This window comes from Leptinotarsa decemlineata, unplaced genomic scaffold (assembly GCF_025532065.1).
Source record: "Leptinotarsa decemlineata unplaced genomic scaffold, Ldec_3_MD MMD2_tig00000157_RagTag_RagTag, whole genome shotgun sequence".
NCBI lineage: Eukaryota > Metazoa > Arthropoda > Insecta > Coleoptera > Chrysomelidae > Leptinotarsa > Leptinotarsa decemlineata.
This window is the reverse complement of record NW_027412543.1, coordinates 4264741-4336829: the sequence shown is the minus strand read 5'-3', so window position 1 is coordinate 4336829 and position 72089 is coordinate 4264741. Positions and strand designations below refer to the sequence as shown.

General features: G+C 36.6%; 3 long non-coding RNA genes across 3 annotated transcripts; 2 read left to right on the top strand and 1 right to left on the bottom strand.

Annotated features, from left to right (window-relative positions):
- The first annotated feature begins 36516 nt into the window (after window positions 1-36516).
- On the top strand, window positions 36517-38376 carry LOC141481351 (uncharacterized). Its single transcript, XR_012464912.1, has 2 exons — window positions 36517-37539; window positions 37642-38376. It is a non-coding gene; the product is annotated as an uncharacterized lncRNA (long non-coding RNA).
- Window positions 38377-45784: 7408 nt separating this feature from the next.
- LOC141481350 (uncharacterized) lies at window positions 45785-51396 on the top strand. Its single transcript, XR_012464911.1, has 3 exons — window positions 45785-46194; window positions 46300-46464; window positions 46682-51396. It is a non-coding gene; the product is annotated as an uncharacterized lncRNA (long non-coding RNA).
- Window positions 51397-62767: 11371 nt separating this feature from the next.
- Window positions 62768-64612, bottom strand: LOC141481349 (uncharacterized). The gene is made up of 2 exons (XR_012464910.1): window positions 63368-64612; window positions 62768-63314 (listed from the first exon to the last, which is right to left on the bottom strand). It is a non-coding gene; the product is annotated as an uncharacterized lncRNA (long non-coding RNA).
- Window positions 64613-72089: the final 7477 nt, after the last annotated feature.

Sequence of the window (72089 nt, the reverse complement as noted above, 5' to 3'; positions counted from 1 at the left end):
TCAGATTTGTTTTGGATGTTTCACCCGAACCAGAGATTGTCCTGTTCGTAGAGACCCAACTTTTGGGACAAATATTCGAGATATTAGAAGTACCTTGCAAACATGTTAGCAACGGATATCAAATTCGCAAAAAATGGTCGATCCATAGTATCTCACGAAATATTGTGCAAATTTAGATAGTTCTCAGATATAACTTTTCGTGTATTACTACCACCGATGGAATCAACATCCATCTTCCTGGATATAACTTGAAATTGGAGCAACTACGATCAAACAAGTCGAAAAGTCCAACACCCGTCTTGCCAACAAACCGTCTATTGTAACAACACAGAAAGACCACTGGATGTTGTGAAATTGTATTTTGAGTACTGATATCATCAAGGATAGAATGAATGAAAAAGAGAAGTATCACTTAGTTATTTTGGGCTAAGTTTTTTCAGACAGAAAAAAATTCTGTATTCGATTTTACTAAAAACATTGAATACTATTTCTAAACAGTCGTTTGAAAGCGATAACGCGATAACCCATCGGGACAAAAACTACGTCAAGATGTATGTATTCATTTCATTTCAGACGATGTAAATTCACTTTAACAGTCGAACAAAAATAGTTGTTTGTATTTCGTGTATAAAAACACTCGTTTTCTGCACTCAATACAGAAATAAATATTAAGATTTTCTACATATTCGCCAGGGAAACGTTTGGAAGACGTCATAGCCTCTACATTAGAATATCCAGTTTGCTTGACAAAACGGTTATCAGATCAGTTTTGGATATTTCTCCCGAACGATAGATTGTGCTGTATGTAGGGGTCCAACTCTGAAACAAATATTCGAGATACTAGAAGTACCTTGCAAAAATGCTAGCAACGGCTATCAAATCCGCCAAAAAGGTCGATCCATAGTATCTCACGGAATATTGTGCATAAATGTATATTTCTCAGATATATCTATACGGGTTATACTACCACCATTGAAATCAACATCCATCTTCTCAAATATAAATTGAAATTGAAGCAACTACATTGTATTGGAATTGTATTGTAAGCATTGATATCATCAAATATAGGATGAATGAAAAAGAGAAATATTACTTAGTCATTTTGGGCTGAGTTCTCTCAGACAGGGAAAACTTCTGTAGTCGATTTTACTGAAAACATTGAATACTATTTTCAAGACAACAGTCGTTCTGAAGCGATAACGTGATAACTTAACTGGACAAAAACTACGTCAAGATGTATGTATTCAATATATTTCAGACGATGTAAATTCACTATAACAGTCGTACAAAAAATGTTGTTTGTATTTCGTGTATAAAATTCGTGTTTTCATGCCACATTCGAGAGTATTTTTTACTTCGACCTGCGGTATGGGCCGAATATTGACACTATTTTTCCGCACTCAATACAGAAGTGACTATAAAGACTTTTTACATATTCGCCTGGAGAAAGTTAGCCTCTGCACTAGAATGTCCATATCCATTGGATGTTGTGAAATTGTATTGTAATTATTGATGTTATCAAGGATAGAATGAATGAAAAAGAGAAGTTTTACTAAGTTATTTTGGGCTAAGTTTTTTCAGACAGGAAACATTTCTATATTCGATATTACTGAAAGCATTGAAAACTATTTTCAAGACAACAGTCGTTCAAAAGCGATAACGCGATAACTTATCGGGACAAGATGTATGTCTACGTCAAGATGTATGTATTCAATATATTTCAGACGATGTTAATTCACTTCGACGGTTGTACAAAAAATGTTGTTTGTATTTCGTGTATAAAATTCGTGTTTTCATGCCACATTCGAGAGAATTTTTGGCTTCGACCTGCGTTGTGGACCGAATATTGACACAATTCTTTTATGCACGCAATACAGTAATAACTATTGAGACTTTTCACATATTCGCCTGGAGAACGTTTTAAAGACGTCATAGACTCTGCACTAGAATGCCCAGTTTGCTTGACTCAACGGTCATCAGATTTGTTTTGAATGTTTCTCCCGAACGAGAGATTATCTTGTATGTAGAAGCCCAACTTTTGGGACAAATATTCGAGATACTAGAAGTACCTTGCAAAAATGCCAGCAACGGCTATCAAATACGCAAGAAAGGTCGATCCGTAGTATTTCACGAAATATAGGGCAAATTTTCCTTCATATCGTGTTCACTGGGAAGGACTGTCGAATGCAGATGGGAAGGTTTTAAATCTGACTCTGTAGATCATTGAGTAGGAGATTTGAGCCGGTTCTAAGCCTCCCCCCACCACTATGACGTATTAATTGCTTTTTTTGTTGTTGTTTAGTGAAGTCAAGGCGATGTGACCTTGAAGCGTCTGGTGTATGGATCGTTCAGAATTTTTTTCCGGTTCTGGGCCTCCCCCCACCACTATGACGTATCAATTGCTTTTTTTTTATTGTTGAATAACATCAAGGGGATGTGACCTTGAAGTGTCTGGTGCAGAGATCGTTCAGATTTTTTTTTCATATGAAATTTTGTGTGTGTGTGTGTGTGTGTGTGTGACATAGTGACGTAATTACAATTACTTGGTGTGTGGGAATGCACGGTACAGGGTTTACATCCTTCAGTTATGTTCATGAAACATGACCTTGAATATGGAATTCAACTTTGAGATTAGGGAACTAGATTGCATACATGGTAAAGTCAGGGTTTGATATTGTCCTTCATGTGTATTCTGTACCTGTTTGTACAGAATAACCACACGTCTGCATACGACGAAGTTCCATCGACTGATGAGCGGTCCTTCTTCACCAGTTTGGACGGTACCCATCGTGACAGAGAGCGTATACGTCTGCACTCCGTGAAGTTTCAACGACCACTGTTTGCTTGTATCGCCTTCTGTCAACACATCGAGTTGGAATTGGTGGTGGTGGTGGTGGGGGAGCGCCTGTGTTCGACGCATCGAGTTGGCTTCGACCTTGATCTACGTCACACCCTTAATGTATGTCATAAGGTAATAAGGATAAGGCGACTTTGAGGTAGTGTTTTGGGTTTGACTTTGAATGACTTTCATTCACACTTTATATTTTCACAGCTATTTTGAACAATGTTCAAAGTCGCATAACCTTGGGGGTTGACCTTGAGATTTTTAGTCTGTCTCGGTCACATCAACATTGAAATGACCTCTACATACGTCACATGATGTCGACAAGGTGACTTTGAAGAAGTCTTTTGAGTTCGACGTTGAACGAGCTTTATCTACTTCACACCCTTGAACTATGTCAGAAGGTGATACAGTCAATGTGACTTTGAGATAATGTTTTGGATTTAACCTTGAATGACCTTCATTCACTTCCCATATTTTCACGACATTCATTGATTCATGTGATTATTTTGACTTTGAAATGACCTCTACATACGTCACATAATGTCGACAAGGTGACTTTGAAGAAGTCTTTTGAGTTCGACGTTGAACGAGCTTTATCTACGTCACACCCTTGAACTATGTCAGAAGGTGATACGGTCAATGTGACTTTGAGATAATGTTTTGGATTTAACCTTGAATGACCTTCATTCACTTCCCATATTTTCACGACATTCATTGATTCATGTGATTATTTCGACTTTGAAATGACCTCTACATACGTCACATGATGTCGACAAGGTGACTTTGAAGAAGTCTTTTGAGTTCGACTTTGAACGATCTTCATCTACGTCACACCCTTGAACTATGTCAGAAGGAGATACGGTCAATGTGACTTTGAGATAATGTTTTGGATTTAACCTTGAATGACCTTCATTCACTTCTCATATTCTCACAACCTTCATTGATTCATGTGGTTATTTTGACTTTGAAATGACCTCTACATACGTCACATGATGTCGACAAGGTGACTTTGAAGAAATGTTTTGAATTCGAACTTGAATGACCTTCACCTACGTCACACCCTTGAACTACGTCACACTGAGAGTAGTGTGACGTACCACGACCACAATCGTATCATATAAAAGACGAGTTGTGATCGTGAACGTCGTCATTCAGTACATGAGAGCGCATCGAGATGAATTCCGAAAAAATCGCAGCTGTAGTTTGAATTTCGCTTTTCTTCTGACAGTGTCGTCTTTCATTAGCATATGAAATTGGATTACGGCTAAAAATATACATTTTCCATCATATAACTTATCTATATTGAATTTTATGAGAAAAATAGTTATGACAAAAGTTGTATGAAATTAAATTCTCAACAATTTTGATTCCTATAATTTTTTTTTCATAAAATCGATATTTTCAGAGAAAGGGTGGAGGTGAAATTTCGTCATTGTATTATCACGTTTATTTTTGACTTTACGAGAAACTTCGTGATGAACAAAGTTGTATAAAATTGAATTTCCTACAATTTCGATCCCATCAATTTTTTTTTTCATAGGTTCGATATTTGTATCGATTTAAATCTGAAATAAGTAGGGGGTGAAATCTTATAATGGAATTATCTCATTTATTTTCAATTTCACAAGAAAAATCACAATGATCAAAGTAGTATGAAATGAAATGAAAGACGAGGAATTTTTTTCCACATTGTTTATTCCAAGATTACAAACTGCTTCTTCCAACCTTCCAATATCTACCAAACTAATTTGAATGTTTATCTGTCGTCATCGTCTTCGAATTGAAATTTAGGGAAATAAATGTTGATTATGTCACCATGTCGTCAACTCCTTTCTTGATCCGCTTCTGAAGATCCTTCACACAGTTGCTAATGTGGGCGACTTCCAGCCGGTACTGTTTCGTTGAATCACCCTCAACACGGTACTCCTCATTGACTCCGACGATGTTCTAACTTCCCCTTTCAATGTTGGTTTCCACCTCTGACAGTTCAGCCAGCAAACAACTTTTCCGTTCGACTAGTTGTTCCTGTCGAACCACAAATCGTCGCTTGCGTGTGGCAATCTCTGCCAATCTCTCATCGCTGTCCCGGATCACTAGTAGCTTCGTCTTCCTCTCTCGGCATATTCTGCGGAGTTCGAGCACGTCGTTGACTAAGTTGCAGCTCCTCTGCGGTGTCGGTAAGTCCATCTTGCTACGAGAGGGTGGGACGGAAGTTGTCCCCTGAACAGTTGGCACAGGCATCGGTGGCGGAGATAGTATGGATCCGGCTCTTGGTAGATTATGCGGTCCGGTTGTGGTCTCTAAAGATATCATGGTGGTGGGCATCGGTGGCTGAGGTACTATGGATCCGGCTTTTGGTAAGTTATGCGGCCCGGTTGTGGTCTCTAAAGATGTCATGCTGGTGGGCATATGTGGCTGAGGTACCATGGATCCAGCTCTTGGTAGGTTATGCGTCCCAGTTGTGGTCTCTGAAGATGTCATGGTGGTGGGCATTGGTGGCTGAGGTACTATGGATCCAGCTTTTGGTAGGTTATGCGGCCCGGTTGTGGTCTCTGAAGATGTCGTGGTGGTGGTTGGCTCAATGTTTAATGCAGTGGATGGCATCTGCGATGCCGTCGGTGGCTGATTTTTCGTATTGACCGTCTCGGACTTTGAAACGGTGGTATCCAACGTAGAAGGGGCTCGCCACAGGGTCGAGGTCATCGGCGGCTGCCGATAAGGATTCGTCTCATCCCATATTTTCATATATTTCCGCAGCTCCCACTGCTTTGGTTGCACCTTCGGCTTCACCTGCTTCGACTTAGCGGCGGACACTCTTTTCTTATTCGATTGGGGGGCAGCAAACTCATTATCGCTACCGTTCGCTGCCTCTCTCTTGTTGGCCCTCTTCGAACCCTTCTCCGCGTCTTTGCTGGTGCTGCTCGTTTCAGAAGAGGGGGTGGTTGAACGAACATCCTCCATTCTGCTACATCCAGGTCTTGGAGTTGTCACCATCACAGGTTCTCCAGGAAGGGGCTGAGTGGGAGTTCTACATGGAATTCCGTTAGGAAGTCCACGATATTCTCTGGTAGCTCTGATCCCTGCACCAACACCACGTCTTGCAGGATATTCACCTTACCCTTCTCAGATTTGCCGGTATCAGTGAAAAGAGGCATACTCCAAGCTAGAAATTCACAAAATAATTAGAATGGAATATAATAATAGACAATAATAATATATCTGAAGAATGGTTGGTTGGATAACAGGATCAATTTTTTCTCAAAGAAACAATTGTTTTCTTGCCAACGTTTCGAATTCAATTAAATTCTTCTTCAGGGCTTTGTAATAATGTAGTTTCATAAACATACCTCCCACAAAAACTTATACGACAAGTATCGTTTCTATTACTTACCGAAAAGTAGTTTCTCCGTGTTGATATAACTATTTTGAAAAAACATTAGACATATTAGATACATTTAAAAAATAAAATAAAAAAAATTGCAATACCTTCGATAGAACACCAACGCAAAAGGACATGAATGTATAGACTCCAATTACTTTTGTTACAATGGAACTATTTACAAACAAATTTTTCGAGTTGGTAATGGGTAATTGTATATCAACCATTTGTGCAGATTTGGTCATGGCAGAACTACAAAATATATGCATAAAAAGTTAACAAGCAAAAAAAAAACACCCCAAGACATGCAATCTAATGTAGTGTACAAATTGAACTGTGGAAGGTGTCACAAATGCTATGTTGGTCAAACTGGACGGTATCATAAAACACAAGTTTCAGAACGCATGACAGACTCTGAGAAACTGAATATAAGCAAAAACTCCACAGCCCTGATTGAACATGAAAAAGAATATGCACACAATTTTGATTTTGAACATCCAGCTGTTCTAGATATTCAACCATATTTATAAAAAAGACTCTTGAGCAAAACACACACACACACACACAACCCATCCATATATGAACCATCATGCATCAGATACTTCAAAGGAGGGGGGGGGGTTAGAACCGGCTCAAATCTCCTACGAGAGGTTTTTGAAATAATTTTCCAAACATAACTTCCACAGTAAAATCAATATTATAGGGAATTTGAAATCTAGAACAATTACCATTTCCAATTCTGATTTCCATAACAAAAATCTCAAATTGATTGAGAATTACCTACTACAAATAATTTTTCTAAAGCCCTCATTAGAAAAATAATGACAGAAAGAAGTTCCTCTTCCCAAAATACTGAGGTGAAACCCAAATATCACAAAATGTCATTTATAGAAAATTCATCTGATAAACTTGGAATGATAGTCATAATAAGCAATCAAATTAAAGTAGCCTTCTTAAATGAAAGTACAGTTGGAAAGCATTTTTTCTTAAATGAAACAAATATAAAAACACCCCAAGACCTGCAATCTAACGTAGTGTACAAATTGAACTGTGAAAGATGTCACAAATGCTACGTTGGTCAAACTGGAAGATATAATAAAACACGAATTTCAGAACACATGAGAGACTCTAAGAAACTGAATATTCGTTTTGAGTGCACCCTCCGATTTTGCAAAATTTTTCGAGTTTACTTACGTATTTCGATGCCTAGATTACGAATCCGAAAGAAAAAAGCTGCGCTCTCATTCATTTACAAAGTTACGTCCCTTCAAAGTTCAGAAAAGGGCAACTTTTCATCTTCCTTTTTCATAAGATAAACTACTTAAAAGCACAAGCGTTTATTCAGTAGGTCACCTTTACACCTTATTCTCCCTTAATTGACACTTTTCAATTCAACAATCAATATTTTTCTTATAAAAACTTAATTGGAAATTGAATACTTGCATCAGTCGTACCAACTATGTCATTAACCTTAAAAACGTAAAATATAGAGATATGTAACCAAAAAAGCAGCTCCGTACATTTTTTAACATTTTTATTGGAAAAATGTTGATTGTTGAAGTGAAAAGTGTCAAGGAAGGAGGAATAAGGTGTAAAGGTGGCCTAGTGAATAAACGCTTGTGTTTTTAAATAGTTTATATGGTTAATTAATATTACTGGAGTTTTTTCCCAACACCAAATCGTTATTTTTACACCTCGACACGTGTTTCGATCACCGAGTGATCATCTTCAAGAGGAAGATAAAACTAGAAACTACTCAAAACTAAAGCTATTTATGCTATTCACGTACATCATACAGGTAGGTAATCAGTATTACCACCCAAACAAGTGTACCTGTATGATGTACCTGAATAGCATAAATAGCTTTAGTTTTGAGTAGTTTCTAGTTTTATCTTCCTCTTGAAGATGATAACTTGGTGATCGAAACACGTGTCGAGGTGTAAAAATAACGATTTGGTGTTGGGAAAAACTCCAGTAATATTCATTACTACACCGAAGGTTCCAAACAGTACATCATAAGTTTATATGGTGAAAAAGAAGGCTGAAAAGTTGCCCTTACCTGAACTTTGAAGGGCCGTTACTTTGTAAATAAGGGAGAGCGCCGCTTTTTTCTTTCGGATTCGTAATCTACGCATCAAAATACAGAAGTACACTTAAATCGCCGGGTACCCTCAAAACGAATATTTATCCAATTACTTTAAGAATAGTATTTATTGGAAAACTTGAGTTCTGGGTTAAAATAATCACCAATAACGCCTTATCTTAAGGTTTGTACTAGATAAATATATTTTTGGTCGTAGAAAATAGCGCAACTCAAAATATTAATCGATAAATTTTCCAAAAAAGTGACTTGTTTTTTTTAAATTGATTCTAGTTATTAGAGAGTCGCACTGTAGATATTTTAATTTATAGAAACACTGTACTATTTCTCCATGGCATAAAACGTATTATCTAGCGAATTTCTGAAAATTTTGAGATCTTTGAATTTTTCATTGATTGTACATTCATTTGCTTTCGTAAATTATAGATATTGTAATGCAATGCAGAATTTCGACATCGACATTGGCCAATGTTTGGTATGGTCTATTACATTCTACACCAGAAGTAGGTATGCTTTTTTTTGTACAGGATACAAGTGTCTTCCTTGGAAATAATATCAATGTATTCTTCACCTTGGATATTATTTCCTGGAAAGTAGGCATATTCCAATTCGATAAGTAGAACACCTAGATAATTTACCCCTTCTGTTGCAATGTTTTTTATTTCATTTTTAAATGTATCTAATATGTCTAATGTTTTTTAAAATAGTTATATCAACACGGAGAAACTACTTTTTAGTAAGTTATTCAATTAACCTTATTATTTCTTATAAAATTGAAACGATACTTATCATATAAACTTATGAAACTACGTTGTTATAGAGCCCTGAAAAGAATTCGAAACGTTGAAAAGAAAACAATTGTTTTTAGAGGAAAAATTGATCTTGTTACCCAACCAACCAATCTTCAGAAAAATTATTGGTTCACTGAATTAGTTAACTGATTAATAATATACTTACAGTTTCGATTCGTAGATTATGACCACAACAGAACACTCAAAAATTAATTTGGAAGATATAAGGTTAGAAGAAACAGTTTGAATGATGCTAGCTTTCGTCTAGACACACTTTTATATCTAAACCACACCTAACCTCCCTCCACATATCACACCTACTTCATCTAATACTGGAGCTGAATACTTCACGAAAAAAATTGTGATCGATAATGTTGTATAAAATTGAATTTCCTACAATGTCAACTCTATAATTTTTGTTTTTCGTATGATCGATTTTTATTATTTGAACCTGATAAAAACTTTGTAACATTACAATCATAATAAATCTCATCTTTATCACATATCTCACTTCCCCCACAAAAGTTATTATAATTCTTGTGTGAATTGAATGGGTTATATTTGTAGGAGTGATTAATTTTTGGAAAGAAAGTTTTTGGCTTTCTACTACTCCATCTCGATACATGAAATTAGGGAATCTTCCAAAGAAAGGATTACTTCTTTCCTTTCTTTGGAAGATTCCCTAATTTCATGTATCGAGATGGAGTAGTAGAAAGCCAAAAACTTTCTTTCCCAAAAATCCTTGTGTGTATTAAACATTCATACTCACTCACTATAAAATAATCGTGAGTCAAACCATAATGATCAAAGTTGAATGAAATTGAATTTTCAACAATTTTGAAGGAATTTTCATGTCCTTTTATGCGAATAAATTCGATAGAACTATTATTATTATTATTATAAATTTTAAACCACAATAATATTATAGAAAATACAAATGGGTACAAAAAATTACTTAGTGATCTAAATGAGGTTGTCAAACAATTATAGCCTACATTTTGGTATGTCGTCCTTCACGTACAAATTATGGTTCCTCTACTGACATCTGTAACTGCATTTTTAATAAATCGAGGATTTATATTTGCACAGCACTCGCGAATGGTATTTTCCAGATGTTGTATGTCAGTAAATGGTCTACTTCGGTACACTTTTTGTTTCAGGTAACACCACAAGAAAAAGTCTAAAGGCGTCAAGTCGGGTGATCTAGGTGGTCAATAGTGTTCCCAGTTACGTCCAAAAACTTTGTCTCTGAACATTTGTTGGAGGGATTATTTTACAGTATTGTATTGGTGCGCCATCAAGCTGATACCATAGGTCGTATTTAATACTTAAAGGTATATTATCTAAAACTTCACTAACCTCATTATTTGAAAGGTTGAGATAATCGACGGATGATAAATTTTCCCTAAAGAAAAATGACCCAATTATTTGGTCGTTAAGTATCCCACACCATACATTAGTATTCGACACTACCATGGCATGCATTTTATTTGTCAAGATCTACTTAAAACTTTTATTCGACGTGATTAGGCATTCTTACCGCCCTAGTTAGTATTTATAAATAATCTGTAAATACTGAATATTGAAATTTTAATGTAATTTCAACTCTAGTAATTTTATTAATACTTATTGCAGTTTTTGAGTTGTGTCTGCTTTTTCAAAAAATTTTCAACAATTTTGAAGGAATTTTCATATTCTATCTTATTTTTACTATCACAAATTTCATGAATCAAATTCATGAAAAATTTTCTATAAATGAATAGGTAGATACCCACCGAGTTCACGAAAATTCATTAACAGAAACAGCTGATACCATAGGTCGTATTTAATACTTAAAAGCATATTATCTAAAACGTCACTAAACTCATTATTTGAAAGGTTGAGATAATCGACGGATGATAAATTTTCCCTAAAGAAAAATGGACCAATTATTTGGTCGTTAAGTATCCCACACCATACATTAGTTTTAAAGGAATACTGATCACCATGCACATTCAACTGTGAAATTGGGATTTTCTTGGGCCCACCATGAGAGTAAATGTGTGTACAGGATACAAGTGTCTTCCTTGAAAATAATATTGATGTATTCTTCAGCTTGGATATTATTTCCTGGAGAGGACATATCGCTGTAATGCAGTTATATCAGTTACATCGCGGACGCTGATTTTCGAAAATCAATACATTTCTTCAAACTTGACATCAATAATATCCATTGAAGGTGTCTACCATTATGAGTCGTGAGAATATCCTGTTTTTTCTTCGTTAATGAAACATAAAAAAGATTCATTAGACGCCACACCAGTGAGATTGCGTCTCCACAAATATTCCCACACATTCTATAGCATGTAAACGAATATTTTTTCCAATGCATCCAACATCCAGTTGGTGAAATATATATATATATATATATATATATATATATATATATATATATATATATATATAAAAAAAGTTATTTCACGATGTACAGATTTTATTAGACGCCACGTCAATGACGTTGTGTCTCCAGAAAATTACCCCGCACATGCTATCCCAAAAAATATAATTTACGATTATGGCTACTGATAAATAAGGGTAATTATGAAAAGGGGTTCTACCTGCTGAAATGCAATGAATCTTTCATTCAATTTCAATCTTTCATTTCAAAGTCAAAATAACCACATGAATCAATGAAGGTTGTGAAAATATGAGAAGTGAATGAAGGTCATTCAAGGTTAAATCCAAAACATTATCTCAAAGTCACATTGACCGTATCTCCTTCTGACATAGTTCAAGAGTGTGACGTAGATGAAGATCGTTCAAAGTCGAACTCAAAAGACTTCTTCAAAGTCACCTTGTCGACATCATGTGACGTATGTAGAGGTCATTTCAAAGTCGAAATAATCACATGAATCAATGAATGTCGTGAAAATATGGGAAGTGAATGAAGGTCATTCAAGGTTAAATCCAAAACATTATCTCAAAGTCACATTGACCGTATCACCTTCTGACATAGTTCAAGGGTGTGAAGTAGATAAAGCTCGTTCAACGTCGAACTCAAAAGACTTCTTCAAAGTCACCTTGTCGACATCATGTGACGTATGTAAAGGTCATTTCAATGTTGATGTGACCGAGACAGACTAAAAATCTCAAAGTCAACCCCCAAGGTTATGCGACTTTGAACATTGTTCAAAATAGCTGTGAAAATATAAAGTGTGAATGAAAGTCATTCAAAGTCAAACCCAAAACACTACCTGAAAGTCGCCTTATCCTTATTACCTTGTGACGTACATTAAGGGTGTGACGTAGATCAAGGTCGATCAAGGTCGAAGCCAACTCGATGCGTCGAACACAGGCGCTCCCCCACCACCACCACCACCAATTCCAACTCAATGTGTTGACAGAAGGCGATACAAGCAAACAGTAGTCGTTGAAACTTCACGGAGTGCAGACGTATACGCTCTCTGTCACGATGGGTACCGTCCAAACTGGTGAAGAAGGACCGCTCATCAGTCGATGGATCTTCGTCGTATGCAGACGTGTGGTTATTCTGTACAAACAGGTACAGAATACACATGAACGACAATATCAAACCCTGACTTTACCATGTATGCAATCTAGTTCCCTAATCTCAAAGTTGAATTCCATATTCAAGGTCATGTTTCATGAACATAACTGAAGGATGTAAACCCTGTACCGTGCATTCCCACACACCAAGTAAATGTAATTACGTCACTATGTCACACACACACACACAAAATTTCATATGAAAAAAAAATCTGAACGATCCCTGCACCAGACACTTCAAGGTCACATCGCCTTGATGTTATTTAACAATAAAAAAAGCAATTAATACGTCATAGTGGTGGGGGGAGGCCCAGAACCGGAAAAAAATTCTGAACGACCCACACACCAAACGCTTCAAGGTCACATCGCCTTGACTTCACTAAACAACAACAAAAAAAGCGATTAATACGTCATAGTGGTGGGGGGAGGCTTAGAACCGGCTCAAATCTACTACTATCAAATAATCGAATTTGTCCACATTCGATAAGGTGTCATTATTGTGAATAACTGAGTTGAAATGATCGATAAAGGATGGAAATTTCTTATATTCACCGTAAAATGTTTTAAGTTCTATTTTTGGAAGCTTAACTTTAGAATAATTCGTACTCGTTTGAAGAAATGAAACAGGTGCCTGTGTGGTATTAACCACGTCATCAATGAATTCCATATAAACAGCCTTTACAGCGTACAACTCTGCAAGAAACGCTTCGTTTACCGCGTCCTCTGGAGCGGCATCTTCATCTGGAAGTGTAAGCAATGTACTGATAATACAATTATGCTGTTTTGTGAACTCGTCTTTTATCGAGTCCAACTCTTCGCATCTAACTTTAAATAAAGTTCGAATAGACTTATCAGTTTTAACCCTATCTGAAAGGGCTCTCAATACTGTAATTTCATTTATAGCAGAATTACGATAAATTTTGTATTTTTTAACCTTATCCATTTTGATATGGGAGCAAATAAACGAAGTTCGAAAGGAATTCGAAAGGAATACCCAGAAAGTAACAGGTGATAAAAAACGCGAGCAAAAAACGACAGCGGGAATTGAGGAATTCCAAAAAATATAAAAGAAGTTCAGCGATCGACGGAGCAATGGTATGTTGAGCGCAAGATAATTAGTTGGTCATGCGCTGTAGATACACTTCCACTTTTCCACGAAAGTACTATTTGGCAAGAATATGAAAATAGAGACGAAAATTCAATTTTATGTTTATTGGAAATTATAATTTCGCTACGGAATTCACAAAATTATGCAGATTTGAGAGAGTCACTTTGAAATTAGCAATTTTCAAAATGAAATTCAAAAATGAGCGGTTCAAAAAAAATTTTTTTTCTTTTGAATGATATAAAGAAAAATTCTTATAGAAAACTCTGACTTAACAGGAATGATTCTAATCGCGGCTCGAAGGACCATGTAACGGAACGGTAATAGGAACAGTAGGGACTGTATACCGTTATGATATTTAACAAAATGTTAAAGTAAATCCCTCGAAGACGACTTACCTTGAGTGGATTGCGGGTGTCTCATCAGAGTCCTGAGATTGGTACCAGTTCTTGGAATCGAAGCTAATCCGTGTATCAAAGCACGATATTATGCAGTGTGATAAACATAAATGTTATCAACTGAAGACGAATAATTCACAGTTGAACTGGGCAGTCGAGAATGGCGAACAATCAACCACATAGAAAAACCAATACAACAACACTGTTCGTCTCTTTTCATCGCTCCAACACACCACAGAGGGCGCAATCATAATGAAGTCGTTTTGAGGGTACAGGGTGAGGCAAAATTAAGAAAATAAAAATGAGTATGTTAGCCGTTCCGCAACACTTAGGTATATATATGGTATCAGAAAATATGACAAAATTTCATATAAACTTAAAGAAACCAATTGGTTGACTATGGAAAATACACGTGTTTTACACTCGGCTACTGTTGAGAACGGTCACTATGAATTTGCCCGTTTGGATTAAAGAACGCACCATCCACATTCCAAAGAGTTATGGATAACATCCTCCTTGGCATCCAAAACAGGCGCTGTCTTGTATATATGGATGATATCATTATATACTCACCAACGATCCACGAACATATTTCAAGACTGACAGAAGTGTTCAAAAGACCAAGGAAAGCCAACTTGAAAATTCAGCCTGACAAATGCGAATTTTTAAGGAAAGAAGTCGCCTATCTTGGATACGTCATCACGAAAAACGGCGTTAAACCAAACCCCTCTAAAGTTGAATGCATCCAAGAATTCCCCAACCAAAAAACCCGAAAAAAATCATATCCTTTTTAGGTTTAGCTGGTTATTATCGACGCTAGTAGTTGTTTACAGCTGATTCTCGGCCTCCCCCCATTTTACAGCTGATTCTCGGCCTCCCCCCAGTTTACAGCTGATTCTCGGCCTCCCCCCACCACTATGACGTCACGTGGGGTGGATGACCTAGACCGACTCATGTGACCCTGAGAAATATGTCTGGTGCATGCCACCTTGAAAAATATGTATGGTGCATATGACTTTGAAAAATATGTCTGGTGCATAGGTGGTATGTGTACATCACAGATTACAGCCGGTTCTGGGCCTCCCCCCACCACTATGACGTATTAATTGCTTTTTTTTTTGTTGTTATTTAGTAACATCAAGGCGATGTGACCTTGAAGGGTCTGGTGCATGGATCGTTCAGAATTTTTTTCATATGAGATTTTGTGTGTGTGTGTGTGTGTGTGACATAGTGACGTAATTACATTTGATTGGTGTGTGTGTGAGAATGCACGGTACAGGGTTTCATCATGTGCTTGTCTATGTACAAACATACGTCTGCATACTTCGAAGATCCTTCAAGTAATAAATGTTCCATCGATGTGAGCCCGCCAAATTAGTAGTGGTGTGACGTCACAGTATCAACCGTTCAACGGTAAGAGAGCGAGATGTTCACTCCACGACGTGCGGCTGAGTAATGCGTATTCATCGGTGTGCCCTCACCGGTGTGCAGTGAGAGCTGTGACGTAACGCATCGCTCTAGCCTCGCTATCGATGGTGACACGCAGACGACCGAGGACTGTGCTAACGTCTGCCCTCTCCGAGAGCGCAACGATCACTGCCTGTTGTTGGTATCGACATTCAGTTGGGAGGTGGGCTTGGCTGTGACGTCAGGCATCTCTAGTGGGTAGCGAAGTAGGGTGAACTGAAGAGAGTTAAATAACGTGCATTTGTATAGATAATATTGTAGAATCTCGTGAAGTAATAATCTGAAAATTATCAACTTGAGCTGTACCAAGGTATGGTTAGGGCGAATTGGATACATATAACAATTGACAGAAATTCTCTCTATTATAGCAAAATTTGATCTCACATTTTCGCTTTGAAACCTCATTGAACTATTGAGGCCCGCGTCGGACTGCAAAGTTGAAGGTTATAAAATAATTGGAGATAAGTAATGAGAAGAGTTCATTGCATGTATTCAAATGATTCAACATGAAACAAACCAATGAAGCACAAGTGATAAGAAATGAGAGTTCAGAGAGTGGATTCTTGTTGCTTGTAACTATCCAATGGAATTTAAGATCTGAATCTTGTGCAATGTTATATTTATGATGACGAATGAAAGAACAGTTATTATTTAGGTCTATTTTATGTTTCTTCGATTGACGACTTGTTTATTTTGTGGAAATTCATGTTCACTGAGGATACACTACAAAAACACACTTTTGTCTATTTTCCACTATATTACATTTGAATGTAACCAGTTAGTTTTGAAAATGGTATAATAGTCGAAACCGGTCAACAATAAAGAAATATAGTGGAAAATTGACAAAAGTGTGTTTTTGTAGTGTATCCTCTATTTTATGTACGGAAAACACTGAAGAGAGTGAAATTGAATTACAGAATACATATTCGGAAGAGAAATAAATATAGTAGGATTTGGAAAAATCTTGAGGTTTGGTTAGAATTTAAAAATTGTCGAAAGAAACAACTGCTTTGATGAGCCGATTTTCTATAGTTTGTGCCTGTATTTCTTGGTCCCGTATGACAAAAACTTGTCGATTTTGATATTGCACGTAGCTTCTGCATTCCGTTTCGACCTTCACAGCATATGACATCAGCGTAACTATAACTGAAAAGTAGGATGTGCCATCACTTTGATCGAAAATAAATTCATTCACCTGTCATTGCCAGATTTACCCGGCAAGTTTGATTTGACTTTGAAATAAATGCAAGGTTATTATCTACCCCAAAACAGATGCGTAGACTCAAAACATAACATTTTACAGGAGAACAGACTGACATTTCCCACGCATATGCATGTCTAACATGAACTAGGTACCGCATACTTGATGATGATTCAAAATGCTACACTATATTTTTTCTTGAAATATGATTACATTACAATTTGAACCAACATAGTGGATAATATTGACGTAACTTCAACTGAAACGTGGGTACCGCCTCACTTTGGTCTCTTTTTTCCACACATTGGCAAATCTGATGGTGAAGTTTGGTTTAACCTTGAAACTAAATACTAGGATTTTCTCGAGGGTCGAGTTTTCATGTATGCCGATGACATAACATTGTGACGTCCCCAGATCTGAATGAAATTGAAAATGAAACGAAACTAGTAATCAATGAATTCGAATGTTGGTGTAGAAACAATCATTCAATAAATAATGGAAATAAAACAACATTTATCCAGTTCTCAAGTAAGTATCAGCGCCCTTTCCAAATGAATCTAAGTTTCGAAACTGAATTGTCTTTCAATAATCACATCGAATACTTGTGCACTTCTCTGAAAAACGTATTTTGCCTTCCTAACAATTAAATTAAATTTTTTGAGACATAATCTCTTGGATATATACTATGGTCTAGTGTATTCTAAGCTTAATATAAATATTACCATTTGGGGACACTCATAAGAAATAAATAGAATCTTTATAAGGCAAAAACGCTTCATTAGAATAATTTTTGATCTCAAATACATAGAATCTTGTAAGAAAACATTCCAAGACACAAATTTTTTTCACATTACCATGCATTTATCGTTACAAAATATTAAGCTACGTTCATGTACATTCACATTTGCTAACAAGAAATGAGGAAATTCACTGTCATTAAACGAGACGGAGAAACGATTTCCATCAGGAAAAAATTAACCATAATGAAAGAAATTTTCTCATATTCAAGAAAAAAGTCAAAGACTTTTTGGTAACAAGTTGTTTTTACTTCCTGATAGAGTATGAAAATAATATTTTTGTGTAACATGTGCTGTTATTGATATAAGTGCTATAAGATAAAATATCTTTTGTAAAATGTGACGTGTCATATATACATTCATGTATCAAAAATGATGACTAAAATTTGACTTTGACTTCTCAGTCAATGCTAGACGGAGATTTGTAGACATGTAGTGTCAACACTTGACATTTTACAGGAGAACAGACTGATATTTCTCACATATATGCATGCCCTACATGAACTTCCGCATGCTTGAAAATGATGTAATAATTTAAAATGTCACACTACGTTTTTTTTTTCGAAACATGATTGATTACAAATCTGAAGCCATACAGTAGATGATTTTGATATGATTTCCACTGAAAAACAGGTTTATTCTCACTTTGGTCTGTTTCTCCCACACCATGTCAAGATCTGACAGAGCAGTTTGGTTTGAGCTTGAAACTGAACGCCCAGGTTGCAATAGAATAGATTGATATTTCTCACACATGCATATGCTCGCCTAACAAGAACTTTCACGTATTGCAGTACAATCTAATCATTTGAAATTCAACACTATATTGCAGTATCTGACGGTGGAGTGTGGTTTGACTGTGAAAATGAATACAAAGTTCATTCTTAACGAAAATCATGCTAAACGGGGTTTGGAAGTTCTTCAAAACAATGTATACAGTCACAACACACCATTTTGCAGCGAAAAAGACATATTTTTCCCACCTAAATATATTCTCGACATGAATTTTTACATGTCGCATTACACATGTTTCAATTTGAAATGTATTACTATCTTCTTCTTAAAACCCAATATTATCCAAGATTCAAGCCAATATACCATATGACGTAAGCGTGTATTCAACTGAAAAGGAGGTATTTCCACACTTCAACCTGACAACTGATTCCTCCCCTCCACCATTTCATGATCTGACCTTGAAGTTGAGTTTGATCTTCAACTTGACTACGTGGTCATTTTCTGTCGATGTCCTGCTATACTGGTTTGTGAGTCCCCAAATATCACATAATGCACACATTTTTCGTACATACACACGCATGCTTCACACCATGCATGCTTATGTTTATGTTGTAGTATATTTCTCGAGAGAATTTATATCGTTGAAGCTGCGATGATTCTGCAACCGTGTTAGGAATCACACGTTGAAAGGTAAGACCTCGTTATTCCTTAGCTCGCAACTTCTCAACTTCTGAGAGTTGTCGTTCGTATGGGGGCGACAGCTGATTGACGGAAAAACAGACTTTGAACAGAAACAGAACATTTACTTGCTGCATGATAAAGATACAGTAATGCAACGTTTCGCTATCGAATTGGGTACTGTAATAGCGTGATCAACATTTTTGTCAACATTTTTACTGTTGTTCCTGTGAATATAGTGTTTCAGACTAACATATCATCATAGAAATTCAGTTTTCTGATATACTATGATTGAGACATGTGTCTCAATAGCAGATTTTATTCATATTCATATTTGGTCACATTACTTCTAACGCAAAGTTTTCCCCGCTAGGTAGTGCTGTTTCTAATTTACTGTTCGAGGAATATTTTCTGGCTCTCCATTTCGGTCAATCAGTTATTGTTGAACCTGCTTCTGCAATTTTGAAAAATGTTTGCTGATTTGATGAAATATATCGCATCTATCTTGAGCCTCATAATAGATGAATACAAGGAGAAAACGGTGAAGGATAGACTTGAAGAGTGTTATAAGGCTTCTAAACGAATAAAAAAAAGATCTGAAAAATACTACTACTATGGGTGGGAAACAAAATCTACTAGCATTCTTAATCGGATGAATTTTTAGATGAAGAAAGGAGCAGGCCTGATTAGCCGGAAAGAGACATCCTCCAATCGAGTACATCGGCTTTTAATTCGCGTACTAAAGTGATTAGTAATCCCAAGCATAAGAACCCTACCTCATTTTTGATCGACTATAAGACCCTTTTTGTGAGTATAATTCAAAATGCATTGGAAAATGATGCATTTTTAAAGGTTAATATGGTGGAGAATTTGAGGTTGTCAAAGGCGATCGAATCTTCAACGAATATAAGTATTTCTCAATATCTAACGCATCCATTCATAGTAACACTGATATGAATATGTGGTTTGAGGATCATGTTATGGTGTCAATCATGATAAAGTTGGAAGAGTTTCAGGAACGTGACAGAGGTTAGACGTTGAAAGCAGTAGTGAATTTGGGGGTTACCGTAAACAAATTCGTGCCGCAGAGAGGTTCATCATACATTGAACTGCCTTCTCAAATCAAACGAAAAATCATGATAATGCCTGCTTCGCTTGGGCCATTGTTTCGGCGTTGTATCCAGTTCCCCATGGACAACATTCAGATCACATTCTATATTATCCTGACTATTCAAAAGTTCTGAAGTTGTGAGGTATTCACTTTCCGATGAAAATTATTCAGATAAATAGTTTCGAAGAGCAGAATGATCTCTCAGTCAATGTTTACACGTTGAAACTTTTTAAATCCAAGTATACTGTTATACCGCTAAGATTGAGCATAGCAAAAAATAAAAGCAACCATCTGAATCTACTCATGATTCAAGACATGTATTACGATGAAAGATGTAAGGATTCAATAAATGTCTATGATGTTACCTCACCAACCAGAAAACACTTTGTTTGAATAAAAGATCTATCTAGTTTGGTGAGTAATCAACTCGACAACCATAATAGAAACAAATATTTTTGCCATAGGTGTTTTCACTGTTTTTCCACGCAAGCAATGTTAGATAAACACCTTGAAGACTGCTCGAAGACACATTTTGTTATAGAAAATATTGCATTAGATCTCAATGGAAGTGTCGCCGTTAGGCCGATAACAAAGGAAAAGTATATCTCCTTCATTAAAAATATTTCTGGTAGCAAGAGCCACTTCAGATTTTTTAACTCATTCAGATTCATGAGTTTTTCGCTGGATACGTTAGTATCATATCTATCAGATTTCCAAATCTCATATCACAGTTCTCCAACCGCTCGAATGATGAAGAGTAGATTTTGACAAAAAAGGGTGTAATGCGGTATGACTATATCGATTCTTTCAAAAAATTCAATGAAGATTGTTTACTCCCTATCGAAACCTTTTTCAACATATTGGAGGAAAAACCGTGTCCTAGGAGATCTTACTTACGTGCCAAGCTGATATGGGCTACTTTTAATATAAACACATCGGGAAAATATACGAATCTGTATTTGAAAACGGATGTTATGCTTCTGGCTATGTCTTCGAGCAGTTCCGCTCAAGTTGTCATAAAACTTACGGTTTGGATCCTGCCCATTATTTCATTCTGCCTGGCTATACATGGAATGCTATGTTATTCAAAACGAAACAGCAACTTGAACTTCTCACCGATGTAGATCAGTTGATGTTTTTCGAAAAGGGAACAAGAGATGGACTGAGTCAAGTTTGCTCCAAGCGAAGAGTCACAGCTAATAACAAATACATGGGTGATATCTTATGATAAAGCCAAAGCTGACTCATTCCTAATGTATTTCGATGTTAATAGTCAATATGGTTGAGCAATGTCTCAATATCTACCATACGGCTGGTTTGAGTAGATGCACACCAACATTGATATCACAACTGTACCTGATGATGCCTCGGAAGGTTATATACTAGAAGTTGATATGGAGTATCCAAACAACCTTCACGATATGCATAAGGATTTACCGTTTTGCCCCGATCATGTGGATCCTAAGACAAAAAAATCTCGAATCGAAAGTACATCGGATGTGAAACAATTTAAATTGATGGCTACTCTACAGTCGAAGAAATAGTATGTGAATCATTACAGAAATCTCAAGCAGGCCTTAGAAAATGGTCTCATTTTGAACAAGATTCATCGTGTTCAAAAGTTCAAGCAGTCCACATGGTTGAAGCCCTACAAAGGCTTGAACACACGTTTGCGAACTACTGCCTTGAATGATATTGAAAAGAACCTATTCAAACCAATGCCGTATTTGATATGTACTGCTATCTTCAAAACTCAATTTATTTCCCATATATATAAATATTTGTTTCAGGGAAAACTATGGAAAATCTGAGAAAGCACTCTGATGTTCGCCTTGTAACGAGTTGGGATGGGCGATATGGTGCCGAAGCCAGAATCCCCAATCCTCGGTTCAAGAGTTTGACTGTCTTCGATGAAAACTTGACTGCCATTGAATTGGGAAAATCCAAAATATTCTTCAACAAACCTATATATGTTGGAATGGTAGTACTGGATTTGGCAAAGTTGACCACATATAATTTCCATTATGAATACATGGCTCCTAGGTATAGAGAAATTTTTTGCGCAGTTTATACTGACACGGACAGTTTGATTTATGAAATTATAAATTATGATCCATATGAGATGATAAAAAAATGATTGTCATCAGTATTTCGATACTAGCGATTATCAATCAGATATCATTTATAATATTCCCCGAGAGAATAAGAAAGTGATTGGATTGATGAAGGATGAGAACAACAGAAAGCTTATGCTCGACTTTATTGGACTCAGTTCTAAATTATACTCAACTAAAACTGCAACGTCAGAAGATCAAATCACTGATCTGAAAAAAAGATTGAAGCAGGAGAATTATGAAAATGATGAAATGAAACAAATTGTGGCCAATTTCGGAGTATCCAAGAAAGCGAAGGGCGTTAAATATAATGTTGTCAAAAAAATCGCTTTCGAAGATTACGTGGCCTGTTTGGAAAATTATACCGAAAGAGCAATCACAAAAAAAAATTAATAAAATCCTATAAGCCTAGGGTGTATTCAACAGAACAAACGAAGATTGCTCTGAATCCTAACGATGATAAACGCTATCTTATTCCTGAAACCTACCATACTCTTCCATGGGAACATTACTCAATTCAAAATCTATGAATATTGATTAATAACAATATCAACTACAAATTATTCTCGTCTCACATGAACGGTTCTATGTACGAGTGAAAATCACATATCACATTGAAAGTTTTTGTTAACATATTATCTTGTTGCTGATATACAGGTGTATTTTTGTGAGTCAAAGCAGAACTACTGGAAAAATGAACCCTAATGTCATTTATTTCGAATTGAACTACACACCTATTTTCTTTCGAGAGAGGTTTATATAGGGCTATTGGCATAAAAATTCAGTTTTGACCAAATTGCAGTATATTTCATAGCAAAGCATTCATTAATTATGAATCTCGATATTATAGAAAATGCCAAGTCGAACAAACATGTTATTATCAGCATATACCCTTTTCAATATTAGTCCTTATTGAGATTAAAATCTTTCATAATTACCAATCAACCACATCTATCCTTCCACTATTCTAGACAAATATCTGCAATTTCATCAAAAGTCAAATATGGAGCTACATAATCGAAAATTTGTATGATAGAGATTGCGATCATACTGTTGGAATGGAACAATCACATTACAATTGTAGCGAATCAATTGTTTTGCTAATCGTCTGTAGTTTTGATCTAAATACATAACATCGATATCTTTATGGCTACACATTGATAACATTTTCTCAAATTTGTACCAATATATTTCAAATACGCACTTGGTGTTATGAGAGTTTACTTGATTTTGAGATTTACTGGTGTGTAATTTTTCTGCGTATCAGTAGAATGGCTTCAGTTTTATAGGGAGACCAGATCAAGTTTATTTTTTTCGACCATTCTTAGCTGGAAATAAAGCCCAAACATAACGCATTTATGATTCAATACCGGACAGCCCTGTTTCGACCCGCCATAGCTCTCATCAGTGGTGTTACGCTGAATCACAAATTAATTGCTAGAATCAACTGTAATTGAAGAACAAGCTATAGTGAAGAAGCGGGTTTACATCTCTGCCCATGGCGGGGGTGGAGTTTGCAGACCGGTTTCGAGTCTATAATGAACGTAAAGTCGAGTGGCCAAACTGCCCGAAACCATAATTTGTATTGAACGTGGAGGACGACATACCAAAATGTAGGCTATAATTGTTTGACAACCTCATTTAGATCACTAAGTAATTTTTTGTACCCATTTGTATTTTCTATAATATTATTGTGGTTTAAAATTTATGATAATAATAATAATAGTTCTATCGAATTTATTCGCATAAAAGGATATGAAAATTCCTTCAAAATTGTTGAAAATTCAATTTCATTCAACTTTGATCATTATGGTTTGACTCACGATTATTTTATAGTGAGTGAGTATGAATGTTTAATACACACAAGGATTTTTGGGAAAGAAAGTTTTTGGCTTTCTACTACTCCATCTCGATACATGAAATTAGGGAATCTTCCAAAGAAAGGAAAGAAGTAATCCTTTCTTTGGAAGATTCCCTAATTTCATGTATCGAGATGGAGTAGTAGAAAGCCAAAAACTTTCTTTCCAAAAATTAATCACTCCTACAAATATAACCCATTCAATTCACACAAGAATTATAATAACTTTTGTGGGGGAAGTGAGATATGTGATAAAGATGAAATTTATTATGATTGTAATGTTACAAAGTTTTTATCAGGTTCAAATAATAAAAATCGATCATACGAAAAACAAAAATTATAGAGTTGAAATTGTAGGAAATTCAATTTAATACAACATTATCGATCACAATTTTTTTCGTGAAGTATTCAGCTCCAGTATTAGATGAAGTAGGTGTGATATGTTGAGGGAGGTTGGGTGTGGTTTAGATATAAAAGTGTGTCTAGTCGAAAGCTAGCATCATTCAAACTGTTTCTTCTAACCTTATATCTTCCAAATTAATTTTTGAGTGTTCTGTTGTGGTCATAATCTACGAATCGAAACTGTAAGTATATTATTAATCAGTTAACTAATTCAGTGAACCAATAATTTTTCTGAAGATTGGTTGGTTGGGTAACAAGATCAATTTTTCCTCTAAAAACAATTGTTTTCTTGCCAACGTTTCGAATTCTTTTCAGGGCTCTATAACAACGTAGTTTCATAAGTTTATATGATAAGTATCGTTTCAATTTTATAAGAAATAATAAGGTTAATTGAATAACTTACTAAAAAGTAGTTTCTCCGTGTTGATATAACTATTTTAAAAAACATTAGACATATTAGATACATTTAAAAATGAAATAAAAAACATTGCAACAGAAGGGGTAAATTATCTAGGTGTTCTACTTATCGAATTGAAATATGCCTACTTTCCAGGAAATAATATCCAAGGTGAAGAATACATTGATATTATTTCCAAGGAAGACACTTGTATCCTGTACAAAAAAAAGCATACCTACTTCTGGTGTAGAATGTAATAGACCATACCAAACATTGGCCAATGTCGATGTCGAAATTCTGCATTGCATTACAATATCTATAATTTACGAAAGCAAATGAATGTACAATCAATGAAAAATTCAAAGATCTCAAAATTTTCAGAAATTCGCTAGATAATACGTTTTATGCCATGGAGAAATAGTACAGTGTTTCTATAAATTAAAATATCTACAGTGCGACTCTCTAATAACTAGAATCAATTTAAAAAAAACAAGTCACTTTTTTGGAAAATTTATCGATTAATATTTTGAGTTGCGCTATTTTCTACGACCAAAAATATATTTATCTAGTACAAACCTTAAGATAAGGCGTTATTGGTGATTATTTTAACCCAGAACTCAAGTTTTCCAATAAATACTATTCTTAAAGTAATTGGATAAATATTCGTTTTGAGGGTACCCGGCGATTTAAGTGTACTTCTGTATTTTGATGCGTAGATTACGAATCCGAAAGAAAAAAGCGGCGCTCTCCCTTATTCACAAAGTAACGGCCCTTCAAAGTTCAGATAAGGGCAACTTTTCAGCCTTCTTTTTCACCATATAAACTTATGATGTACTGTTTGGAACCTTTGGTGTAGTAATGAATATTACTGGAGTTTTTCCCAACACCAAATCGTTATTTTTACACCTCGACACGTGTTTCGATCACCAAGTTATCATCTTCAAGAGGAAGATAAAACTAGAAACTACTCAAAACTAAAGCTATTTATGCTATTCAGGTACATCATACAGGTACACTTGTTTGGGTGGTAATACTGATTACCTACCTGTATGATGTACGTGAATAGCATAAATAGCTTTAGTTTTGAGTAGTTTCTAGTTTTATCTTCCTCTTGAAGATGATCACTCGGTGATCGAAACACGTGTCGAGGTGTAAAAATAACGATTTGGTGTTGGGAAAAAACTCCAGTAATATTAATTAACCATATAAACTATTTAAAAACACAAGCGTTTATTCACTAGGCCACCTTTACACCTTATTCCTCCTTCCTTGACACTTTTCACTTCAACAATCAACATTTTTCCAATAAAAATGTTAAAAAATGTACGGAGCTGCTTTTTTGGTTACATATCTCTATATTTTACGTTTTTAAGGTTAATGACATAGTTGGTACGACTGATGCAAGTATTCAATTTCCAATTAAGTTTTTATAAGAAAAATATTGATTGTTGAATTGAAAAGTGTCAATTAAGGGAGAATAAGGTGTAAAGGTGACCTACTGAATAAACGCTTGTGCTTTTAAGTAGTTTATCTTATGAAAAAGGAAGATGAAAAGTTGCCCTTTTCTGAACTTTGAAGGGACGTAACTTTGTAAATGAATGAGAGCGCAGCTTTTTCTTTCGGATTCGTAATCTAGGCATCGAAATACGTAAGTAAACTCAAAAAATTTTGCAAAATCGGAGGGTGCACTCAAAACGAATATTCAGTTTTTTATAGTCTCTCATGTGTTCTGAAATTCGTGTTTTATTATATCTTCCAGTTTGACCAACGTAGCATTTGTGACATCTTTCACAGTTCAATTTGTACACTACGTTAGATTGCAGGTCTTGGGGTGTTTTTATATTTGTTTTATTTAAGAAAAAATGCTTTCCAACTGTACTTTCATTTAAGAAGGCTACTTTAATTTGATTGCTTATTATGACTATCATTCCAAGTTTATCAGATGAATTTTCTATAAATGACATTTTGTGATATTTGGGTTTCACCTCAGTATTTTGGGAAGAGGAACTTCTTTCTGTCATTATTTTTCTAATGAGGGCTTTAGAAAAATTATTTGTAGTAGGTAATTCTCAATCGATTTGAGATTTTTGTTATGGAAATCAGAATTGGAAATGGTAATTGTTCTAGATTTCAAATTCCCTATAATATTGATTTTACTGTGGAAGTTATGTTTGGAAAATTATTTCAAAAATCTCTCGTAGGAGATTTGAGCCGGTTCTAACCCCCCCCCCCTCCTTTGAAGTATCTGATGCATGATGGTTCATATATGGATGGGTTGTGTGTGTGTGTGTGTGTGTTTTGCTCAAGAGTCTTTTTTATAAATATGGTTGAACATCTAGAACAGCTGGATGTTCAAAATCAAAATTGTGTGCATATTCTTTTTCATGTTCAATCAGGGCTGTGGAGTTTTTGCTTATATTCAGTTTCTCAGAGTCTGTCATGCGTTCTGAAACTTGTGTTTTATGATACCGTCCAGTTTGACCAACATAGCATTTGTGACACCTTCCACAGTTCAATTTGTACACTACATTAGATTGCATGTCTTGGGGTGTTTTTTTTACTTGTTAACTTTTTATGCATATATTTTGTAGTTCTGCCATGACCAAATCTGCACAAATGGTTGATATACAATTACCCATTACCAACTCGAAAAATTTGTTTGTAAATAGTTCCATTGTAACAAAAGTAATTGGAGTCTATACATTCATGTCCTTTTGCGTTGGTGTTCTATCGAAGGTATTGCAATTTTTTTTATTTTATTTTTTAAATGTATCTAATATGTCTAATGTTTTTTCAAAATAGTTATATCAACACGGAGAAACTACTTTTCGGTAAGTAATAGAAACGATATTTGTCGTATAAGTTTTTGTGGGAGGTATGTTTATGAAACTACATTATTACAAAGCCCTGAAGAAGAATTTAATTGAATTCGAAACGTTGGCAAGAAAACAATTGTTTCTTTGAGAAAAAATTGATCCTGTTATCCAACCAACCATTCTTCAGATATATTATTATTGTCTATTATTATATTCCATTCTAATTATTTTGTGAATTTCTAGCTTGGAGTATGCCTCTTTTCACTGATACCGGCAAATCTGAGAAGGGTAAGGTGAATATCCTGCAAGACGTGGTGTTGGTGCAGGGATCAGAGCTACCAGAGAATATCGTGGACTTCCTAACGGAATTCCATGTAGAACTCCCACTCAGCCCCCTTCCTGGAGAACCTGTGATGGTGACAACTCCAAGACCTGGATGTAGCAGAATGGAGGATGTTCGTTCAACCACCCCCTCTTCTGAAACGAGCAGCACCAGCAAAGACGCGGAGAAGGGTTCGAAGAGGGCCAACAAGAGAGAGGCAGCGAACGGTAGCGATAATGAGTTTGCTGCCCCCCAATCGAATAAGAAAAGAGTGTCCGCCGCTAAGTCGAAGCAGGTGAAGCCGAAGGTGCCACCAAAGCAGTCGGAGCTGCGGAAATATATGAAAATATGGGATGAGACGAATCCTTATCGGCAGCCGCCGATGACCTCGACCCTGTGGCGAGCCCCTCCTACGTTGGATACCACCGTTTCAAAGTCCGAGACGGTCAATACGAAAAATCAGCCACCGACGGCATCGCAGATGCCATCCACTGCATTAAACATTGAGCCAACCACCACCACGACATCTTCAGAGACCACAACCGGGCCGCATAACCTACCAAAAGCTGGATCCATAGTACCTCAGCCACCAATGCCCACCACCATGACATCTTCAGAGACCACAACTGGGACGCATAACCTACCAAGAGCTGGATCCATGGTACCTCAGCCACATATGCCCACCAGCATGACATCTTTAGAGACCACAACCGGGCCGCATAATCTACCAAGAGCCGGATCCATACTATCTCCGCCACCGATGCCTGTGCCAACTGTTCAGGGGACAACTTCCGTTCCACCCTCTGGTAGCAAGATGGACTTACCGACACCGCAGAGGAGCTGCAACTTAGTCAACGACGTGCTCGAACGTGGTTCGACAGGAACAACTAGTCGAACGGAAAAGTTGTTTGCTGGCTGAACTGTCAGAGGTGGAAACCAACATTGAAAGGGGAAGTTAGGACATCGTCGGAGTCAATGAGGAGTACCGTGTTGAGGGTGATTCAACGAAACAGTACCGGCTGGAAGTCGCCCACATTAGCAACTGTGTGAAGGATCTTCAGAAGCGGATCAAGAAAGGAGTTGACGACATGGTGACATAATCAACATTTATTTCCCTAAATTTCAATTCGAAGACGATGACGACAGATAAACATTCAAATTAGTTTGGTAGATATTGGAAGGTTAGAAGAAGCAGTTTGTAATCTTGGAATAAACAATGTGGAAAAAAATTCCTCGTCTTTCATTTCATTTCATACTACTTTGATCATTGTGATTTTTCTTGTGAAATTGAAAATAAATGAGATAATTCCATTATAAGATTTCACCCCCTACTTATTTCAGATTTAAATCGATACAAATATCGAACCTATGAAAAAAAAAATTGATGGGATCGAAATTGTAGGAAATTCAATTTTATACAACTTTGTTCATCACGAAGTTTCTCGTAAAGTCAAAAATAAACGTGATAATACAATGACGAAATTTCACCTCCACCCTTTCTCTGAAAATATCGATTTTATGAAAAAAAAAATTATAGGAATCAAAATTGTTGAGAATTTAATTTCATACAACTTTTGTCATAACTATTTTTCTCATAAAATTCAATATAGATAAGTTATATGATGGAAAATGTATATTTTTAGCCGTAATCCAATTTCATATGCTAATGAAAGACGACACTGTCAGAAGAAAAGCGAAATTCAAACTACAGCTGCGATTTTTTCGGAATTCATCTCGATGCGCTCTCATGTACTGAATGACGACGTTCACGATCACAACTCGTCTTTTATATGATACGATTGTGGTCGTGATACGTCACACTACTCTCAGTGTGACGTAGTTCAAGGGTGTGACGTAGGTGAAGGTCATTCAAGTTCGAATTCAAAACATTTCTTCAAATTCACCTTGTCGACATCATGTGACGTATGTAGAGGTCATTTCAAAGTCAAAATAACCACATGAATCAATGAAGGTTGTGAAAATATGAGAAGTGAATGAAGGTCATTCAAGGTTAAATCCAAAACATTATCTCAAAGTCACATTGACCGTATCTCCTTCTGACATAGTTCAAGGGTGTGACGTAGATGAAGATCGTTCAAAGTCGAACTCAAAAGGCTTCTTCAAAGTCACCTTGTCGACATCATGTGACGTATGTAGAGGTCATTTCAAAGTCGAAATAATCACATGAATCAATGAATGTCGTGAAAATATGGGAAGTGAATGAAGGTCATTCAAGATTAAATCCAAAACATTATCTCAAAGTCACATTGACCGTATCACCTTCTGACATAGTTCAAGGGTGTGACGTAGATAAAGCTCGTTCAACGTCGAACTCAAAAGGCTTCTTCAAAGTCACCTTGTCGACATCATGTGACGTATGTAGAGGTCATTTCAAAGTCGAAATAATCACATGAATCAATGAATGTCGTGAAAATATGGGAAGTGAATGAAGGTCATTCAAGGTTAAATCCAAAACATTATCTCAAAGTCACATTGACTGTATCACCTTCTGACATAGTTCAAGGGTGTGACGTAGATAAAGCTCGTTCAACGTCGAACTCAAAAGACTTCTTCAAAGTCACCTTGTCGACATTATGTGACGTATGTAGAGGTCATTTCAAAGTCAAAATAATCACATGAATCAATGAATGTCGTGAAAATATGGGAAGTGAATGAAGGTCATTCAAGGTTAAATCCAAAACATTATCTCAAAGTCACATTGACTGTATCACCTTCTGACATAGTTCAAGGGTGTGAAGTAGATTAAGCTCGTTCAACGTCGAACTCAAAAGACTTCTTCAAAGTCACCTTGTCGACATCATGTGACGTATGTAGAGGTCATTTCAATGTTGATGTGACCGAGACAGACTAAAAATCTCAAGGTCAACCCCCAAGGTTATGCGACTTTGAACATTGTTCAAAATAGCTGTGAAAATATAAAGTGTGAATGAAAGTCATTCAAAGTCAAACCCAAAACACTACCTCAAAGTCGCCTTATCCTTATTACCTTATGACATACATTAAGGGTGTGACGTAGATCAAGGTCGAAGCCAACTCGATGCGTCGAACACAGGCGCTCCCCCACCACCACCACCACCAATTCCAACTCGATGTGTTGACAGAAGGCGATACAAGCAAACAGTGGTCGTTGAAACTTCACGGAGTGCAGACGTATACGCTCTCTGTCACGATGGGTACCGTCCAAACTGGTGAAGAAGGACCGCTCATCAGTCGATGGATCTTCGTCGTATGCAGACGTGTGGTTATTCTGTACAAAAAGGTACAGAATACACATGAAGGACAATATCAAACCCTGACTTTACCATGTATGCAATCTAGTTCCCTAATCTCAAAGTTGAATTCCATATTCAAGGTCATGTTTCATGAACATAACTGAAGGATGTAAACCCTGTACCGTGCATTCCCACACACCAAGTAATTGTAATTACGTCACTATGTCACACACACACACACACACACACACACAAAATTTCATATGAAAAAAAAATCTGAACGATCTCTGCACCAGACACTTCAAGGTCACATCCCCTTGATGTTATTCAACAATGAAAAAAAAGCAATTGATACGTCATAGTGGTGGGGGGAGGCCCAGAACCGGAAAAAAATTCTGAACGATCCATACACCAGACGCTTCAAGGTCACATCGCCTTGACTTCACTAAACAACAACAAAAAAAGCAATTAATACGTCATAGTGGTGGGAGGAGGCTTAGAACCGGCTCAAATCTCCTACTCAATGATCTACAGAGTCAGATTTAAAACCTTCCCATCTGCATTCGACAGTCCTTCCCAGTGAACACGATATGAAGGCAAATTTGCCCTATATTTCGTGAGATACTACGGATCGACCATTCTTGCGTATTTGATAGCCGTTGCTGGCATTTTTGCAAGGTACTTCTAGTATCTCCCCAAAAGTTGTCCCAAAAGTTGGGCTTCTACATACAAGATAATCTCTCGTTCGGGAGAAACATTCAAAACAAATCTGATGACCGTTGAGTCAAGCAAACTGGGCATTCTAGTGCAGAGTCTATGACGTCTTTAAAACGTTCTCCAGGCGAATATGTGAAAAGTCTCAATAGTTATTACTGTATTGCGTGCATAAAAGAATTGTGTCAATATTCGGTCCACAACGCAGGTCGAAGCCAAAAATTCTCTCGAATGTGGCATGAAAACACGAATTTTATACACGAAATACAAACAACATTTTTTGTACAACCGTCGAAGTGAATTAACATCGTCTGAAATATATTGAATACATACATCTTGACGTAGACATACATCTTGTCCCGATAAGTTATCGCGTTATCGCTTTTGAACGACTGTTGTCTTGAAAATAGTTTTCAATGCTTTCAGTAATATCGAATATAGAAATGTTTCCTGTCTGAAAAAACTTAGCCCAAAATAACTTAGTAAAACTTCTCTTTTTCATTCATTCTATCCTTGATAACATCAATAATTACAATACAATTTCACAACATCCAATGGATATGGACATTCTAGTGCAGAAGCTAACTTTCTCCAGGCGAATATGTAAAAAGTCTTTATAGTCACTTCTGTATTGAGTGCGGAAAAATAGTGTCAATATTCGGCCCATACCGCAGGTCGAAGTAAAAAATACTCTCGAATGTGGCATGAAAACACGAATTTTATACACGAAATACAAACAACATTTTTTGTACGACTGTTATAGTGAATTTACATCGTCTGAAATATATTGAATACATACATCTTGACGTAGTTTTTGTCCAGTTAAGTTATCACGTTATCGCTTCAGAACGACTGTTGTCTTGAAAATAGTATTCAATGTTTTCAGTAAAATCGACTACAGAAGTTTTCCCTGTCTGAGAGAACTCAGCCCAAAATGACTAAGTAATATTTCTCTTTTTCATTCATCCTATATTTGATGATATCAATGCTTACAATACAATTCCACAACATCCAGTGGTCTTTCTGTGTTGTTACTGTAGGCTTGTAACTGTAACCTGTGTAGGTTTGTTGGCAAGCCGCGTGTTAGACTTTTTGACTTGTTTGATTGTAGTTGCTTCAATTTCAATTTATATTTGAGAAGATGGATGTTGATTTCAATGGTGGTAGTATAACCCGTATAGATATATCTGAGAAATATACATTTATGCACAATATTCCGTGAGATACTATGGATCGACCTTTTTGGCGGATTTGATAGCCGTTGCTAGCATTTTTGCAAGGTACTTCTAGTATCTCGAATATTTGTTTCAGAGTTGGACCCCTACATACAGCACAATCTATCGTTCGGGAGAAATATCCAAAACTGATCTGATAACCGTTTTGTCAAGCAAACTGGATATTCTAATGTAGAGGCTATGACGTCTTCCAAACGTTTCCCTGGCGAATATGTAGAAAATCTTAATATTTATTTCTGTATTGAGTGCAGAAAACGAGTGTTTTTATACACGAAATACAAACAACTATTTTTGTTCGACTGTTAAAGTGAATTTACATCGTCTGAAATGAAATGAATACATACATCTTGACGTAGTTTTTGTCCCGATGGGTTATCGCGTTATCGCTTTCAAACGACTGTTTAGAAATAGTATTCAATGTTTTTAGTAAAATCGAATACAGAAATTTTTTCTGTCTGAAAAAACTTAGCCCAAAATAACTAAGTGATACTTCTCTTTTTCATTCATTCTATCCTTGATGATATCAATACTCAAAATACAATTTCACAACATCCAGTGGTCTTTCTGTGTTGTTACAATAGACGGTTTGTTGGCAAGACGGGTGTTGGACTTTTCGACTTGTTTGATCGTAGTTGCTCCAATTTCAAGTTATATTCAGGAAGATGGATGTTGATTCCATTGGTGGTAGTAATACACGAAAAGTTATATCTGAGAACTATCTAAATTTGCACAATATTTCGTGAGATACTATGGATCGACCATTTTTTGCGAATTTGATATCCGTTGCTAGCATGTTTGCAAGGTACTTCTAATATCTCGAATATTTGTCCCAAAAGTTGGGTCTCTACGAACAGGACAATCTCTCGTTCGGGAGAAACATCCAAAACAAATCTGATGACCGTCGTGTCAAGCAAACTGGACATTCTGATGCAGAGGCTATGACGTCTTCCATACGTTCTCCAGGCGCATATGTGAAAAGTCTCAATATTTATATCTGTATTGAGTGCGGAAAATAAGTGTGTCAATATTTGGCCAATCCGCAGGTCGAAGCCAAAAATACTCTCGAATGTGGCATGAAAACAAGAATTTCATACACGAAATACAAACAACATTTTTTGTACAACTGTTGAAGTGAATTAACATCGTCTGAAATATATGGAATACATACATCTTGACGTTAGTTTTGTCCAGATAAGTTATCGCGTTATCGCTTTTAAACGACTTTCGTCTTGAAAATAGTATTGGTTGTTTTCAGTGAAATCGAATACACAATTTTTTTCTGCATGAAAAAACTTAGCCCAAAATAAATAAGTAATACTTTCCTTTTTCATTCATTTTATATTTGATGATATCAATACTTGAAATACAATTTCACAACATCCCGTGGTCTTTCTGTGTTGTTACAATAGACGGTTTATTGGCAAGCCGCGTGTTGGAATTTTGACTTGTTTGATCGTAGTTTTTCCAATTTTAAGTTATATTCAAGAAGATGGATGTTGATTCCATCGGTGTTAGTATTACCCGAATAGATATATCTGTGAAATATGCTAATTTGCACAATATTTCGTGAGATACTATGGATCGACCTTTTTGGCGGATTTGATAGCCGTTGCTAGCATTTTTGCAAGGTACTTCTAGTATCTTGAATATTTGTTCCAAAGTTGGACCTCTACATACAGCACAATCTCTCGTTCGGGAGAAACATCCAAATCAAATCTGATGACCGTTTTGTCAAGCAAACTGGACATTCCAATGCAGAGGCTATGACGTTTTCCAAACGTTCTCCAGGCGAATATGTAAAAAGTCTTTATAGTTATTTCTGTATTGAGTGCGGAAAAAGAGAGTCAATATTTGGCCCAGACCGCAGGTCGAAGCCAAAAATACACTCGAATGTTGCATGATAACACGAATTTTATAGACGAAATACAAACAACATTTTTTGAACAACTGTTAAAGTGAAATTACATCGTCTGAAATATATTGAATACATACATCTTGACGTAGTTTTTGTCCCAGTAAGTTATCACGTTATCGCTTCTGAACGACTGTTGTCTTGAAAATAGTATTCAATGTTTTCAGTAAAATCGATTACAGAAATTTTTCCTGTCTGAAAGAACTTATCCCAAAAAGGACTGAGTAATACTTCTCTTTTTCATTTATCCTATATTTGATGATATCAATACTTACAATACAATTCCACAACATCCAGTGGTGTTTCTGTGTTGTTACTATAGGCGGTTTTTTGGCAAGCCGCGTGTTAGACTTTTTGACTTGATTGATCGTAGTTGCTTCAATTTCAATTTATATTTGAGAAGATGGATGTTGATTTCAATGGTGGTTGTATAACCCGAATAAATATTCATGAGTTATATGCATTTCTGCACAATATTCCGTGAGATACTATGGATCGACTTTTTGACGGATTTGATAGCCGTTGCTAGCATTTTTGCAAGGTACTTCTAGTATCTCGAATATTTGTTCCAAAGTTGGACCTCTACATACAGGACAATCTCTCGTTCGGGAGAAACATCCAAAACAAATCTGATAACCGTCTTGTCAAGCAAACTGGACATTCTAATGTAGAGGCTATGCCGTCTTCAGAACGTTCTCCTGGCGAATATGTAAAAAGTCTTAATATTTATTTTTGTATTGAGTGCAGAAAAGGAGTGTGTCAATATGTGGCCCATACCGCAGGTCGAAGTCAAAAATACTCACGAATGTGGCATGAAAACACGATTTTTATACACGAAATACAAACAACATTTTTTGTACGACTGTTATAGTGAATTTACATCGCCTGAAATACATTGAATACATACATCTTGACGTAGTTTTTGTCCCGATGAGTTATCGCTTCATCGCTTTTGAACGACTGTTGTCTTAAAAATAGTATTCATTGGTGGTAGTACTACCCGAAAAGATATATCTGAGAACTATGTAAATCTGCACAATATTCCGTGAGATACTATGTATCGACCTTTTTGGCGGATTTGATAGCCGTTGCCAGAATTTTAGCAAGGTACTTCTAGTATCTCGAATATTTGTTCCAAAGTTGGACCTCTACATACAGAACAATCTCCCGTTCGGGAGAAACATCCAAAACAAATCTGATAACCGTTTTGTCGAGCAAACTGGACATTCTAATGTAGAGGCTATATCATCTTCCAAACGTTCTCCTGGCGAATATGAATATGTAAATAGTCTTTATAGTCATTTCTGTATTGAGTGCCAAAGAAGAGTGTCAATATTTGGCCCAGACCGCAGGTCGAAGCCAAAAATTCTCTCGAATGTGGCATGAAACCACGAATTTAATACACGAAATACAAGCAACATTTTTTGTACAACTGTTGAAGTAAATTTACATCATCTGAAATATATTGAAAATATACATCTTGACGTAGTTTTTGTCCTGATGAGTTACCGCGTTATCGCTTTCAAACGACTGTTGTTTCGAAAATTTTTTGCCAAAAAAATTATCCTATCAAATTTGTCTATTTCTAGTCATGTGTGTCGAAATAACCAATAAAACCATCATTACACTGATAACTACCCATGGATAGTTTTCACGGGTAGTTATCACTTATGTCATGATATTGCTAAGCAACCAACACAATAAAGTTGTTTGACATTTCAGTAATTCAATTTATTTCGAAAATGTCACTTCCTCGCTTTGGTGTTCAAAATGATGCGGCAATTGACAAAATCATTGAAGAAAATACACCAAAAAATACTGTCAATAGTAAAAAATACACTTGGAAAATATTTATGGAGTTTTGTGACGCCAGAAAATATGAATTGGATGGAAATCGTACTCTCGAAGAGCTTGCATTAATACTCAAGGATTGGGCGATTAATATGAGAAAAATGGATAGCACAGAGTTTAAGGAGGCTACTGTTAAAACCGTATGGAATATAACAAGCAAATTATTACAAGAAAAGTATTACAAGGAGTATGTGTTGCATTCAAACAAGCGCGGAATGCACGCGACGCAGCACGAAGAAATTTACAAACAGATCCCACTAAACGCAAAACAAGCTCAGTACCATTAACTTCAAATGAAATGAGTAAAATTATAAACTTTTGGGATGAAAATACCCCTATAGGACTCCTACGCAAATTTTATCACATAGCAGCGGTGGAATTGGCTTGGAGAGGTGGTGAAGGTGCTGCTTGCTTAGTTGATTATTTTCATATCGAAAAGGACAACAATGGATCTCCAACTAATAGGATAGAATATAATCCAATTTTCAGTAAAACCTGCCAAGGGGATTCAAAGAACTGCGCCTCTAGCAAATGGTTAGTTCAAAATAGTGATAACAATGCTTGTCCTGTCAGATTATTCATTAAATTATTATCAAAACGAGGCACAAATATCAAGACAAATAGACTATTTTTAAGGCCAAATCGTCACTGGAAGACAGGAAGCGATAACTGGTATGACAATATGCCTCTGGGTAGAAATATAATCAACGGATGGACGAAATCTTCTGCTGAAGCAATTGGCTTGGATACGAAACAGAGGAAAATAACCAATCACTCTAATAGAGCAACTGCAGTCAGTCAACTAGCTGAGAGTGGAGTTCAAGAACAGCAATTGTTGAAAATTACTGGGCACAATAATGGAAATTCCATAAAACCTTATTTGAATATTGATCAGGAACATCATAACCAAATAATCAATAGTATGCGTGGAAACACCTATGCAGTAACCGAGGCAAATACAGCAAGATCAACGGAATATCATTATAAGAATTGTTCTTTTAATAACTGTGTGTTCGATAAATAATTTTGTTCGAATTGCAAAAAATTTTCTCACCGAATATCCCTCGAACATTGATAAATAACTCATAATTTTATCACAACTTCCTCAAGCACGTTATTTTAGGTAACATCCCTCCGCCTTCGGCGTCGGGATGTTACCAAATAACGTGCTTTCGAAAACTGTGATAAAATTATTTCGTTAGTTATCAATGTCCTTGGGATATTATAGCTGAAAATAGTATTTAATGTTTTCAGTAAAATCGAATACAGAAATTTTTCCTGTCTGAAAAAAGTTAGCCCAAAATAACTAAGTAATACTTCTCTTTTTCATTTTCGATGATATCAATACTTGAAATACAATTTCACAACATCCAGTGGTCTTTCTGTGTTTTTACAATAGACGGTTTGTTAGCAAGTCGCGTGTTAGACTTTTCGACTTGTTTGATCGTAGTTGTTCCAATTTCAAGTTGTATTCAAGAAGATGGATGTTGATTTCATTGGTGGTAGTATAACCCGAAAAGATATATCTGAGAACTATGTAAATTTGCACAATATTTCGTGAGATACTATGGATCGACCTTTTTGACGGATTTGATAGCCGTTGCTAGCATTTTTGCAAGGTACTTCTAGTGTCTCGAATATTCGTCCCAAAAGTTGGGCCTCTACATACAGGACAATCTCTCGTTCGGGAGAAACATCCAAAACAAATCTGATGATCGTCGTGTCAAGCAAACTGGATATTCTCATGCAGAGGCCCTGACGTCTTCCATACGTTCTCCAGGCGCATATGTGAAAATTCTCAATAGTTATTTTTGTATTGAGTGCGGAAAAGGAGTGTGTCAATATTTGGCCCATATCACAGGTCGAAGCCAAAAATACTCTCGAATGTGGCATGAAAACACGAATTTTATACACGAAATAAAAACAACATTTTTTGTACAACTGTTAAAGTGAATTAACATCGTCTGAAATATATGAAATACAGACATTTTGACGTTATTTTTGTAAAGATAAGTTATCGCGATATCGCTTTCAAACGACTTTTCTCTTGAAAATAGTATTGAATGTTTTCAGTGAAATCGAATACAGAATTTTTCTCTGTATGAAAAAACTTAGCCCAAAATAAATAAGTAATACTTCTCTTCACCATTCATTTCATATTTGATGATATCAATACTTGCAATACAATTTCACAACATCCAGTGGTCTTTCTGTGTTGTTACAATAGACGGTTTGTTGGCAAGCCGCGTGTTAGCCTTTTTGACTTGTTTGATCGTAGATGCTTCAATTTCAAGTTACATCTAAGAAGATGGGTGTTGATTTCAATGGTGGTAGTATAACCCGAATAGATATATCTGAGAAATATGGAAATTTGTACAATATTTCGTGAGATACTATGGATCGACCTTTTTGACGGATTTGATAGCCGTTGCTAGCATTTTTGCAAGGTACTTCTAGTGTCTCGAATATTTGTCCCAAAAGTTGGGCCTCTACATACAGGACAATCTCTTGTTCGGGAGAAACATCCAAAACAAATCTGATAACCGTTTTGTCAAGCAAACTAGACATTCTAATGTAGAGGCTATGACGTCTTCCAAACGTTCTTTAGGCGAATATGTAAAAAGTTTTCATAGTTATTTCTGTATTGGATGCGGAAAAAAAATGACAATATTTGGCCCATACCGCAGGTCGAAGTCAAAAATAATCCCGAATGTGGCATGAAAACACGAATTTTATACACGAAATACAAACAACATTTTCTGTACGACTGTTATAGTGAATTTACATCGTCTGAAATATATTGAATATATACATCTTGACGTAGTTTTTGACCCAATAAGTTATCACCTTATCGCTTCTGAACGACTGTTGTCTTGAAAATAGTATTCAATGTTTTCAGTAAAATCGATTACAGAAATTTTTCCTGTCTGAAAGAACTTAGCCCAAAATGACAAAGTAATACTTCTCTTTTTCATGTATCCTATTTTTGATGATATCAATACTCACAATACAATTCCACAAAATCCAGTGGTATTTCTGTGTTGTTACTATAGGCGGTTTTTTGGCAAGCCGCGTGTTAGACTTTTTGACTTGATTGATCGCAGTTGCTTCAATTTCAATTTATATTTGAGAAGATGGATGTTGATTTCAATGGTGGTAGTATAACCCGAATAAATATATATGAGTTATATGCATTTCTGCACAATAGTCCGTGAGATACTATGGATCGACCTTTTTGACGGATTTGATAGCCGTTGCTAGCATTTTTGCAAGGTACTTCTAGTATCTCGAATATTTGTTCCAAAGTTGGACCTCTACATACAGCACAATCTCCCGTTCGGAAGAAACATCCAAAACAAATCTGATAACCGTTTTGTCGAGCAAACTGGACATTCTAATGTAGAGGCTTTATCGTCTTCCAAACGTTCTCCTGGCGAATATGAATATGTAAAAAGTCTTTATATTTCTGTATTGAGTGCCAAGAAAGAGTGTCAATATTTGGCCCAGACCGCAGGTCGAAGCCAAAAATTCTCTCGAATGTGGCATGAAACCACGAATTTAATACACGAAATACAAGCAACATTTTTTGTACAACTGTTGAAGTAAATTTACATCGTCTGAAATATATTGAAAACATACATCTTGACGTAGTTTTTGTCTCGATGAGTTACCGCGTTATCGCTTTCAAACGACTGTTGTTTCGAAAATATTATTTGATGTTTTCAGTAAAATCGAATACAGAAATTTTTCCTGTCTGAAAAAAGTTAGCCCAAAATAACTAAGTAATACCTCTCTTTTTCATTTTCGATGATATCAATACTTGAAATACAATTTCACAACATCCAGTGGTCTTTCTGTGTTTTTACTATAGACGGTTTGTTGGCAAGTCGCGTGTCAGACTTTTCGACTTGTTTGATCGTAGTTGCTCCAATTTCAAGATGGATGTTGATTTCATTGGTGGTAGTATTACCCGAAAAGATATATCTGAGAACTATGTAAATTTGCACAATATTTCATGAGATACTATGGATCGACCTTTTTGACGGATTTGATAGCCGTTGCTAGCATTTTTGCAAGGTACATCTAGTGTCTCGAATATTAGTCCCAAAAGTTGGGCCTCTACATACAGGACAATCTCTCGTTCGGGAGAAACATCCAAAACAAATCTGATAACCGTTTTGTCAAGCAAACTAGACATTCTAATGTAGAGGCTATGACGTCTTCCAAACGTTCTCCAGGCGAATATGTAAAAAGTCTTTATAGTTATTTCTGTATTGAGTGCGGAAAAAGAGTGTCAATATTTGGCCCATACCGCAGGTCGAAGTCAAAAATACTCCCGAATGTGCCATGAAAACACGAATTTTATACACGAAATACAAACAACATTTTTTGTACGACTGTTATAGTGAATTCACATCGTCTGAAATATATTGAATACATACATCTTGACGTAGTTTTTGTCCCAATAAGTTATCACGTTATCGCTTCTGAACGACTGTTGTTTTGAAAATAGTATTCAATGTTTTCAGTAAAATCGATTACAGAAATTTTTCCTGTCTGAAAGAACTTAGCCCAAAATGACTAAGTTATACTTTTCTTTTTCATTCATCCTATATTTGATGATATCAATGCTAACAATACAATTCCACAACATCCAGTGGTCTTTTTGTGTTGTTACTGTAGGCGGTTTGTTGGCAAGCCGCGTGTTAGACTTTTTGACTTGTTTGATCGTAGTTGCTTCACTTTCAATTTATATTTGAGAAGATGGATGTTGATTTCAATGGTGGTAGTATAACCCGAATAGATATATCTGAGAAATATGCATTTCTGCACAATATTCCGTGAGATACTATGTATCGACCTTTTTGGCGGATTTGATAGCCGTTGCTAGCATCTTCGCAAGGTACTTCTAGTATCTCGAATATTTGTCCCAAAAGTTGGGCCTCTACATACAGGACAATCTCTCGTTCGGGAGAAACATCCAAAACAAATCTGATAACCGTTTTGTCAAGCAAACTAGACATTCTAATGTAGAGGCTATGACGTCTTCCAAACGTTCTCCAGGCGAATATGTGAAAAGTCTTTATGGTTATTTCTGTATTGAGTGCCAAGAAAGAGTGTCTATATTTGGCCCAGACCGCAGGTCAGAGCCAAAAATTCTCTCGAATGTGGCATGAAAACACGAATTATATAGACGAAATACAAACAACATTTTTTGTACAACTGTTGAAGTGAATTTACATCGTCTGAAATATATTGAATACATACATCTTGACGTAGTTTTTGTCCCGATGAGTTATCGCGTTATCGCTTTCAAACGACTGTTGTTTCGAAAATAGTATTCAATGTTTTCAGTAAAATCGAATACAGAAATTTTTCCTGTCTGAAAAAACTTAGCCCAAAATAACTGAGTGATACTTCTCCCTTTCATTTCCGATATCAATACTTGAAATACAATTTCACATCTAGTGGTCTTTCTATGTTTTTACTATAGACGGTCTGTTGGCAAGTCGCGTGTTAGACTTTTCGACTTGTTTGATCGTAGTTGCTCCAATTTCAAGTTGTATTCAAGAAGATGGATGTTGATTTCAATGGTGGTAGTATAACCCGAATAGATATATCTGAGAACTATGTAAATTTGCACAATATTCCGTGAGATACTATGGATCGACCTTTTTGACGGATTTGATAGCCGTTGCTTGCATTTTTGCAAGGTACTTTTAGTGTCTAGAATATTTGTCCCAAAAGTTGGGCCTCTACATACAGGACAATCTCTTGTTCGGGAGAAACATCCAAAAGAAATCTGATAACCGTTTTGTCAAGCAAACTAGACAGTCTAATGTAGAGGCTATGACGTCTTCCAAACGTTCCATAGGCGAATATGTAAAAAGTCCTCATAGTTATTTCTGTATTGAATGCGGAAAAAAAATGTCAATATTTGGCCCATACCGCAGGTCGAAGTCAAAAATACTCCCGAATGTGGCATGAAAACACGAATTCTATACACGAAATACAAACAACATTTTTTGTACGACTGTTATGGTGAATTTACATCGTCTGAAATTTATTGAATACATACATCTTGACGTAGTTTTTGTCCCAATAATTTATCACGTTATCGCTTCTGAACGACTGTTGTCTTGAAAATAGTATTCAATGTTTTCAGTAAAATCGATTACAGAAATTTTTCCTGTCTGAAAGAACTTAGCCCAAAATGACTAAGTAATATTTCTCTTTTTCATTCATCCTATATTTGATGATATCAATGCTTACAATACAATTCCACAACATCCAGTGGTCTTTCTGTGTTGTTACTGTAGGCGGTTTGTTGGCAAGCCGCGTGTTAGACTTGTTGACTTGTTTGATCGTAGTTGCTTCAATTTCAATTTATATTTGAGAAGATGGATGTTGATTTCAATGGTGGTAGTATAACCCGAATAGATATATCTGAGAAATATGCATTTCTGCACAATATTCCGTGAGATACTAAGTATCGACCTAGCCGTTGCTAGCATTTTCGCAAGGTACTTCTAGTATCTCGAATATTTGTCCCAAAAGTTGGGCCTCTACATACAGGACAATCTCTCGTTCGGGAGAAACATCCAAAACAAATCTGATGATCGTCGTGTCAAGCAAACTGGATATTCTCATGCAGAGGCCCTGACGTCTTCCATACGTTCTCCATAGTTATTTTTGTATTGAGTGCGGAAAAGGAGTGTGTCAATATTTGGCCCATGTCACAGGTCGAAGCCAAAAATACTCTCGAATGTGGCATGAAAACACGAATTTTATACACGAAATAAAAACAACATTTTTTGTACAACTATTAAAGTGAATTAACATCGTCTGAAATATATGGAATACAGACATTTTGACGTTATTTTTGTAAAGATAAGTTATCGCGTTATCGCTTTCAAACGACTTATCTCTTGAAAATAGTATTGAATGTTTTCAGTGAAATCGAATACAAAATTTTTTTCTGCATGAAAAAACTTAGTCCAAAAAAAATAAGTAATACTTCCCTTCTCCATTCATTTTATATTTGATGATATCAATACTTACAATACAATTTCACAACATCCAGTGGTCTTTCTGTGTTGTTACAATAGACGGTTTGTTGGCAAGCCGCGTGTTAGCCTTTTTGACTTGTTTGATCGTAGATGCTTCAATTTCAAGTTATATCTAAGAAGATGGATGTTGATTTCAATGGTGGTAGTATAACCCGAATAGATATATCTGAGAAATATGCAAATTTGCACAATATTTCGTGAGATACTATGTATCGACCATTTTGGCGGATTTAATAGCCGTACAAGCATTTCTGCAAGGTACTTCTATTATCTCGAATATTTGTTTCAAATTTGGACCTTTACATACAGCACGATCTCTCGTTCGAGAGAATCATCCAAAACAAATCTGATGAGCATTTTGTCAAGCAAACTGGACATTCTAATGTAGAGGCTATGACGTCTCCCAAACGTTCTCCAGGCGAATATGTAAAAAAGTTTTTATAGTCATTTCTGTATTGAGTGCCAAGAAAGAGTGTCAATATTTGGCCCAGACCGCAGGTCGAAGCCAAAAATTCTCTCGAATTTGGCATGAAACCACGAATTCATTACACGAAATACAAGCAACATTTTTTGTACAACTGGTAAAGTAAATTTACATCGTCTGATATATATTGAAAACATACATCTTGACGTAGCTTTTGTCCCGATGAGTTATCGCGTTATCGCTTTCAAACGACTGTTGTCTTGAAAATACTAATTTACACATTCAAGACAAAGTGTTCCAGCCTCAAAATGTAGAATATGTCGTCAACGATGCTGAAAAACAAATTTTGTACTTTCGACTACAATAATTTTTGTTCAATATGTAAACGTACCAAATGTGGGTGAAATTCCAAGGAAATATGCGTGAAGGCTTATGTAAACAATGAAAATTGATTTGTCCAACATCAGTCGATGAGGGCCAGTTAGCAGTATTTGCGCAGGCGCAATTCCAAAGAGTACACCATTCAATTGTGAATTGAAATTTATATTTCAAGATCGTCATTTGAAAACAAAATACTGTTGAATTTGTTCCAGAACACGCAACGAGGCAAGAGAAAAAGAAGTCATGCATGAAATTTGACGTTCATAAAGTTATCATAGAATCTACGATGTCAGGATGTATTTTGATTAGAGTTGTACAACCAACTCATTTCAAGTTGGTAAGAATATATAATATAGGTATGCAGAATTATAGCTATCACTTATTGATAAAGCCAGACACGTGGCTTCATAACAATTCAGTACGACGAAACAAAAGCTCTTTGTTTGATTGCATAATATGTCATCACCTATATTCCTTTTCTTACCCAAGGTGACATTGATTACTGTCAATGCTGAATCAGCAACCAGAGATATGCAGTTCTCAAAGCGACGGAACAAAGGCTCTCTGTTTGATTTCATAATTTATCATCACTTATTTTCCTATAAATACCTCCTGCGAGGCGAAATGATGAGTTATTTGTATCAGTTGAAGGTGATACTAGTGACAAGTGCAACGATTTCCATCTGAACGTGTTTTCCATGCTCACTTAAGAATTTTCATTGCAAAATTTTTTATACGTTCTTTACTTTTTCTCAAATGAATTTATTCAAATTTAATTTAATTCAAATTTACTGTAGTGTTTTTTTATATATACTTTTTGAGGGTTATTGTTTTTTTTTTTCCAATTATTTTGTAATACAAAACAGTTTAGAGGTAATTACGTATTCCTCAAGCCAACCCCGGACTACTATTTTCATCCTACATATATCAGAAGATAGGAAGTGACAATTGCTGATATTTCTCAATCATTAATAATGAATAAAAGATAAGAACCGATAATTGTTGACATCCATTTTTATCGAATACTATCTCTTACAATATTTATTGTATCGTACAATTTGTTTTGATGTTCCATTAGATGATAGCCTCATAACCGTGAAATGAGATTATAAATTTCACTCGAGAATCATCCAAGCTGAATAAGAGTTTTTCCCGTATTTTATCTATTTACCTTTGACAATGCCATAGATTGTCTATATACACATTTATAATATTATAAGCAGAAGCTCATTTTGTGACCAGCTTTCGAGTTGAATAAAACGTATAGTAACAAAGGAATAACTTTTATTTATGTTGTCGTAATAAACTAATAAGGTATATTTGACATTAAAAATAAAATAAATACAACAATAAAATAGTTGAGAGAGTGTTCGTATAATTTGAAACATTAATTGTTATTTAAATTTTGGTTTCTCGCAGGTGGATTTTCAAAAATTCAAGTTCGGTCGTGAAGAGGAAACTAATTAACAACAACAACTTTCTACCACATCGAGTGACGGAGAAGTATCACACCCCATTAGGAAAAATTTATCATAAGAAAAATACGCTGTCGTGTTGTTTTATTTGAATTTGTACGAAATTAAGGTTAGTACTGCTTTCCCATTTTTTCTCTGTTCGAAATATGTCTAGAGTTTGTGATTGAATACAATACTTTTTGTTCGACTCAAAAAGTTTCTCATTCATAGATATGATCTGCATGAAGTAGTGTTTTCAATACTTTTTATGTGTTTAGTACTTACAGAATGACTTGTGTTTAGTACTTGTATTGAATGACAATTGATTTTTTCAATTATAATTGTAGCTCGCCCATTTATCACAATCGCTCCACGAAAGACATTACCCCCACTCTTAGCAACCTTTCCAGAACGAACTTTAATCTCAACAGCTTCAAGAACCATCTCAACAGTGTCCACAGAACGAGATTCAATTTTCTGCAGCTTCCAAAATCGACCCATCATACTAAGAACTTCATTTGTGAACAAAATATCGATGAGTCATGTCAATAAATGAAATCCAAATGGTTGATTTTCCAAAAATCAAGTCGGTAATTGATAAATACATCTTACACATCAAAGATAATTATTCGGATCATATTGCCAAACAAGCTATACAATAAATTAATAAACATATAAGGAAATGCGTTTTAACTATGAAAAAAATTCAATTTCCGGTTGGGGAAAAACAATGATTACACGAATTGGGAAAGTTATTATCAAAATGATGAATGATAAACATATAGGCTCGGGTTTGAAACGACAAAGCACCAGGGTAAAGTGACAAAATGTTAACAATGTTTTCAATAGTAGAGTAACAACGGGGGTAATCATCAATTTGACTCATAAAGAACCTAAAAAGTTTCTAGACGATGCTTTTCCATTATTCAAACGTGAGATTCACAAAATTTCAAAACAAATGTCATGCCTCAAAGTTAATTCTACATTTTCAGGAGATTTCAATAAGAAATCGAATGATGGTGATATTGTTGATCGCAAATATTTCAGTACGGCAAATAAAGTTATCGATTCAAGTATGGACTTGGCTGCTTGGTACAATGAAAACGTTGTGGATGTTATATTGAATAAATTAAGCGAATTTGAAGAACAACTGTCGGGGTGGGACATTCAACCATTTGTAGTTGCCATTCAGACAAAAATATTTGAAGAGTCTTTCTTTCAACGTTCTAATGGTACGTTCAGTCATAGAAGCCTTAGTGATGCTGTACGTATTGTTGTGATTTATTCCATGTTTTTTCATCAAAGTTTGAAACGTATTGTTGTGAAATTCTTTGCCTTTATCGGTTTGTGAATTTTTTGGACAACGTTTCGTATGTGTCAAGATATTTGCAAACGTTTTGGTAGTTTCCTCTCCCGTTTTTGATTTCAGTGGTCTAGTCCACGAAATCAAAAACGAAAAACAATCTATGACGACTAGAATCAGTTTGAAATTTCGATTTTGGTGAGCGAAGTCCATCTGCCATAAGTCATCTATTCCTTCGATAATTCCTTCTAATTCCTTCTAATTGGTTTATGTAATTCGTTGACAAGTTGTATCTTGTCTTTGGAAGTCATGACGACTGATGCTGAAGATGTGTGAACCCCGCTCTTTCATTATGGTTATGCTTGAACTTCATTTTGAATCTTGTTGATTTCCTTGATAGTAAATTGTATCTTGGCTATATTCGAATTTATTTCGGTGATTTGTTTGGAGATGTCACCTTGAAATTTGATAAGTTTTTCATTTACTTGGGTCATTTTTTTTCCGTGTTGCTTAGCTAGCTGATAAATATATGGAGAAAGTTCTTTGTTGGTTCCATTCACATACTTTTTATTAGCAACATCGTAATCAGTGATGTGGCTTTTCACATGACACAATTTCACATCACCACAATGAATATTTCCATCTGCGTTATAATGCAATAAACTTCCTCCAGAGGGCGTTGGCAATTTTCACTTTCTGTTACTGTCGCTACGTCCAAACTTATCGATAACCATTTTGAAAATGATAATGTATTGGAGGACGTAGTGTTTCTCATATAATTATTTCTGCTTCTTTGAGTTCATTCAAAATGGCAATTATTTCATTGTTGTGTGAAGTATTTCCTGCATCTCGAGACGCTAGTGATAATTTGAGATGTTCGCATAGCTCGTTGGGATCGTCCCAATAAATGTATTCAATGGGTTCCGTATTGAATGTCATTGCAAGAGGTAACGTTTTGTGTGTAAACATGATGTCATGTCATGAAAAGTAGTAGTAGTGAGAGGTGTTTTAGGTTGAAAAAACCCAGTACCAGTTTTACGACGATTTCCTGTTGTGGGAAACAACGGTTTGATTATGTTGGTGTACTTGTACCTCTGAGTGCCTTTTACATCTCCAGCGGAATTCTTGTGAGCGATCGATAAATCCAAATTTTTTTGTATATATTCAAATCCTCAGAGTTATAATTTCCAGGCATGTCGAGAAATAACAGTTCATATATACCGGGTATATACCCAGCCAATTTTATGTATCCGCTACGCTTGTCAAAATCGATTTCCTTTCGGCCTAGGAACCATTTTGAAGATACTCCATCATATATGGGACCGCATACTTTGTCGATTTACTTGTCATTTCTCTTTTTCATTTGTACTTCTGCTCCTGTGGTTATACAAATCAATCTGAGTAAATAAAGTGATAATCATTATCATTATTATTATTATTATTATTGTGAGTTCACAAATGGGATGTTATCATTGTAGAAATGAATGATTTTTATTCAAAATCTTGTTGTTGTTTCAATCATTATTTAAGGTTATGTCATACTGGCATTATATCAGTCATGTCTATGATATTAACGCTAACGAGTCGTTTTTCGACGCTCTCCATCGATTTCAATCCACCCATTCGATTAGATTCTGATTCTGAATATACTTGGCTTTGCTCAGTTTCCATTCATACAACAGTATACCCAACATTGAGGAAGGTACGAAATTCTACTACTATTAAAACGCTGACAAAACTAAACAAAAAAGCATCGATATTCCTGTTGGATCTTACGAAATTGGTGACATTGAAGAATTAATAAACAAATACATCTCACCTAAAACGTTCAAGGAAATCCCTGAGGATTTTTTCTATCTAAAACCCAAAAATAATACGCTGAAAAGTGAAATATTCTTTCTGAAACACTCGATTGAATTCTGACCTGCAAATAGCTTGGCTCATATACTGGGATTTTCATCTACTCTTCTCAAACCAAAAATTTATTACGAATCCGATCTACCTGTGGATATCATTCAAGTACGCACCATACACATAGATAGCAATATAACGTTTGGAGCCTCCTACAACGACAGACCGGCTCATACGATATACGAATTTGCTGTTGGTGTTGATCCTCGGTACGTAATTGACGAAAAACCTAATCACCCCATTCACCTACCTATTGCACATAGAGACGAAATGAACAATATTACGCTGCGAGTGCTCGACCAACATTCCTGGCTCATTGATTTCCGAAACGAAGAAATAATAATTCGTTTGGAATTGAAGCGAAAGTATGGTGCTGACTATCTATAAAAATAATACACCTTCATACCCCAAGTCACTCTTCACCAAGACCTTCACTAGTCGACAACTATTGAGAACGAAAAATAAATTGTTTCTGGAATCTCTTGGTTACCATGTTGTCCAATCAAGTGTGTCCGAAAACCGCAAATCGATGAGTCCATACAAAAGGTAAAGTGGCGTACCTACTATCTTTATGTCAAGTCTTGTCGCATCAACGATGTTATTGAAATCAACATCAATCAATCTGATGCCTACGATGCTGTTCATTAGTGGAAAAGTTGAGAAGACCTTTCGTAAACAATGCTGGCGCTTTCATATTTCAATCTGCTAGTTATGAGCAGAGTGGTAATGAATTGGAAGCAGTTCGTGAACTTGGAATTGTTAGTACTGTAAGAGGCTTTCTCATCTACACCGACGAATAAATCAAACACTTGGCCACCTCCGGCTGGACTTTTCCCAACAATACAGGCGTCATCAACACAACTCATCTAACATTCAACATGCTCATCCCCATCAAACATTTTTTGAATATCTTCAATGATTATCAGTGCGTTGTTTACGGTAAACATACCATTCGATTAGTAAGAGCTGGAGATGATAGCAACTGTTTCAAAATAGATGAGACTCCTGCCGAAAACGGAAGTTAAATTGGAAATTGAAAATATTGAACTGAAAGTTGAACGAATATTTATGCATGATCAAATCAAATAGCAACTTTTGAAAGCTATCCAAGCAGTTACTCCTATTCTCATACCGTTCAGAAAATGGAACTTCATATGCTGCCTGCTCTCACACAAGGTGTGATTGTATGTTTCCAAAAAAATAGTGACTACACTAAAGTCAACAATGATCCAACAATATTCAATCATTTGAATATCACCAATATAATGCTCACTCTAAACGGTGAGAATTACTCCAAGAAAAATATGCATTTGGATTTTGCAAAGGGGAATTTTTCGCAAGCTTATTTCAACTACTCACAATTTGGTATCAGCTACAAAATGACTAATCAACATAATCCTCTTCTCACTTCCACCGTTTTCACGGACAAAGCTCTCTTTGTCATCGATTGTTCCAGAAGGGATGAGAGCATCAAAAGTTCCAGTGTTGATGTAAAACTTGAAATCGGAGCATCCGAAAAATTTCCTCAAAATACTAGAGCCTATTGCATCATTGTGCTCGACACTGTCATAGAACACCCCCCACTCAGCGAAATTATTAAAAAATGGAACTGAACATGTGCTTTCGCTTCTTTCCTTGCTGTACATATTCAAGGCTTCACCGTCGAGCAGAAATTCCATCCTTAAGAAATAGCCATTAGGGTTGGAATTCAGTGTACTAACTTTTTACTGCTGGCAAATACATCATTTTCCTGTTTGAGTAAAGAAGATCGCCGTACTGCCTGTTATTTGGAGCGAAACATTCACGGATTGAGGTATTTCTCTGGCTTTGTAAAATATAATCAATTGGATGCCATCCTCATGAAAAATCTACAAAGTGTCGATGCCATTCATGTGCGTGGATATCAAAAACATACTTTCTGACTGAAAAATTTCACGAGAAGAATATACCTACACGCGTTGTGAATTTGAATGATTCCCACATTCGACAATAACGAAGGTGCCTCACCCTGTATGCATCACATTCGCAACCGAACCAGCTACAATTGCAGTCTCCGAAACGTAGATATTTTATACAAATGGCTTTGTGATATTTCACCAAAATAAAAATGTATAATACATTTCTGAATCATTTCTTCTCTTTCATCTAACCTCACCGCCTTATGATACCCTCAACAAAAATATAAAACGTATGCAAAACGATCGAAAACGCACGAAAAACGGTCGAAAACGCACGAAGAATGGTCGAAAATGCCAAAAAACGGTCGGAAACGCACGCAAAAACGGTCGAAACTCATGCAAAATCTCATTGCTGAATACTTCGCTCCTCCATTGCCCTCACGTTGAGTCCACAACGCGTAACCCCTCGACACTTTCGGGTTTCCTCTTTCTCCTGATGATGCTAACTTGGTTAACAAAGATATGAGACTCAATGCTTGGCATGTTGGAATGCTAGACTTCTCTTAAACTGACATGTTTCTTCTCAAATGATATATTTTGGCGCACCCTGTACACTTCGACGTCATGTTTTTTTCTTTCAATGATGTATTTTGAGACATTCCGTACACAGTATTATTACTTACTCTTCATTTTCAAACCGGCAACACTATATTGCCCCATAAACAATGATTTATTGTTCAACCGGCAACGCCGACCCTGCAATGCTGGCATTGGCAGCGTATAACCTCGATTCCATCTCCATCTCTCTTTGCCTCGATTACGTCACACGCGTCTCTAGCTCTTAGACACATATACACATATTTATATGAAATATTAATTAGTTCCCTAATCTAAGTATATTTTCCTATCTTCAACATGATAATGACGATTACAACTTTCCTAACATTCTACGGAATGAGTCAATTTCGGTACCGACAAAACTAACGCTATAAATACCCAACATTCGCAGTTACTTTCAATATCTTACGTTGGTATAGAGGCTAAGGACAATATCTCGCACCCGGCGATTCAGGTTCGAATCTCATAACTATAAATTTGTTTTAATCAAAATCACGTGACAAGGGGGCCTGAGCAGTGATGCGGAGTCCCAAGGGGGACGAGGGCGGAGTACTGAGGGGGCTGATAGGTGCGGCGGAGTACCAAGGGGGCCGAGGGGCGGAGTTCCACGCTTGAATCGCTACGATACTCATTCCATCCTGCGTCGATGACGTCACACGTTTCCCCCACTCCTGTCTGAACCAAAAATTGCAAAAAGTTTAGCTCCATAAGAAAATACATGAGGTTTTGAGCTCGTATCGATGTTGTTCATCTACTCACAATTTTTCGTGAGATACAATGGATCGATCTTTTTTGCGAATTTGATAGCCGTTGCTAGCAACGTTCTGTTGTCTTGAAAATAGCATTCAATGTTCTCAGTGAAATCGAATATAGAAATTTGTCCTGTCTGAAAAAACTCAGCTCAAAATAACTTAGTATTATGTATATTTTTCATACATTCTATCCTTGATAATATCAATACTCACAATACAATTTCACAACATCCAGTGGTCTTTCTGTGTTGTTACTATTGACGGTTTGTTGACAAGCCGCATGTTAGACTTTTTGACCTGTTCGATCGTAGTTGCTTCAATTTCAAATTTATTCAAGAAGATGGATGTTGATTTTAATGGTGGTAGTACTACTCGAATAGATATATCTGAGAAAGCAAATGCAATAGTATCTAATATGTTACCGGCCAAATCCAAGTTAGTTTATGTGACAACATAATATGACCAATTTCGTGAATGGTACGTCAAGAAACAGTTGAAGAATTATTACTTATAACTATAGATCTATTTCTATTGAACCTTGAACCTTGAAGAACCCTCAATGTTTCAAATTCTGATACCATTGAGATATACCGCAAGTATAGAGCACTACGGCCGCCTCATACAAAAAGTAATAGATCATATTCGGAATATTCGACAGGAAAATGTATCAACCAGCTTGATTATGAAATAGCTGGGAAAAGACATATATAAGAGCTACACAGGTCACTGTTTCAGGAGAATCTCTGTAACTCTTCTATACAATGCAGGGGGCAACTATACATTCATGAAACATCACGGTGGCTGAAAAGCTGCCTTCGTAGCAGAAGCATACACCGAAGATTGTTTGAATAACAAATTTGAGATTTTTAACAAAATATCGAATTGTCTATCTTCTTCCAAACAAACTAAAATATCTGACGAATATGTGGAATCAACTCACATTACAATTGATTATTATTCCAAATAATAAAATTGTTTTATGATGAATGATCGATTAATAATTGACTTTCTCAAAAATAAAACCTTCAAAACGTAATATTTCATGTTCGACACCAAGACAGTTGAAACATATCATTGAAGTTTGGCAAATAGAGTTTACTTTACAGGGCTACCCTGACAATCCTTTGAAAATTCAGGACAAAAAGTTGAAAACGCAATTCTAGCTATGAAAATGGAAACACCACTGTTCCGAGCTTTCATAAAATTATGTGTTTATGAAACATTGGAAACAAATTAGGCTAGGCCGGGTCTGTCTGAAGGATAACTAGATTTATTGAGGTTATTTGTGTATTTTCACAAATTATTATTTGTTTTTGAAACGTAATTATATGTTTTCTAGTGCGTAGTAATATAACGAAATATTCATTTATTCGTTTCAAATGTGAAGCAACAATTTTAATGCAGGCAAAATTTGACATTCGAAGAACTGAGAATCATTTAGGAATCAATAGCAATTACGAGCGTGTCGTGAAACTGCGTAGAAATGTTTTGCAAAAATTATGAGGAGGTACAGAATCGGTGTGTTACATTATACACTGTGTCCCAGCTAAAAGTTGTCACCACCTAATCTGCAAACAGCAATTGTGGAAACTATAAAGATTTGTGGGCGTCAAGAACTGGCTTCGAGAGGAACAAACGATTCTGGCCCTGTTTCTATGATTTATGAGGAGTCAGTCATAAATGACAGCAATTTCAGAGCCATCTTAAGAATGAGGATTGAATACAAAATTGCTCAAACACAGCGAAAACATTGTGTATTCAATTTGGAATGAATTTCATTATCTGTGAAAATATTGATGATTTCAATAAATATTTTTCCAAAAATTCAAAACAGTTGTTGTTTCAAGCGATTTCGAAATGCAAAGTTGAGATTTTGAGAATCAATTCATCAATATTTTCTTGATGAACCTTTTTCTAAAAATATAGCGTTTTCGAAATACAAGTGTTGAAAATAAAAAATTTAAATTTTATTTTGTCCAGAACTTCTAATATATTAGCCTCAGTTGAATATGATGTATATTCCTCAGCATTTAGGTTTGATTAAGAAAGAATGGTCCAACAAAAGGATCACCCCAAATTCCTGCCACAAAATTTAATTTTGGAAATATTGGATGTGAATTCGACGTGAAATATATTTGAATCACTTCAGGATCGAAAATTTTGATAATTCATTTTCCTCCCAAGATAAAAGGTAAATTCATCCAAAATAACGTATGATGTACAACAAAGTCATACAATTGACGAATTTCGTGAGGATCTCACAAAATTTAACTCTTCTGTCGATGTGAGGGTGGCACTTGCACTTGTCACTGCTATATATCGTATTTCAGATGTTGATGACTCTCTCCATATGCACATGAGAACATATTGTTACGTTATTCCCCGTGGGTTCCCCAGTAGTCAACTACACTGAACAATAATCAAACTTAACTCCATTCCACTTTATAAATACAACAAACACTTCAACTAAAACTTCGACTATTATTCGAATATCTATCGCCTTACTAGATCGCTCCACGTACCGCACTGTCACTTCCGCTTGACTGTGGCGATGGGCGAGTGGATGGCGCTTATATTCGGCAATCGAAGGCGCCAGAATATTCCTCGAAATTCCATCGAAGTCGGTAGCATTATTCTCAAAGTAACGCCACGCCTGGAACGGTGGCGAACGTCGAACATTCGCGCGCTCTTAGCTACGTCATAGTTGGTTTATGGCTTCCAGTGGCGGCCGGCGTTATTTTCTTTAGGGCATGATTTACAACAATATGAAAATTTTCCAGATATTTCGTTCAATTTTTTCAATGAAATGAGCCTATATAAAGTCTACAGTCTCTAAACTTTGAATAATTTAGACATTTCGGGCAGTTCCGGAGCCTTGTTTTTGGGGAAAAAGCTGAATGAAACACCCCATATACACTGTTGTAATCTGACGCAGAAGTAGATTTCCTTCAAAACTATATTAGGTTTCCATATACCTATCTCTTCTGCTTTTCACACAAAAGGCGTTTATATATTTCACTGATGAGTAATTTTTTCATCTCAACAATGGAACACCCTGTATTGCAATGAAAAGCAAAAAAGCATTTTATCAAAAAATTAAGAATCATAAATAGTGTATTATATTAATAAATGCTCAAAATGGTGTCCATTATTCTCGATGCACAGGCGAAGTCTTTCTTGAAATGAGTGCTGAACCCTGGATAATATATTTTGCGATATGGAACGAAACACTTTTCTTATTCATACTTTCATATCCTGAGGTGTCGTTGGCGGTGTATCGTGAACAATTATTTTGATATAACCCCATAAAAAATAGTCGAAACTTGTAAAGACCGGAGAACTGGCTGGCCAGTTCTGTTGACCTCTTCGTCCTATCCATCTATTTGGATATTGTCTATCCAACTCGTTTCTAACACGTCTATCAAATTGTGCTGGATCACCATCTACCTGCATCCACATCAGTTGACGAATATTAGGAGGTATACTTTCCAATAGCAGGGCCTTGCAAAAAAAAACCAGCGGGGGAAATAATCTCAATTTTCCGAACCCTACCAGCAAAATTTCTCAACTTTTGAAAAAATTAAAGCCGAGGGATTAGTTACTACAGTAATATATTGATTTTCCTACTTAGCTATCCAAAGATTGGCATAATGACTATTCCGGCTAGGGTATGCACAAACAAAAATAAATTTTGGTGATTATAAAAATAATAATGGGAATTATTCTACTTTGGACCAAGGTCCTCGATCTTCCACTGTATCCACCATGTATAGGAATATTCAATACAAATGATTGGAAACAACACTCAAATAATATTATGCTTATTATTCTCCACTATTGTTTTTTCTATCTTCACGGCCCGAAATTTCTTAACTTTTCCAAGTCGAAAAAACAGCGAAAAGTTGGGGATTTTGTAAAATTGTCACTTCAGAATTTGTGAACTGTTCAGGACTGTTTCTGTTTTTTTCGTTAATAAGCTGTCGCCCTCATACGAACGACAACTCTCAGAAGTTGAGAAACTTGTGAGAGCTGAGGACTAACGAGATTTTGCCTTTTAACGTGTGATACCTAACACGGTCGCAGAATCATTCCAGTTTCAGCCAGATAAATTATCTCGAGAAAAATATCTGGTCGAAGTGGAAATCGATTCCTCGGTCTTCCGATCGTGAGTCGGGTGCACTACCACCGCGGCCAATTCCACAACTGTTCTCTTACTTGGGAGAATTTTTGAAGTTTTCAAACAACTCAGAATTTGAAAGTATGGGATCTCCAAGTTATGCATGTTGGGAAATCACAACATTCTCCTGGTTCTTTCCCTTTTCTTATTATCTCTCCCTTTCTTTTCTCTCATTTTCATTTTTTTTAATTTTTATTATTTTTTTACTATTATTTTTTTCTATCTTCACGGTCCAAATTTTCCCAAGTATTTCCCAAGTCGAAAAAGCAGGGGGGGAGTGGGCATAACCCTTCATGTGTACTCTTTACAAACAGTTTGCACAGAGTACCAGCCATCCACTATTCAACAACACGAGCACCTCACATCTGCACTCCACAAAGTTTCAGTCACGAATGAATGATTTCGCCTTCTGTCAACGCATTGAAATTGGTCGCCTGTGACGTCGGCTCTAGTGGGACTCTTGAAACAGAGTACGCACGTCTACACTTCGAGAAGTTCCAACGACCACTGACATACTCATTTAGCCTTCTGTAGGCGCATCGAGTTGGGATTGTTGGTGGGAAGGTTAACTCTGATGCTCATCAATTTGGAATGATGGGGATTATTCGTACCCTACTAGCGATGTGCGCACAATTGGACAGATTGTGGTGGGAAGTGGTTCGCTATCGACTTTATAAGAATTGATTATTTTCATATTGAATCATGTCATTCCAAACTACAGATTCTTTCACAGAGAACGTGTTGGACGTGCTGGAGGGGGAGTTGGCATTTCGCCAAACGATCCCTACAGTGTGTCCAATACGACATTGACAGTGCTCGATTACACGGTACTGAGGCCGTGGGGGTCGAAATTCAACTGAGCAGGGGTTGTCACAGAATAATCTCGGTTTACAACCCTCCGAACATTCGTCTACTCCCAGAATCTCTGGATGAACTGCTGATGGGAAGCAACATTCCGACAATTGCTACTGGCGACTTCAATGCCAAGCACAGACCTTGGAGCAGAGCCACAAATCGAAACGGCCAAGCACTCCATGCGCATGTTGACAGGCATGAATATCTTGTACTGGGACCAGATGAGCCTACGTACTATCGCGGGCAGACTAGGCCTGACGTACTAGACATCGCGCTTCTCAGAAACGTCTCTCTGACTAGCGAAATTTACGTTCTGTCGGAACTGGATTCTGATCATAATCCAGTAATCCTGGTATTGGGCGATGACCTTCCTCCCCCTGATTATCGCATGAGATCCAAGACGGACTGGGATGCCTTCACAGCCCAGCTCGAAGAGATGCGCGCTCCTCCTGAGGTACTCGATTCTCCCGACGATTTCGACGCGACAGTTGAGCGTTTCGAGCTTTCTGTGAATGATGCGTTTCGAGCGGCCACCTCCAGGGAGGAGTGTCCGCTGAAGAGCTACAACGAGTTTCCCCCTCGTATCAAAGCCTTGATACAAGAGAGAAATCGCCTGAGAAGGCTCTATCAGCGAACCCTTTTCCCAGGGGACAAAACAGCGGCGAACAGGATGGCCAATCAAGTCAAACAGGCCATCATTGAGCATCGAAACGAAAGGTGGGAAGAGCTCTTGGAATCCTTCGAACCTGGGAGTGACGAGCTTTGGCGAGTCACTCGTAGGCTCAGGGGAAAGAAGACCGCTCTCTCACCCATTCACGGACATCGCGGAGTGTGCTACTTTCCCGCCGACAAGGCGTGAAGAGCTCTTGGAATCCTTCGAACCTGGGAGTGACGAGCTTTGGCGAGTCACTCGTAGGTTCAGGGGGAAGAAGATTGCTCTCTCACCCATTCACGGAGAGCGCAGAGTGTGCTACTCCCCCGCCGACAAGGCGTTAGCCTTTGCAGACACGATGGAACGTCAGTTTCAACTTAACGTTGACGACGATGACGACATCGATCGCGATATGCTGCTGGAAGACCGGGTTCACCGACTCCTCAGGGAAGATGACGACGACGACATGCGTCCGGCTTTGGTCATATCAAGGCTGCAAAGGTCAAGAAGGCTCCGGGGGTCGACTCAATAACCAACAAATTGTTTGAAGAGACTCCCGGAGTTGAATGACGTCAACAATCAGTATGAGTGGGCAATGAGCCAATATCTTTCATATGGAGGCTTTGAGTGGACAGATTTTAACATAGATATCACTCAAATTCCTGATGATGCCAATAAACGATACATTCTGGAAATGGACTTGAAATATTTCCAGCATTTGCATGACAAACATAAAGATCTACCATTTTGCCCGGAACATATATGTCCTAAGAAGAAAAAACCTCCAGAAAAAGCTAAACAGCTTTCAAAGTTGATGGGTACTTTGCAACCGAAGAAGAAATATATTAAACATCGAGTGTTGAAATTTGAACAAAGTCCATGGATGAAGTCCTATATCGATTTGAATGAAAAGTTACGCGCAAAGGCATCAAATGAGTTTGAAAAAAAATTATATAAGTTAATAAACAATGCAGTCTTCGGTAAAACTATAGAGAACGTTCGGAAAAAAATTAGCATCACACTTCTCACCGAATGGAGTGGTAGATATGGAGCAGAAGCCTACATTGCTGAGCCTAAGTTCAAGTCTTGCACCATATTCAATGAAAACTGTTGAGCTTAATGAGCTTAATAAGCTGCAAATTTTCCTAAACAAGCCTATATATGAAGGACAGGCTATTTTGGATTTGGCAAAGACAATCATCTACGATTTCCACTATGAATATATGGTGGAGAGCTTCGGAGACGGATGTACCGTTATGTATACCGATACCGATTCTCTCATATACGAGCCGCGACAAGACCCTTACGAGATAATGAAGCGAGACTGTCATCAACGCTTCGATACTTCTGATTATCCATCCAATAATCAGTTCAACGTTCCTTTGGTGAATAAAAAGGTTCTCGGGATGATGAAGGACGAGAACAATGGCGTACCGATGTCGGACTATGTTGGATTTCGTTCTGAATTATATGCAACGAAGGTACTGATAACTGAGGGTGATTATGAGGAGAAAAAATAAATTTCTGAATGAGGGATATGATGAAGATGAAATTGCGATGGAATTGAAGAATTTGGGGAGCACCAAGAAAGCAAAGGGAGTTAAAATATCGGTTATGAAAACGTCAATCACGTTTGACGGTTATGAAGAATGTCTCAACAATTGGAAATGTATGAGTGTCACTCAAACACTAATTCGCTCTGACAAATATCAAGTGCACTCCATCGTTCAGGAAAAGATCGTCCAGAAAAAGATCGCCCTTTCCCCTGAAGATGATAAAAGATATCTAATACCCGATTCTGATGAAACTTTACCATGGTGGTATTATTGCATAGCCGAAGAAATTGATATATCATAACTTTGTAAATTCATTAAAATAAAATGTATGATTTGGAATTGACTATTCCTGTTCACTTCCACAATGATAAATCTTTTGAAAAACTATTACTTCTCGAATGCTGGAAACGCCTGCATGTAAAACTTTTTTCAATCTCATTGACCATAGATATATGTTGTAAATTCGATATTAGGTATTTCTAAACACTTCCCCTACGATGACAAAACGTAAGTATCAGTGCACAAGCAGTAACTTCAAAGACACTTTTTTTGTGGTTATGATATGCCTACTGGGGAAACTTCCACAATAAAAAAAGGATAACGCATGCGCAGTCCTACCTCCTGGGTGATGTGGAAACGGACTTTGCAAATTGTCATCTTGGAGGAATGTACAGAATTTCTTACACTCAGTCAACTTCAACAGTTGTCATATTCCTTCCTCACACAATGAACTTGACATAAATTTTTTGCCCTATATCATAAGGACCTTTTCTCTCAATAACACGTCCACAGAAATTCAGGTTTTGTTCCCTATTACAAACAGTTTACTGCCTTCCTGTTAGACGATATTCCTATTTTTTGAAAATATGTAACAATGAAAAATGCGTTTTTTGGAAGCAGTTGATGTGCATAAAATTTTGATTAGCGAAACATCCTAAATAATGCTTTGAAAGAAATTATTTCGATATTTTGAATACTAAATTTGCACAGTGATTTTGAGATGAATTTTATTGGCTGATAGTCTGTATTTTCAGACGAAAATTGATTGGAACCGAAAAATCAGTTCTAGTTCATACTCTTTTTTTCCCGACTTATGACAAATCCTGATTTAGACTTCCCGATATTACTTATTCTTACAGTATGTGTGGTACGCAGAGCTACCGTAGCCGAAACTTCAATGAATAGCACTTCGTGTTGTATTAAATATCCCTTTGGTGGAATACTTTATTTTTTGGGAGAGGTAATTATAATTGATTTAAAAAAAAAAAATTCCTGAGGTGTAAGCAATCCAATTCACCTCTTTTTGCCTCGCAAAGATTCTCACTTCTCAATACACATATGATAAATTAGTTTCTGGTACAGATTGATAAGTTTTTCTTTCCAATAGGACCGATTCACTCGGATCCCTTCGAAGTAGTTTTTCTATTTCCGTTAAACCGAAAGTCAGGAATGAGGTGTTGCCAAAATTATTTGGGTGAATTCTTCATAATAGATTTGCGCTGTAGGTGATCCTTGATCATGAGAACGGCAAAGAGTTGTGGCATTTTTTGGAAAAGGGAGTAATGAACGAGAATCTCAAGAAGGGATTTGTTCAGTGGTGAGCCGTGTGGTCAATTTTCAAGAATTGAACGATATCGTTTTGGATATAGTTTCATATATAGATTTTGAGAGTTCCACAAAAGGTTGCACGTTGACATGAATCTTATAAGTAATACTTTTCCTGATATTTTCACCTGGACTATCCTTAGGTAAATGAAAGCGTACTTTTACCTACGATCATTATTGAGTTATTACAATTTGTTTTACACATGATCAAATGGCAGATTTGAGGCACATTCAGATTTTGATTTCTATCTTTATTCAATTCACCGGCCAGTATTTTGTGAATGTCAAGTATCTTCAGAATATCTGATTTTTTAAAGTTTCATTTCATTCCCGTGCCTTAAAGAACTGAATTTGATTAGATTTGGTTTCACAGTCGACCATATCAATGATCATTCATTTTATTGACTGTGTGGCGCTCAACTTAGATATCTATAAAACAAATTATTCAATTGCTGAGATTTGAGAATACAAAAAAGTGTTTTTGAACGAAATCCATAGTGCATACCTACGAAGGCTTGCCGTACGCATTGCTCCTATCTTCCTACTGAATCTATTATAATTTCTGTATTACATGAAAAATAAGGTAACAATATTTGAATCAATCAAAGAATTTTTGTTGACTATCCCAAAATTCAAAAAAATGTTTCGTGTGGAGAATTTGAAGACGATTCGAACGGATTTCATAACAAATTTCGAAATTTTAATTTTTTCTTAAATAGACATCATTCAACTATTTCAACAATTATTAGAGAAATATACGAAATTTTTCATCAATATCAATTCTATTCAATAGATATTCTAATCAATTATGTTATTACTTTCTTATATTGTAACCCCCCAAATTTTGAAAAGGCAAATTCAATAATTCAAAACTTGGGATGCCAACACCTTTTGCTGATAGGCTGCTCAGTTTGATACGGGAGGGTGTGAGTAAGTTCAACACAGGTCGGATTAATAGCTATATCAGATTAGTTTACTATTAATCAAATAAACCATGAGTTTACTTGACTAATTCTAATATTTGGGCGCCAGGTTGCAAAAGGCAAAACCAACGAGAAAGATATGACTTGTACCTAGCTTGGATTGAAAGGCAAAATAAATATAAAAAAAAATTAACAACTTTATTTCCTTTTTTACAAAATGGCTCTAAGCCGGATATATATATATATATATATATATATATATATATATATATATATATATATATATATATATATATATATATATATATATATATATATATATATAAAGATGGTAATATAATATTAGAAATATGAAATAATAAAAAAATTCAGAATATTTACAGTGTCGATGGTTGTCTGATTCAATTTCACTGGTTGGAATACCTGGGGTGGCTGAGGAGTCTTGAAGAGGGCTGCAGAGACTTGTAACCACCTGCTCTGGCTGGAGATGGATTTAGAGCTCACGTTGGAGTGCCTCTTCGATTAAGTTATTTAGTAGGAACCTCCTGCCTGTATCAGTCCTTCACCCAGTATACAGTTTCTCGATATCATGCGAAACAATGAAATGAATCAGATACAATTCTACTATGATGGGACACACAGATATCCTCAGAATTTTACTACTATATTCTGAATTAAAAAGATTAATTCCAATGGAATTCAGTTATATCAAAGGGTAATGTATCTTAAACTAAAAAAAAAGAAAGGAAATAATAGTTTGGCAATCATTAACTATTCTCATACTATACTGAAAATCATCAAACAAATTGACAACTGATCCAAGGAAATATTAAAGATAAGGTACTAAGCTATTGCCAGGGAAATAACAAGCAAAGTGCATATATACAGAAGGGAGGATATCTGGTTGACCTTATAGAATAAAGTTAATTCAGATAAAATGGACTGCTTAAGTATCCTTGATAAGATAAATCGGAAGATAAAGATAGAATGGTATCAGTCAACTACTACAGAACAAGTCAGGCCAGAAAACAAATTCTCTCAAGTTTGCATTTATTTCTCAAAGAGAAATTAATTGGACCAAAAGTAGGTCATATAGAAAATAAATGCTCACCTGAGGAATTGTCCTGGAAAGGTACTGCCTGAATGTTACCAAGCAATCAACTTCAACTCTCCCGTCCACTTCCAAATGTCCTAGTAATAATGATAACGTCACTGCAGCAACAGGTAGCTCGAGAATAACATGCCAAGTATTCAGTATCTGAAATTTTATAAAGCGTAGATACTGATTTCCTTAAGCAATTCAACGATGAAGGAGGTGTGCAAAGCAGATACTTCACTAACTGTATTTTTTTTTTAATTTTTAGAGCAGTTCAATTTTTAAAAAAATATCACCAAGGTAATCTGATGTTCTCTAGAAGAAACTCTGTGATCTCACTGTATTTAGAGGATGACTTGAGAGTATTAAAATAAAAAGAAATGAATCCTCTAACCTAAAAAATACCACGATGCAGAATTTCTTCTTAAAACAATTCTAGCCAAAAATATATGGAGGAATAGATAATTTAGTGAATTAGCAATCTTTGCAAGACTCTAAATTTCATCGATGACTGGATAAAAGCCAGTATAAGGTAAATTTAAAAAATAACCTTCAATCACATGCAGTGTAATTATCACTAATTACAGAATTAAACTGATTTCTATGACTGAATAGAAAATCCAGGAAAGGCAAAAGATATACTTAAACAGATCTCCACAAATTTACTATGAATAAAGATAATTTCAAACAAAAGGTCAGCACGTACCAGATATCAACCGTTCTCATCAAACGCTGGGAAGGAAGAGATCTTTCTATCGTTTCCGTCGAAAACGAATGCCCTTGGTCTTTGCGTTTTTTGTTTTCGCAGATCCAGCCGGCAGTGACTATTATACCGTTTACGGAGAATAATATGATTGAAATTGTGGTGATTAAACTATTGATATTATAGGTAACATTAAGAATATATGAATGTAACGAAATATTCGTTACAATATGTCCTTTCGGCAACATTACTTTGCGACAGAATGATGGCTTTAGCAATAGTCAAATTCTGAATGTTTAATTTACTGGCAGTTGCTTTCTCATAAATTTTAATTTCCATTTCATCTAGGAATTCTAACCATCATTGATATTTACATGTGTGAAACGATGACACAATTCAGTACCTCTCTGAGAGGTAGCAAATTAAAGGGATTATTTGAAAGTTCTCTCAGGGATTAGTTAAATGAAAGTTATCTTTGTTCACCATTATATTGAGCAATGTGAACATTTTCACTCTGTATGTCTAAGGAAATTGAATACCTATTGCAGAAAGCTCTCTCAATAAACTATTATTGTGACACATTCAGAATTAGAAATATTGAAGCCAGAACCCCAATATTAGCTTTGACATTTTCAACGATAGGTGACTTTTCAATTATAAAATGATTTTTAACTTTCCATTACAAAAGAAAATATAACTAACTTCAGATATATTTTAGATAATAATGTATTTTTGACAACCTCAAAATAATTTATATTGTATAGATATCGTCGTATTTGTAGCCTATATCCGATAAGCCATATAGATACATAACTTACCTATTGAAACTAGATAAAATAAAACATTATATAATGTCGTTGTACATGAGTTTTATAATTATTCTGATAATATCAAATAAACATTGTCATTTCTAGAACTGGCCAAATTAGAAATCTTTACATTCTGTAAGTAAATTTTAAATTTCATGTACCTGCTTTCTGATCTCAATTACCAAGATATCATTATATTTACATGGTTCAATTAAAATGTTACCTATCTTATTAACGACATACAATGAATTCGATATGCGGACGGACGACTATTTCAGAAAATGGGTATTTAAATTCTATGATATCCATCTGAGCATATCACATAGTTGGTGCTAAGCGACAGTTTCGCTTTGAATAGCATAAAAACGTTTCTGTTCAGTATATCTAATAACGAATGACTACGAGAAACACCATTCATTTTTGAACTGCTTGTGGACTAGTTTCTAGTATTTGATATAGTTTTCATTCTGAAAATCGCACAATCTTTCAATGGAGAATAACAATGAAAACATTCTAGTTAATTTGGAAAATTACGTTTTCTTTGAGAATGGATTCGCAACAAGTTCGGATGCAGTTGCATTTCTGAACAGTGATCCTTCTACTGGTTCTTTACTTTCTGAAGACTTGAACCTGTCAAACCAAGACAGGCAATCAGCAGCAGTAGAAAACAGTATTTCGGCGAAGAAACCAGAACAGTATGTGGAACAGGGAGCGAAATATACTGAAGGAGCGATATCAACGTTGGAGACGGTATTTGAAGGAACTCAAGTGAGTTATCAACCGAGGATCAATTCCCGTATCATGCAACCACCATCACAAATGCTACGTCTAGCACCTTCGAGTGATTTCAGTGCTTTCTCTTCTATGATACCGCGAGAAAATACCGGCGAATCCAGTACTATGGAGGGGCAGAATTCCTATAATTGCCATAGTTCTCCTTATCCTTTCCTTTCTAACGTCTCGCACCTGTCAAACCAAGACAGGCAATCAGCAGCAGTAAAAAACGATATTTCAGCGAAGGAACTCGAACAGTATATGGAACAGGGAGCGAAATATACTGATGAAGCGATGTCAACGTCGGAGATTGTGTTTGAAAAAACCCAAGGGAGTCATCAACCGGGGATCGATTTCCGTATAAGCCAAACACCATCACAATTGCTACATCTGGAGCCTTCAAATGATTTCAATGCTTCATCTCCTATGACATTGCAAGCATTTACCAGCATATCCATTATTACGGAGGGACAGATATCCTATAATTGTCTTGATTGTGAAAGACATTTTGCCTCTCTAGGTTTTTTGAAACGGCATTATAATTCTGCAATTCATAAAAATATGGTTTTGAAGAATAGTGTCAACTCACATCAGCCGACAAATAGCAACGGAGCAGCAAAGCACTCACATCTTAATGGAGATATGCGGGGAATGTCATCTTCCATTGGAGATTCGAGTGGATCGCAAAGGGATATGCAGCTGACTCACCAGCGAGGCTTCGGCCTTGAAACAACTGGAAATAGACTCGAAGGGGACAGCGCTTCTGGAACGTGTAAATATGAATGCGATCAATGTAACATGTATTTCTCTAAGCAATGTTACCTCAGACAGCATAGAAAATCGATACATGATGGCGACAAACCCTTCAGGTGTGTTAAGTGCGGCAAAAGATTCAGCAGTGAGGAGGTCTTGCAGAAACATGTCGAAAGGCACTGGAGAGACAAACCCTTCAAATGTGTGCATTGTTTCAAAACGTTCAACTACAAATGGGATCTTACCCGGCACATGTATCATCATACAGATACCAAACCGCACTATTGCCCCATTTGCGGTAAAGGTTACAGTAGAGGGGACCATATGAGAAGACATACTTTGACGCATGGAAAATAATTTCAAGATATCGCACCCTGAGAATGAAAGTGATTGATTTCGAAAGATTCAGTTTGTGGTAACCGGGCAAGGAAGTCTTCAAAAAATTGTAGTATTGAATACATCTCAATATAACTCTTCTGTGTTCCGACGCATTAGATCAATTCTTAGCAGATTTATAGATTAGCCTTTTGGGTGCACCGTGACCAAGTAACTTTGTATTTATAATATTTTCAATATATATTGATATTAAATGTGAAGTAGTTTCAAATTAGGTCAGTATTGCAAAATTATTTTTTAACTTTTCCAAATTTCTCATGAGTTACGTCTGTTTATGACGCAAAATATTCAGCAGTGAGGAGGTCTTGCAGAAACATTTCGAAAGGCACTGGGGAGACAAACCCTTCAAATGTGTGCATTGTTATGAAACGTTCAATTACAAATGCGATGTCACCCGGCACATGTATCATCATACAGATACCAAACCGCACTATTGCCTCATTTGCGGTAAAGGTTACAGTAGAAGGGACCATGTGAGAAGACATACTGTCGTGAAACAAAACTAGTTTGAAATTTCACGAGCTCCAGTATAAGGACCGCCCACTTAGAATGAACATTAAGAAAATGTGGAAAAACATTGGTTTTCCCAAGATATTTCAGCTTAGTTTTGAAAATTAAGATGTGAAATGCCGTTTCCTAAGCGATAGAAAAATCTTTTGCAAGATTATTAGCTTTCGCCAATTTTTGAATAGGGAAAAAGCTGATTTTATGGAAAATGGCTTTTTCAGTTGGCTAGATAGGGAAATCGGGCTTTCTTCAAAGAAGCATCGATAGAAATTCTTAGCAGCTATCGTTTGACACCTCGACCACGTTTCCAGTGCTCGTTGTTCAATTTTTATTAGCATTTGAGTTTGAAAAATATAAGATTTATCAAACGCATATTTTTGCAAGAAGGAATAGGAATATCGAAACGCGGCATAAGACTTTTTGTCTTAGGATGCTGAGTTCTATATGAAATCAAGGAAAACGAAAATTAGGTTTTTCGTGATTTTCCGAAGATTTCCGAGTGAGGCCGAAGACTGTTAGATTTCATTTATCGTACAACGCAAATTGAGGAAGCGAAACGAAATATGAAAAGAATGAGACAGAAACAGCGGCATATAGACGTCAATGGAAATTAGCAGAGCGGTATTCCCACTTCAAAGCCCAGCGCCTGCATAAAAACAGGTCGTAAACGCTGGCAAATCCATACGAAATGAGTTTTTTTCGTAGTGGAACTATTGAAAGTAGGTCAGGCAGGATCGCACGGCTTTTGCGATCTCTGGTTGGCTGGAAGTGGCGCGGAAGAGAGCCCGTTTATTTAGGATAAATATGTGGAGTTCCAAGTCACGATAGTTAGTCGAAGTTCGAACAGTGAACGAGTAACAGCGATTTTAAATATTTGAAGATATTTTAAAAGTTTCAAGCTGCGGTTGGATTATATGGAATGAATTCGAGTCTATGGTTCTTTTCAGAACTAATAGAGACACAGCACAACATAGGAGTCGTTAGGGATCTGCGGTTAATAGTAAATACTGGAATTGGAAGAATTTTCATCGGAATTAGGAATCTCCAGGACCGATAGAGGATAAATCAGGACAGACCAGCGGCTGGACATTTATTTGAAGGATCCTAGGATTGCGGACATTGTGGAAATTACTAGAGTTGATACTGGAGCGGATTACTGGGTGGATATTAATTGCAGTGCATATAACCATACCTTACGTTTGTCCAGGTTCCTTTTGGCACCCCGCCAGAGGAAAGCAGCCCAAATCCTGCAAAGGAAGAGCAGGTCCCTACTGAAGTTGCCCGGTCTCACCCCACCCGATCGCCTTGCGGTGTTAAAGATCGAGGTGTTTCGAGATTAAACTCGGGAGGGTCAAGACATCATCAGTTACGTCCTTCGGGCGAACGACTCAACCTAACCGTTGGGACCTTCCAGGATTGCGATACCCTTCTACCTAATCCTGCGAGCGGCCCTCATCCTAGGGTGCTGTTCAACCGTTAGGCTCCCTGTTCCCAAATCACTAGCTCAGTTCACCCTGTAGGCCTTAGATAGGAAAGTAGCTTTCGCGACCCAAGGGTGAACTTAAAATCATTAGATTTCCGTGAATCCTTCCCTCTGACTATTTCCCCGTCAGAGTCATATTAGGGAATTTGAAATCGAAATGCAGACTAGAGCAAAATACGCGCGAGCGCAACTTGCCGAAAATACATCAATGCCAAATCGCGAGACCACAATTTTCGGTCAAACCCCTTTCTTGTCAGACAATTTTAGCCGCCTGAGTGCGACTCCGACGAGCCGACAGGGAACCCCTCTGGAATCTGGTTTCTCAGGAAACAGTATTCCTAGAACTCCGGTAGGATCAGCCAGTCTGAGGCCAGGTCCTACTCAGCGTATTCTTTCGACGAACGAGGACAGCAGTGCCTCTCCCTTGGTCGCAGTGCGACAAACACCGGGCATTGGTGGTTTTTCAGGAAGCCGAGTAGCTAGAGAACTCGACATGACACAAATGACAGAGTCCTCAAATCGCGAAAAAAACCCGCGAAATAGTGATGCTGTACTAAACCGCTTTAGGAATTTAAACACACCGAATACATTACGAATGGATCAGGAAACATTTGCCAGAGAACGTCAGGAGACGTTACTTCGAGAAAATGGACATCGTCTCCGAGGAGAGGTGTTCTCCAGGACCGGGAGCCCGCACCAGGCCAGTCTACGCCAATTACTCGAGATGCGAGTTGAATTGACAACGCCTAGGACGGTCTCTTCCAGAAATCATCTGCAGCGCGAACCCCAATTAGGGTCTAGCGAGATGCGAAATACAGAAACGTTATCCCCTATGCTGAGATCGGCTCCGAAAACGAGCCAACAGCGTTTTTCATCGGAACCGCAGCAACCGCAACGATTTGAGATTTTTAACCGGCGGCAACAATCGGCGGGTTGTCTGCCTCTAGATTTGAGAGTTTTCCCCGAACGACAGGTTTTGAGTGAAAACATTGAGGCGGTGACACCTACTCACGTAGTAGAGTCACCAAGAGTGAGATTTCACAGGGTGTACAGCCATCCTGTGACCACAGTAATCAGGGAAATGTCAAAGCCATTGTCAAACCCGAAAAGAGATTCATGCTACCATGGACAGGATTCCCGAAACAATGCACGTTTCGAAGAAAAAGTCGCCGGACAGGACTTTCGAAACAATGAGTGTTTCGAGAGACGCGGTGAAGGACAGCGTGTCCAAAGCAAAGAAGGCTTTGGAGACGCTGGCAATATGGAATTAAGCGACAGCGTCGAAGCAAAGGTCGTCCGACGCCAGGCGTCGCGATGCCCCCAGGTCGGAGCATTTAGCGATCCCTGGGAGGAGAGGGGTGCGTTGCGCACAGGAGCGCCTCGCATCTCGTTCGAGCCGGATACTGACGACCTAGCGGAAGCGCTAGGGGATGGAGGAATGCCAGGGAGTCACCCTGAAGCCGAGAGAGGCTTGGGGGTGGCCTCATGGCGGGGTCAGTACCTCCACAAGGAGATTATACATAGAAATGAGCTAACTGAAGCGAACCAACTTCCCGTTGCACCCAGACAGGAACTGAGTCCTGAAATCCCAAGAGCTCAGGTCTGGGAGGCCAGTCGGCCGCAGCAACGACGAACGGTACGCGTGGTCGCCGGGGCGGAGTCGCAGGACACGCCCCCTCGAAGCAAATCGACCCCGACCCATACGGTTCCGGAGGACAATACTTTGACGCATGGAAAATAATTTCAAGAAATCGCACCATAAGAATAAAAGTGATTGATTTCAAAAAATACAGTTTGTGGTAAATGAGCGAGAAAGTCTTCAGAAAATTATAGTATTGAGTACATCTCAATATAACTCTTCTGTATTCCGACGCATTATATCGATTCTTAGCAGATTTATAGGTTAGCCTTTTGAGTACACCGTAACCAAGTAACAGCTGAATTGAATCAGGTTTGCAGCTCACAGTCAGCGCCGACAAAGTTAGTGCCGTTGTCAGAAAATAATTCAAGAGACTTTCCTCTCCTAGCAAAAATGCGCTCAATACTAGTTTCAAATTAAGTCACTATTGCAAAATTATATTATAAGTCTATTTATGACGCATATTGGAGAGCATTCTATTGACATAATAAATAATAAGTCATTTTTGTACTGGAAGTTCTGTGAATGCGAGGTAGTAAATTAAAACGCAAAGTTTTAAAAATGTATCTATTTATTTTGAGTCTCTGCAACAGTCTCAATAACGTTCCATTTAAGTGTTATCATTAATGAGGTTGTAGTAACTAATTGCCACTTTTGACTAGCAAATAATAAATTATTTCAGAAACGTAGTCTTAGGTTACCCGTAATTCACATTACGCTTACAAACTGAAAAGTCTGATGTTTATTCAATTCAGCAAACAATCTTTGGATATCTGAGCGAAAAAATCAATATATTATGGTAGTAACTAATTCCTGGGCCTCGACCACTTTACAAAATTCTCAATATTACGCTATTTTTTCGACTTTGAAAAGTTGGGAAATTTCGGGTCGTAAAGATAGAAAAAATAATAGTAGAAAACAATAAACATAATAAATTGTGGTGTTGTTTCCTTTCATTTGTATTGAATATTCCTATACATGTTGGATATGGTGGAATACCAACGACCTTGGTCCAAAATAGAATAATTCCCATTATTATTTTCATATTTACCAAAATTTATTTTTGTTTGTGCATAATTCATAAGCATTCAGCCAATCTTTGGATAGCTAAGTAAGAAAATTATTATATTATAGTAGTAACTTAACCCTTGGCATTCATTTTTTGGAAAGTTGGGAAATTTTGCTGATGAGGTTGGGAAAATGTGGATTCCCTCCCCCCCTGGTATTTCTTTTCGCTACGGCCCTGGTGACATGTTATTTTTAACAGGATTAATGATGACTTTCTGTGAAATTTGAAACCGAAGTGTTGGATGTAGTAATGATCATTCATTATAATATATAGCAT